Below are 66,989 nucleotides of genomic sequence, written 5' to 3' on the forward strand. Positions count from 1 at the left end.
AGGCAGAAAACCACATACCTTTGTTCGAAAGTCTGGGAATTGCTCAAATTTCACCTGTCCCTGACTGAAACAGCCCTGGGGGAGATACTCCATGATTGCAAAATGACCCATTCTCAGCCCTGCTGTAAAGATGATTACATCTTGTTAGATTTGTGCCTTGGGGGTGGAAAGTAAGGATGGGCCCTGGGGCTGGAAGCAGGGGACCTCATTAAGCTCCTAGTTTTCTGTGAGTTTTCATCTGAGCCAAAGAAAGTCCCACTCAGAGGGAGCTAACCTCAGGAAAAAGCTCGATTCCACGACACACTTTGTTTATTTTGAGGTGAGGTCTTTGCTTTGAAGCCCTGACCTGTATAGAACCGACTGTATAGATCAGGCTGTCCTTGGACTTGTAGTGATCCTCCTACTTCAGTTTCTGGAGCAGTTAGAGACACATGTTTATTGATTATTGATGTGACCCTTTTAAGGAGTGAAAGATCAGTGAGTGATTTATACCTCTCTGGCTGTCTGCATCTAGTGGGTTTTAGTATAGACTGCTCAAGCTGAAATCAGTGGTGTCTTGTAAAACCATCTACACTCAGGGTTCTGCCTCATGTGGGCTTGGCCAGGGCTCCCCAGAAGTAGCCTGAATTCACATATTTGACACCTGTTCATCTACAGAGAAATAAGATCCTGGGACCACCCCGAAGGAAGTGGATTAAGTGGAAATTCCAGGCAGATATGATGGCCACCCTTTGAATGGAGAAAGGCCAACGCTTGTGGACTACCTGGAGAGATTTTAGTTTCAGGGAGGAAGTGGGCAGGCAGGGGGTGGGGTGGGGTAGGGTGGGGTGAGGGCAACTGGCTAGCAAGCTCAGACAGAAAGCGAAGTTGAAAAGGCACACTCTGTCCTTCAGGCTCCGCTCCCAAACCAGTGTTCACAACTGGGCTCTGAGCATGGTCTCCGTGACTCTGAAGTCACAGGCTGTGTTCTGCTACTGGATTAAGCCTTAAGCATTAGTCAGCTGCTTTGCCATCACCCAAAAGCCTCAGGGAAGGAGACAATGGCCCCCTTCAGATTCTCCCCCACCAGCTTGTCTTGAGATTACTCTACTGCCTCTGTCCCAGGATGGTCTATAAAATACACAAAGACACCTTTAGATGCACACCCCCGTGCTTCTAGGCAACCCCCTTCCCATCGTATTAAAAATAGCCACATGAGATGGTTTCTAGGCTGCCGTTCTAGAACTCAGCCTGATCCTAATACTCCCTGCCACCTTGGCATCCCATGAGATCCATGGTCTGAGCAGAGGATAGATAATACACAGAGTTGATTTCTGGGAGCCAGGCACTCAGACTCCAGCCTGTGGGAGGAGGCAGCTCTTGAGGCTTATTTCTCTGGGGCACAGTGTGAGATGTCAGGAAGAGCTCAGCAGGGTCTGGGTATTTGACAGCTGTGGTGCTGGACCAGTGGCGGGGCCTGGGTCGTGTGGAGGAGCTGCCTTACACCCCAAGGGTGCAGAAGGATGCAGATTGCCTGGTACCATGTTGGAAGTGATCTCCCCACCCTGCCCACTCAGAGATGGTGACAGGAGGTGGTACACTTTTAACCTTACACTGGTCTGAGCTCTCAAACGGGCGGTCCTTGCCCTTGCTCGCAGCATAAGGATGGGTGTGATTGATCCCAGCTCACTCAGACATGCTATTGCACACAGTATCTTCTATTAATGCCTAAGCAAAATTAGAAGGTTCCATAGGCTCCTCCACCCGTGCATGGTAGGCAAGAGCTCTACCACTGAGATAGATCCCCATTTGTCCGTGGATTTTAAGAGCTATTATGAATTCTTAAACTTGGTGGGGGAGGGGTATAGTAAAGGACTGTCACTCTCGCTGTCCAGTGCCTCCTGGTTCCCAAGAGGCAGCAGCTACCATCAGTTTTGCAGCCTTGAGATTTCTGTCACTCCTAATGCTCAGCTCTGCTTAATATTCTGTTCCTTCCTGCTTGCTGCTGAAACCACTCCCTATGGCTGCTTCTTTCAAATGCCAAAGGAGTTTAGGCAAGCATGGCTTGCCGAATGAAACGCCCCAGATAAAATGGTGGGCACTGTAACTGTGCTAGGTAGGGCTGTGTTCTCATTGGTCTGCCTGTCATCTGCATGCCTGTCCGTTGATCTACCATGCGTCAGGTTTCAACTCAGATGTGCTTACACATCTTCACAGAGATATAAGCACACACAGCTCTGGTCATTATGTAGCCATTGATGGCACTTCCCCTGGCTTGGAATCATGCTCACTGAGTACCCAATCTGCATTCCTTCCGCAGGGAGCTGTTCTTACTCCTGTATCTGCAGAGATACCACGTTTAAAATTCTCACCGCAAGGAACTTCAGTTCTCCTACCCATTAAAAACCAACCTATGAGGATTGAGTGGTCTGTATTTTTGTTCATTTGTTTGCTTTTGGTTTTCAAGACAGGGTTTCTCTTTGCAGCCCTTGTTGTCCTGGAACTAGATCTGTAGACTGGGCTGACTTTGAACTCAGAGATCTGCCTGCCTCTGAGTACTGGAATTAAAGGTGTGTGCCACCACTGCCAGGTGAGTTGTCTGTTTTTTACATCAAGTTTGTGTGTCACTTTTGCTGCGGGTCTCTGGCATCCTCCCAAGGGTGCCAGTGAGTAAGGAGGGGAGGGCAGCAGAGAGAGCGAAGGCCCCTCACACAGCACACGAGCTGCCTCTTAGCACTGTGGCCACCCGAGGCAGGCTTTCCAGTGTGACCATGACCCTGGTAAGGAGTGACATGATTCATCCCCTCCAGTACTGGTGGGCAAGTCAGGTCCAACCAGAGCAACATGACCTTGGCTAGGGACCCTCCCAGGCCCAGAGGAAGCCTTGCCAGGGCCACAGGGGAGAATGGGACCAACTTTCAAACTCTCTACATTTATCAGTGGGAGGCCAACTTTGGTGGTCAATATTTAGACTCATCTGGAGGAGTTTTTGGGCCTCACTGCCAAAGACTTGTAAAGACCTACAGATGGCGCTAGAGAGAAGGCGTAGTCAGTAAAGCTCTTGCTGTGTAAAAATGAAGACGAGTTTCATCCCCAGATGTCGTGGTGTGACCTTGTAACTCTAGTGATGGTGAGATAGGAGGCAGAGAGAACATCCCTGGGCAGCCATCCTAGCCTACATGGTGACATTCTAGGTCAACGACAGACTGTCTCAAAAAAAAAAAAAAAAATAGTGGACAGTGTCTGAGGCTGTCTACCAGAGATGCTCCCTAGCCTTCACCACATTTGTGTATGCACACACATACATATATACATACATATACCCAACCACTCACACACCCACCCACCCACTAACTTACACAGACGTATACAATTCAGACAGACCAGGGCTGGAGAGATGGCTCAGAGGTTAAGAGCATTGCCTGCTCTTCCAAAGGTCCTGATTTCAATTCCCAGCAACCACATGGTGACTCACAACCATCTATAATGGGGTCAGATGCCCTCTTCTGGCCTGCAGGCATACACACAGACAGAATATTGTATATATAATAAATGAATAAATATTTTTGAAAAACAATTCAGACAGACCTGGGGCTCAGTTCAGTGGTAGGCTTTGCCTCAAATTCTTGCAGTCCTGGCTTCTAGCCCCAGAACACCTCCCCAAACAACCCCACGGAGGCTTTCCGGGGATAGGTAGAGTGTTATCAGGATGACTCACACACCCTAGGTGGGAGCTCAGCTTTGACTGTGATGTGCTGTGTGTCCTTTTGCTCCAAGCTTTCAAGGACACAAGAGACTGCTGCCCAGATTTCAGGGGTCCCAGCCTGTGCACCTATGTGATCTCTCCGGTAAAGGGCAGTCTCCTGTGGTTTGCTCCTAGCCAGCTCCCTGTGCTTTTCTGGGATGTAGAAACCTGCCCCTGACCAGTGCATGGAGTGGCCTACTTGGGTTTGTGTCAGGCAGAAGAAGGTTTGAATCCTAGCTGGGAACAATGGCAGGATGTAAGCTCCCTGCACAGAGTGCAGCAGGGACCCAGATCTCTAGCTTTCAAACTAAAGGCTCTTGTGGGACACTTAAGGAGCTGGGACATAGGGCGGGGCTCTGCTCTGACGGATGCGTGGCAACTTTGCCTCTGCTATGTGTAGAATGGTAACAATAGGCTGGGAGGGGCTGAGGGTAGTCCCTCAGGTTGGAACCTCAGCCCTGAGGAATGCGGACTCTCACTTGGCTGGACGCTTTGACCATGGACAGGGATCCGAATGAGGATGACAGTGAGTAGAACCTTGGGTGGAATGGGTCACCTCTGCAGCCAGCACTGAACGAGATCTGGCTCCACATCACTTGTCTTCCCTTAGCATCTCGGCCTGATATCTCTTCCTTCCTTTTTTTCTTTGCTTGGGAAAGACAGCTGGTGGCAGCCAACAACCTCTCTATTATATCCTTTAGAGCAATGGGCAGAATGCCACAGCTACCTCAAGGGCATCTCCTTTCCTACTAAATGCCCTGCACATGTTTGTCCCTCTTTTCTCCAGGTGCCAGTGACCCTCTCCCCCCCCCCCAAGCCAGCCAAACAGAAGCCTGATCCTCAGGATCCTTCTATCTCTTTCCTAGATGCAGCTAATGTACAACATCACTGCCCAAATCTTCACACACAATTTCTTGCCTGTCACAGTCCTGGTGACCCCAGTCTGTCTTTAGCAGGATAGAAATACAATGGGATTGAAGGGCTGCTTAAAATGCAAGAAAGGAAATAGGTTTCAGAGGAAATAGCCTATGTTTACATGAAGGAACATTTGCTTCCTGACTTGGTACAGGCAATGCAGTGGTGGTCGGGGCAGCAGCAGGTGGAGAATTGGGAGATATCGTTCCAATCCTGGCTCTGAGTTAGACTGACTGTATGGTCTTGGGCCAAGACACCTAATGCCTCTAAGCCTCCATTTCTCCATGTATAAAAGGGAATCGGACCAGGAGGTCTGAATGTGAGGACCATGGGGGTATGGGTACAGTGTCATTGACTGCTTTCTAGGTAGGCAACGAGGGGCGTGCCACTTTTATGGGAATCCAAGAGAGGTCTGTGAACCAAGCATGTCCCCATGGACCTTGGGACTGAACGTCTTCTCTTGCCCAGTGGCATCTTTTTTCTTTAAGCTGTGGCTCTTTAGCAGACTTGGAGTTTGCAGAGGGCACTTTCCTTCCCACTGTTTAGGCTAGCAAGTTGGGTCTGGATTCAGATCCAAACTCTGCCTCCAGATTGCTGGGTGACTTAGCTCAGCCCACTCAAACTCTCTGGACATCATTTTCCAAGGTTATATGGACTGAAACAGAGAGCCGAGGGACCTAGGGGTTGGGGGTGATAGGGGAACTGGAGGAAGAGAGGTCTGAATATCTCTTTAAACCATAAGTGACATTCTGGTCACACACACGCTCACGCACACACGGGGTGCTTTGCACACCAAACATGAGAATGTGCCTACTGAATACCTGCTCTCCTTCTCAGTATTCTAGAGGAGCACCCATGCATGGAAGGGGATGAGATGTGGCGTGTGATGGGTGGGCAGGTGTGCAGTGAGATCGCGGTACTCTGGAGAGGGTACCACTGGGATCCTGTTAAGACAGAGAAGGTTCTGAGACAGAGAGAATGTCACTGGGAAAGATAAAAGATGAGAGGGCTTCTCTGTTAACTGTGCTTTCCTCTACAAGAACAATTCTTTTCATGCAAAAGGAAATTAGTTTGTGACTGGCAAGCAGAGACCCCACCTCTCCATCTGTCTGTGCAAGGCAAATCTTGGCCGCAGATTACTTGGGGGCTTGGAGACAGATGCAGAGGCCCTGGGGACAAGGAGGCAGGGCTTGAGCTATGAGCACTTCTTTCTGCTCTGCCTGTGAGGACTGGTGGCCTCAGGTTGAACCTCTGGGCCTCATTTTGCTGTTGCACGAGTGGGAAAATGCAGCAGTCATGGCGTGGGGAGGCCACCTCTGTGTGAGCGTAGACAGTGCCATGTGCAACAGGGTGAGGTGCTCAGCCAGACAGCGGCCCCCAAACTCACCCCAATGCCCTGGGGACAGTGTAACACAATGTAGGTGACCTCCATAGTTCTGCTGTGCTCCTCCCATGGTACAGGAAATGTGCCCTTCTGGGGGTCAACCTGGAGTCCTTTCTTGTTTGGGTGGAATGGGGGTATAAATTTAGCACGGAGGTACTGGGACAGCCCCAGAGGTCAGGGTGGCTCCAGGGTGATGGATGGGACTTGAGTCACCACCTCCCATTCTTCCCATCATCCTGTCCCTTTTATTTGGTCTCTAGGAGGTCACTGCAGCCACATGGCCTTTCTCTGTCTTCCCTTCAAGGGATGGGGATTGGTATCCTAGTTGACCCAAGGCTGTCTGATAGCCAGGGCCATCCCAGGAGACAGAAGTGGCCTTTCTCTCTACACTTGACATTTTCCTTGTTGTTTTCTAGTTTAAAGGAACACGCATCAAGTTCAGCCCAGGGGGAGAGCGGCTTTTATATGCCAGGCTCAGAGCCAGAGGCTGTCACACATGGTCCCACTATGTGGGTATCAGTTTTGATCTGTATGGCACCTGAGAAGGCATGGCATGCTGGAGAGCTCAGGACCATAGCTACACACAGCCATGGTGACCCTTGATCCCTTTGACCCTGGGACTGCCCTGACTTTAATATTTACTGAGCTCTTGGGAACTACAATGAATGGACACATGGGAATTCTGGCTCAGAAAGACCCCCATTCCAGCCTCCACCTTCCTGACCCTCTGAGAGCCCTTCCCTATAGGTGACTATTTCCATGAACTGGCTTGTGAGGGTCCAAGTATGGTGGCAAGATACAGCTTAGCAGTCAACCCGGATGCCCAGTTCACTCCCTACAGAACGCTGGAGTCGGGCAAAACCACACTTACTCGGCAAGGTGTGGCTGCTTTCATGCCTGTAGTGACACCCAGTAAGCAAGGCTTGGATTGTTAAGCCTATGGAGTCCAAACACCTCTCACCTACCTCTTTACAGAAGACAGTGGCTGACCCTGGCAGCTAAGCATTTTAAATCAGTGAACTCACTCAAAACAAAACCTTTCGAAGACCTTGGGACCCTACCACTTTGTATCACAGCCACCCCTCTTCCCACTGAGAAGCGCACCCCTCTAGCTACAAACCTACCCCTGCATGCTTTCTGCCTTGAAAAGAAGCCTTAGAGTACAGGTAGCTTGTCTCCCTACTAGAGGAGAGCCTTGCTAACGTGGAGGGTGTCAGGAAGGAGTTCCAGTCTTTATGACATTCTTTTTCTCCCGCCACTGTCCCCAGCCACATGTTGCAATCTTCAGCAACCCTAAGCCCTCCCTTCCCGGAGAGCCTGGCTGCTCTCCTGGAGAGTGATACTGTAGTCGGAGGCCACTTGTTCATCTCCCAGTCACCCAAACTTCCGAAACAATCACACAGAAACTGTATTATTTAAACTGCTGCTTGGACAATCACTTAAGCGTATTGCTAGCTAGCTCTTATATTTTTGGTTAACCCATCACTATTATTTTATATTTTACCATGAGGCTCGTGGCCTACTGGCAAGGTTCTAGCGGGCAGCTTGCACCTTTCTCCTCTGGCAGCTTTATGACTTCTTAATTCCTCCTCCTCCTCCTCCTCCTCCTCCTCCTCCTCCTCCTCCTTCTCCTCCTCTTTCTTCTTCTTCTTCTTCTTCTTCTTCTTCTTCTTCTTCTTCTTCTTCTTCTTCTTCTTCTTCTTCTTCTTCTTCTTCTTCTTCCTCTCTCTCTCTCTCTCTCTCTCCCTCTCTCCCTCACCCTCTATCTCTTCCAGCCTGGCTATATTCTGTCAAACCACTGTCTGAAAGCATCTTCTTTATTCATTAACCAATAAAAGCAACACATATACAGAAGGACTTCCTACATCATGAGACCTGATTAGCAATCTGCTCACCACTTATATTAGCCTAGAGGGAATGGGCCATAAAATTTAATTTTGGTACAAGTAAAAATCTAGAGGGTTCTCTGATGATTGTCCTACAGTGGGGATCAGACTTGTGTGTGGTGGGGAAACTCTCTATCACTAAGTGACACCCTCAACCCAATCCAGGGTTTGGAAGAGGGGCCTTCCCCAAAGAATGAGGTGTTTTGTGTGTACCCAACCTCGGTTTTCAGCTTCCCCTGAAGTCGCTGCAGATTCTTCCCCATCTCCTTGGCTGCTACAAAGTTTGGCACTGTCCTCTTGGTGTCTTTATGGCAGGTGTGGCTGACCTCAGTTTTGAGGCTGAGAGTCCTTTGGCGCCCCCTGATGAGCTCCTGGAAGGACTGCCCAGCTATGACTGGCTTCTGCAAGGGCGCGGTGAGTCAGAGTGGTCATGGTTCCTACAGCTTCTTCCAGGGGCTCTTGCTGGTTGGGGGTAGATAGGTCAGTGCTGAGATAGCTCCCATTTCTCCTAGGGTCTTGAGAAGTGTGGGGAGTGGGATTTGATAGAGATTAGGCAGTGTTCTGTGACGCTGAACCTTCTGCTACCCAAATGATGCTGGTCTTAAAATTTCTGTTCTGTTTGCTGGAGCCAACCCTTTTTACTTTTCTTCTCTCCTCCTCTTTCTTCTTCTTCTTCTTCTCCTCCTCCTCCTCCTCCTCCTCCTCCTCCTCCTCCTCCTCCTCCTCCTCATTCTCCTCCTCCCCTTCCTTCTCTTCCTCTTCCTTTCTCTTTAATAGCACAAGCCGGCCTTAGACTTCACTCTGTAGCCCAGGCTAGCCTTTTCTTTCACTGAATCAACACCTGTTCTTCTAAGCTGGGATGATGTCTCCCCCCCTCTCCCCTAGGAGGACAGGTCTTCTTTCCATCCCTAGAGTCCCTGGGAAGGTCCCAGGACCCTGCCTCTTGGTCCTCAGTCCTGGAGCACAGGTGAGTCTCAGTGCATTTCCACATGCTCCTGTTGCCCCATGGAAACTCTCTTTGGGAATGCTCTGACCCCACCTCTGCCATTGAAAAACCCTCTGGCGACACCTGCTCCATCCCAGATCCACTGAACCAGATCTCCCTGGGGATATGGCTTGGGAATCTTCAGCATGTTGTGTTCTTCAGCAGTGGAAACCACAGACAGTATCAGGGCTTGGCAAACTCTGGCTGGCCTCTTGGTCAAACCCAGCCCCCAGGTTGTTTTCTGTAAGTCCTGTGATACTGGAATCCAGCCACAGTCATTTGTGTGTATATTGTCCATGGGAGTCTTTGCCCTGCCACGGTGGAGCTCAGTAGACCCATGCCTGTCTGGCTCATGCTGCTCAAATATTGACTCTGGTTCTCTGTTGCTGAAGTCCTCCACCCCACCCCCCCCCAATCTCTATCTCGGGGGGGGGATGTACACCCTTTTTTTTTCTAGAAGACTTGTCACAGAGCTCTGGGTTCCAGCCAGCTCTGTGCCGAAGGGATGTGGTGAGGCCCCTTCCCAAATGCACCTTGTGGCTCAGCATGTGGCCTGCCTAAAGGAATCTTCCAGAGTCCTGTCACTCTGTGTGCAAGTCTGTGTGCACACTTCCATTCTGTATCTGCATCCCGGTCCTAGCATGAACCCATGTGACACTGACGGGCTAGCTCTGTCACTCACTTGGGACCCTATACCAGGCCTGGCTGTGCTGGTAGCATAAGGATTTAGGAATAGGGAGCAAATGGCTTTCCAGGCATCGGGGAGACTGTGCATGTGGGGAAGGAGGGAGGTAGAAGACAGAGGGCTCCTTCCAGGAGGTGCCTGGATCTCAGCGAGAAAGCTTTTCCAGAGAAGGGGCTGGAGAGGACCGACTCCATCACACTCAGGCTCTGGCCTGGGACCAACCTTCAGCTAGTTGTCATGCATGCTCACAGTTCTGATGACAACGATACAGGTCCCTGAGGGAGGGGACCTCATTTAGTCTGTTTCTATTTCTACCTCCTTCGGACAAAGTAGCATCATCTCCATACCTCAGTTTCCCCCATCTGTAGAAGCAGGGCCATCCATCTGCTACAGTTTGGAGATGAAATAGTGTAGTAAGAGGAGTGGGCTGCGTCCCGTCACCCTAGCTTAACCCCCGAAATAACCACACAGAAATTGCATTAATTAAATTACTGCCTGACCCATTAGTTCTAGACTCTTATTGACTAACTCTCACATATTAGTCTAACCCATCTCCATTAATGTGTATCGCCCCTTGACTGTGGCTTACTGGCATGAGTCTAACCAAGGTCCACCTTGGGCAGGAGAACAATGGCACCTGCCTGTCTCTGCTTTCTTCCTCCCAGAATTCTGTTCTGTCTTCTCCGCCCACCTAAGGGCTGCCCTATCAAAAAGCTAAGGCAGTTTCTTTATTCGACCAATGAAAGCAACGCAAATACAGAAGGACTTCCTACACCAGGATAGCCTGGAGGCTCTTGTGCCAGAGACTTCATCTCCCGCTTTGCCCCTCACTGAAGGGCTTTGAGTAGTGATGGATCCTGAGGGCACCAGCCTTGTCGTTGGTTTCACCCCTTGCTAGCTATAGCTGCATGAACTTTTGGGAGGTGGCGGAAACAGTTGCGGGTGGGTCTTATTGGAGGAAGCAGGTCCCTGGCTCCTTCCTGTTCTCTCTGCTTCTTGTACTTCAGGGCAGCTGCTCTGCCCCTCCACAGGCTCCCACCATGGCTCTCTGCCTCACCGTGAGCTCAGAAGCATGGAGCCAAGTGACCATAGAAACTGTCAGCCCTAATTCTTTTGTTACCATGGAAACTGTCAGCCCTAACTCTTTTGTTACCATGGAAACTGTCAGCCCTAACTCATCATCTTTCCTCCCTTTAAGTTGGTTTTCTCAGGAGATTTTTTTAAAAAAAATTCACAACTTAGCTTCTTTCCTAAGCCCCATACTTGGGCTAATGTGGGTTTTAGGCCTTTAAGAATGTCCTACCTACCCTGAGCACCTTGTCACATGGCTCCCTTGGCTAGATGTCTCCTGCACTGACTCCTTAGCACAGTCAGGCCTTGGATTCTTTGCTCTTAGGGCTTGAGTGTTCCCCTACATGCTAAGGGATCAGTTGTGGTGAGACCACAGGCCCCTCCCAGACCTCTGTTCCTTTGTCCTCTTCCCAGCAGAGTCCCTGTGGTGACTGAGGAGGTGGCCCGGGAAGCCCTGGTCAGCTTCGTGAACTCTCAGTGTTGCTACAGCAGTGCGGCTGCTGGCAACATCATCATCCAGGAGCTGAGACAGCAAACCCTCTGCAGGGTAGGGAGGCCATACCTGGGGGCCTGGGGACACTGGATCATGGGGGCATTAGTCCTGGGGGTACATGCAAACAGTTTCTTCCACAACTTCCTTATTTTGTATCTAATAATCAGAACATAGGAATCTCATCATGATGGACAACTTCACGTGCACTAGGTATTGTGGAAAGCAGATAAGACCATGTCAGACCCCTCCCCCACAAACTGTCCATCACAATGCAGGGTTTGTCCACAGAGTCTGGAGCCAGTACTGGGGATTAGGAGAGGCTGAGATGCCTGACCAAACACCTATGGTTAGATGTGGTAGATCTAGGGTTCAAAGTCAGGTTTGTTGACCAGAAACCTGGGCCTCTTTGCATGCTTGCATGAGGCAGACTAACAAGGGACCCTCTACTACCCTGACCCTGGCTAGCCTCTGTGTCTCCCAAGTCATGCCAGTGTCTTGAAACTGGGGAAATCTCACCTCTGACCTTCAGACCATAGATGGTGCTTCGGTCTCCTGCGCATGTGGGACCCTGAAACTGAATCTCAGGGCATACTTGCTAGTGTCAAACTTTTACTCCAAGAAAACACAATTAAGTGGAAGTCAGCCCATGAGAGTAGATAGGTCCTGGATGTAGAGAAAGAAGGGACCAGCTTGCAGCCCTGTGATCTAGGCAAAGAGCTGACCTCTCTGAGCCTTTGTTTTCTCCAACAAGAGAGAGAGAGAGAGAGAGAGAGAGAGAGAGAGAGAGAGAGAGAGAGAGAGACCCAGGTGAGGCTAAACGTCCCTTCTTACCCTAGGTTTGTGCATAAGAATTAAGGAGAAGGACCTTGTCATGAGTCAGGGAATGCTTAGAGCAGGGAACCTGGGGTCTCCATGAACCATGGGCTAGTACTGCCCTGTACAGGATTTGTCCTGTAGATGGATCCCATGTGGAACTTCATGGGGAGTTGCAATTGCACTGGGTCCTGGCAGGGGTAGTCACACTTTTGTTCACGACAACCCATGTGGGTGGAAGCATCATCCTTTTGCAGCACAGTGCTAGTGTCACCAGGAACGGCTGGCACAGCTCGTGATGCACTGGGGTTCTCATCTGTAGTATCGCCTGGAGACCTTCAGCGAATCCCGGGTCAGCGAGTGGACATTTCAGCCCGTCACTAGTGAGTGAACTGTCTGGACTCGGTTTGCTTGGAAGGGCCAAGGCTGGGCCTGGGGGACCATCTCAGGTCTTGGCTCAGTCACTAAAGCTGAATCTGATGCTTGTCTTCGTGTGTGTGTGTGTGTGTGTGTGTGTGTGTGGTCTCAGTTTCCCCACTTACTATAAAACAGTGGGATGCTTTTTATCTTAGAGACTCCCCAGTGCTGAACCTGAGAGGTGATTTGCCCCGGAATTAGTTTGCAAGAGGCTGAAGAAAGCCTAGCATTTGACTTTGACTGTGAAGACAGCATTATGCTTGGACATCCACCTAACACCCCTAAATTTCTAGACCCCCAAATTCCCTACCTACTGTGCCTTCCCACCTTGCACTCTGCAGTGCTCTAGAGGCGTCTCTCTTGTTCTCTTGGGAAGATTTTTGTTCTCGGCTTCTCTGCTGTCCATCTCTAGTCCATTCTTCAAAACCCAACCTGGTGTCACCTTCTCTAGGAAGCCTTCCAGGATTTTCTTTTCCTCTTCTCTCCCAAGCAGAATGTACAAGCCTTTTGAGTTTTCCAGGCCCGTTATGTATGCTTTCAGTCTGAGACCATGCTGTCCGGAAGAGGAGGATGAGAACAGGGTAGAGGGTACGGTAGCCATGGTTCCTGCTCATTGGTCCTTCAGACCATGGGTATCCTGTCATGAGCATCAGACATGTCCATCCTGTGCTGGACATCTTACACACAAGCTTCAGTTTAGGTGTCACTGTAATCCTACATGCTAGGTGCCCATTATTTGTTCCCATGCTAGAGATAAGATGATTAAATTCCAGAGAGGATAAATCACTTTCCTAGGATTACACAGCTGGAAAGTAGAGGAGCCAGGATTTAAACCCAGGTCCAAAGTGCTTAAACTCGGAGGGCGGGGGGGGGGGGGCCCACTCTTCTGCAGCCCAAGCTCATGATGTGCACCAAAAAAGGAGACATGCTGTTGGGTGGATACACAAAGGTTTGTGCCTGGTGCCTTTTGCGGTCCTCACAATGACCCCTTCTGTGCCAGACCACTCGGTGGATGGACCGCAGAGAGGTGCCTCTCCCAGGCTCTGGGACATGAAGGTCCAGGTGCCTCCGATGTTTCAGGAAGACACCAGAAAGTTCCAAGTGCCTCACTCCTCTCTGGTCAAGGTAACGGCTGATTGGGTCATCCGTATTGCTCACTAAGTCTGTGTCTCACCTTCTCCGTGTTTCACCAGACTTCCGCCCAAGGCCAGCGTAGTAGGCCATGCCTGTGGTAAAAATAAAACCCAACTTAAGAACAGCACGTATCTTAGGGAGGCACCATTCACACAGTGAGAGGGCTGTCACCAGCTGGAAATAGCAAGTGACAACATTCCTAGGGCAACTGTGTGCATGCATGCATGCTTCCTTGCTTGGTTTTTGCTTAAGAGTGAGGTAAGTAGTGGAGGACTCAACGAAAGTGACGCGAGCTCAAATCTCAAACACAGTGGGTAAATGGCTTGCTGAGAAAGCACAGGGCCTGGGTTTTTATACCTAGTACATATGTAAAATCTGGGTGTGGGGGCTTGCACTTGGAACCCCGTTATTGGGAGGCAGAGACAGGAGGACCCCTGATGTTCACTGGCCAACCCAACCAGAGTGGTGTGCTGGAGGTTCAGAGAGAGACCTTGTCTCAAAAAGTAAGGTGGACAGTGACCGAAGCAGACACTTAAAAGACCTCTGGTCTCCTTGCGAGCTGTGTAAACACAGGCGTACAATCCACCCCACCCCCACTTCACTGAGCTTTTCCTTGGATGTCAGTAGGAGAAGAGTTTTGATGTCTGCGGTATAGGAATCTGTCTTAGCAGGAAGTGTGGAAACCTGGTGGTTGACTGACACCCCCATTCTCTTCTTATCTGACAATTGGCTGTTTTCTCATTAACACTTGATTTAAGAATGTAATTCGATTCCTTGAGTCCTCAAAGTAACCAGACACAGAGGAGCTGAAGGGGGTCACGAAAGCATTTCGCTCGTTTCTGGACAACACAGAAACCATTTCCCTTTAGCGACAGAGTCTAGCAGCTAGCTTCTTGCCTTTCACAAAAGCGTTGTCCATTTCGTGTGTTCTCAAGGCCCAGGTGAATGAGTTACTGAGGCAAGTCAGCCTTTGTAGTTTAGTCTGACAGGAAACTAGAGTGTGAGCTAGCTGAGGGCTCACAGCATCCTCATCTTAGCACACACGCGGGCAAGTCTGAGCTGGGGGGGGGGGAGGTTCTACTGGAGACCTTGTCTCCAGCTACTTGGAAGGGTCTTTTTTTTTTCCCCCTTATCTTTCCCATGGTAGTCTAGGGTTGGGAGAACAAAGCCATCCAGGATTTCCCGTCCTTTCTCCCAAGCAGAATGCATGAGCCTTTAGAGTTTCCCAGGCCCTTTGTGCTTATGTTCAGTGTGAGAGCATGCTGTCTGGATCTGCTTAGCAACCTCCACCCAGGGAGAACTCTTCCCTTTCAGGAATGTCACAAATGCCACGGGCGTGGCCGCTATAAGTGCAGCGGCTGCCACGGGGCCGGCATGGTGAGTCATGGGTGGGCCTGTGTGGGTGTTGGGGTGGACTTAGGAATGGCGGGGCGCGGAAAGGGTCTAGAGGCTCCCTGCACTAAGTGGCACCTCGGTGAATCATCTTCCCTTTCTAAGGCTCCAGTTTCCCATCTGTGACTGGGATAGTCAGAATGGGTGTCCCCGGGGACCCTCACTCACGCTTTGATGGTGCAGTTTAGGAGTTTCTCCTCTTCCTCGTCACAGGCATTGAGGATCTGCATAGGGCTGGACCCTGTCAGAAAACGGGTCCTAGGCCATGCTAAAATGCCTTCCCAAAGAAAGATGAAAAAAAAAATCTGTCCCTTTTCCCAAGGTCCCAACTACAGACCCAGGCACAATTCCCCCTAAGTTTATTCTGGAGAGTCAATGAGTATATTGAGGTTCTGGGGGTTGTTATAGGGGTGTGGATGCTCCTCCCTCAGCATGCTGGACCTGAAATGCCTTAGCCAACAGGTGGTAACTGTCTGCATAGATGGAGTCCCCCCTTCCCAGACCTAGATACTCTAGTGCCTCCTTGAGGCAGAATTGCATATAACAGGCGGTGGAGAGTGACAGGAACTGAGGTGAGAATCTTGTGACCCTTCCCATCCCTCTGTGAGGGGGTGTAAACTGCCAACAATCTCAGTTTGAATGAACTTTTGCAAAGGGGGTACAACTGAACGCCCCAAGATGGTGAGTGGTTGCTTGACTGTGAGGCCAGTCACTCGCGGTGACAGAGCCCTCTGTGGAGCTCAGGGAAGTGGACGCGGAGAGGTGAAGTTCAGAAGGCTTGGGAGGTGAGGTAGAAGGGGCTAGGGTTATCTGCCCAGGCTGCTGCAGCACACCAAGACATCCTGGATATACAGAGGCCAGACTGCTGGCTCTGGAGGCTAGAAGTTCAAGCCAAGGCTCTCTATTTGAGTCTGCTCATCAGACACACATTGATCACTTGCTGTACCGCTATGCCCCTCTCTCCATCCAGGGGCCTGCTGGGCCCTCATCTCTCACCTGCTCGTAGTGGGTCCCAGTGGGCTGCCCCTGGCTTTTCTTTCCTCTCCATGTATCCTTCTGCCATTTGCCTCCTGTGGTCTCTGCAGTCCACCCCTCCACCCTCTGCCCCACCTCCTTGTGATCTTTTTGTTATTTCCTCCTGGCTGGCTCCTTTCCTCCTCTCCCTTCTCCCTGAACTTGCTTTGAATGTCAGGAGTCCACCCCTGGGGACTTTCCTAAAAATGACCTGCCCTCACCCGGGTCTTCAGCCTCTACGCTCCTGGCTCCTTCCAAACACTTGGTTGGAGGCAGGTCTTGGGGCTTGGGAGTGAAGTCAAATCAGAGAGAAAAAGCAGGAATCTATGGACATGAAGTCTTGGAACCCTGTGCCCGGCAGGGTATAAAGTCACCAATCCTCAAGCCACAAGCCACAAACCACAAACCCAGGGGAGGAAGAGACCTGGGTCAGGGTCACAGGGATGGGTTGGAAGCTGGTCCCAGGATGCCTGGGCACTGCTTCTGAGAGAGACTTCTGCTGAGTCTGGACGTGTCCACAGGTGAGGTGTTCGTCCTGCAGTGGTACCAAGCGAAAGGCTAGGCAGCCCCGGAGATGCCATATGTGTTCGGGATCCGGCAGGCGCAGGTAGGAGCGTGTTTGCAGTGGGTGGGGGAAGGCTCTCTGTTCTTAGGTTTTTTTCTGGTCACTGTGCAGCCGCAAAGGCCATGGGTCACTGACCCTCTCACCACTGTACCGCCAGAGTCCGTGCCTATTGGGTGCTCTTTTACTTCGTGTGTGGGTGAGCTTGTTTCAAGGCCCGGCATTTCAGAAACTCATCAGGGAAGGTGTGAGGAGATGGGGTGTGGAGAGACACTCAAGGAACACCAGCGGGAAGGGCCAGTTTAGACTCCAGGCTCTGGGCGAAGCATTCTTTATATAACTCAGAGCTGCTTAGCAAGTCAGTGGACCGACTAAACAACCCAGAACATTCCATCTCTGCCCTTGGGACTTTGCATACAGTGGGCAGTGATGTCTTCTAACTCATGTCCTCTCAATATGTATAAGCCTTGGAAGGGAAACAGCAAATTACAAGGAGTGAAAATGTTTAACATTCGATTAGTTAATAGGCGAGCCTTACTGGCCATGGGTTACTGTACCTTCTACGATGACTAGAGAAGAATGTCTTTGGGTTAGAACATTCATTTATTTCATTTTTCAAGTATAGCAACCCAGTTCAAATTGGCTGTGGCAAAAGAGTACTTTTATAGGCCCCAACAACTGTACAGTCTAAGAAGATATTTATGTCATGGTATCAGGACTGGCTAGATCCAGGTGCTTAAATAGTGTCACCAAGCTGCAGTAGTGAGGGCACCAGGTTCAGCAGCCAAGTGGGAAGGGACACTCTTCTGAAGGGTTCCCAAAACATTCTAAGGTGGCTCTCCTTATATTGACTTGGGTCCATGTTTGTGTTGGCTTGGTTGCCAGACAGATGGAATGAGGTAACCAGCCACACTGAGAACCCAAACTGGCCACAGAGGGTGGGAACTAAAAGCCACGGAACCAAGTGGCCTGGGCATGGGGAGGATAGACTCCTAAGGGGCTACCCTAGCCCAGCTGTCAGAGGAGGGAGAGGGTAACGGTGGGCAGGTATTTGTCTCCTATTGGAGAGGGTTAGGGGCAGGGACCTCTGGAGACACAGGAATACTGGAATACTGCTCCCTGTGACCACAGGTGCAGTACCTGCTCTGGAAGGGGGAACAAGACATGTGCCACCTGCAAGGGGGAGAGGAAGCTGGAGCACTTTGTCCAACTGGTCATCATGTGGTAAGTGACACCAGGGACCAGACCTGGAGGAGGTGTGGGGGTTATTGCTGGTACAGAGAACCCCCTCCTCCTGGGGGCTTCTACCTGGTCCAGGAGGGAGCAGCTGTGGCGGGAGAGAATGCAGGATGGCTTTGGCTCTGAGCTTACTTTTATTCTCATTTTCCAAGTTACTACTCCTGCTACTTGGTGTGAGTGTGAGCACGCTCAGATGTGGGAGTGCATGTGTACACGCGAAGGCACTTGGGTACCGCGGCCCTCCTGGCGAGGTCAGAGGTCAACCTGTAGGAGTCGCTTCACTTTCCACCATATTAGACCCCGATATTGAACTCAGTTTGCCAGGCTTGGGAGCAAGCGCCTTCACCCCGTGAGCCATCGCCCGGGCTCTAGCTTTGAGTTTACACTCTGTCATCATCACCTGCCGGGGTAGCAGCCACGGGGCCCACGAACGTTGTTGTCTGGGATAAAACCGTGTGCATGTGTCCCCAAGATCAGCCATGGATGTGCTCCTATGACGAAGTCCATGTCCTGTCCCTGGCCAGGATAAATGCTAGGCAACCAAAGGTACATGGGGACTGGCTCCTTGCAGGCCAGGGCCCTGGGCTTAGAGAGGCTGTGTCCCAGCTCCAGCTGCCAGTCCCAGCCCCCACTCACCACCCCGCTTAGGTGTGAAGACCAATGGTTTGAAGGTGGAGCCGATTCCCTTTCGTTCCCTCCTCCAGGAAGAACAGCCTGTTTGAGTTTGTGTCCCCACACCACCTCCACTGCCCTGGGGAGCTGCTTGCCAAAGCCAGAGGGGAAAACCTCTTCAGGGACGAGAATGCCGTGGTAAGAAGGTGCAAGGAAGTTGGCATCCTGAAGACTAGCTGGAGCATCTGGCCCTCTGCCGGTTTAGGGCTGATGTGTATGGTGGGGACAGAGCTGCCCAGACAGAGAGGAGGCCCTGGGTGACTGTGAATGGAGTCTGGTGTCAGGGCCACGAGGTCATCGGTCCCCTGCCCAGGCGGGTGGGATGTTGAGAGGACGTGGAAAAAGGCACTGAGTTGCCCGTGTTATGAGCTGAAGGTGGGCAGGGCTTGTCTCCAAGTGGGAGAAGATCTCATATGGGATATTCCAGGGTCTGAGTCAAAGCTGGGTGAAGCTGCTAACCTGCTGCTTGGGGTTCTGCGCCATTCATTTTGTGTCCACCAGACACACAGTAGGGAGTTTCGATATTGGTGTGATACGTGACCCACGCGCTTTAGTCCCAGTTTTATCTGGCTCAGCACACAGTGGGACCCCAGAAAGGGTCTTCTGGAAAACATGAGAGCTGCAGGTGGGAATGTAGGATCTCTGCACCCCCTCCCTTTTGTCCTGGACTCCCTGAGACAATAAACTGGTGAATGATGTCTAAAGAGCTTGCTGTGTGGCCTGGGACCCTTTCCCCCATCACTCTCTGGGCCTACTCTTCTGCCTAGTGGAGTTGGCCCTGGAATCTTCCATAGCTTATGTGGGGGTGCTCTGGGAGAGAAAGTGAGGTTCTCTGTTTGTCTCTCCCCAGGTGTACCCCATTGTGGACTTTCCCCTGCGGGATATTTCTCTGGCCTCCCAGAGGGGCATTGAGGAGCACAATACCGCTCTGGCCTCCCGCAGTGCGCGCATCCTTCAGCAGGTGAGGCAGGAAGAACTGAGAACAAGGGCTTGGCTTGGGGCTGCTTCTCTGGTCACTCAAAAGAGGCGAGAATGAGGCTTTACCTTAAGGAGTGAGGGTGCGGAAGATCAAGGGCTTGGGAAATGCGCAGCCCAAGAAACTTCAGAGTTGAGGCAGTGTGCTGGAATTGGGGGCCAGCATATCACACTGAAGAGGCAGGAGGGACCATCAGTCACTGGGAGAGAGGACTGGGGATTCGTTCACAGGAAGTGAGTCCTAGTGTGATTCTAACTCCCTCATATTCAGAAAGCAGGAAGGAAACCCAGTGGTACCCAGCCAGATCTTAGGCCGGTGCACTGGTGCATGTGGGAAGTTCATCTGGTGGCCACTAGATGGCAGTGGAATCACCATCTCTGCAGCATGGCATAGACTAGAGTTCTTGGGGTCTGGAGAGATTGCTCAGTGAGTAAAGTGCTTGTTGCTCAAGCATGAGGACTTGAATTCAGATCCCAAGGTTCCACATAAAGATCCTTCTGTAGTGACACTATCCCCGGGGGTCCAGGCCGCTCTGTGAGGTTCTCTGCCCAGCTTATCTGGTTCAGTGAGGGTCTGTGTCTCCAAGAGAAGATTTCCAGTACTGACTTCAGGGAACACCCAGTGCTTGAGGTTGGTGATGGGGAACCTGGACCTTTTAGGCAGGGCTTAGATTCTGGGTCTCCTGCATCCTCATGCGATCCTGGGGGCAGCTGGGGCATCCTGGGCAGCTAGGAATCCTGGGGCAGCTGGGGCATCCTTGGGCAGCTGGAGCATCCTGGAGCAGCAGGGGCATCCTAGGCAGCTGGGACATCCTGGGCAACTGGGCATCCTGGGCAGCTGGGACTTCCTGGGCAGCTGGGGCATCCTGGGGCAGTTGGGGCATCCTGGGACAGCTGGGGCATCCTGGGGCAGCTGGAGCATCCTGGGCAGCTGGAGCATGCTGGGGGGGCTGGGGGCATCCTGGGGTTTCTGGAGCATCCTGGTGTAGCTGGGGCATCCTGAGGCAGCTGCTTCATATGCCTTCATGGCTGGTTTCTTCCCTGACTGCTGCTGTGGGCTTAGGGTTTCAGGTGCTACCCTGTGGCGCAACCTGCTTTCGTTTCTGTCTTTCCCAATGAGCCCCACTTCCTGTTCTCTGCACATCTCTCCTGCTGGAAGGAGAGAGAAAGCAAACATGCATGCTTTAAAATGAACTGAGACCACCTGAGATCTGGAAGGGGACTTAAGTGAGCTTCAGGCACTGCGAACTCCATTGTCTCCCAGGGCCAGGTAGTCACCTGGGTGGCCCTCTGAAGATTCAGTCTCCACTCAGCTCTGTGTCTGCACATATCAGGGAGCTCTCAGACTGTCTAGCATCCAGGTAGTTACATGGAGCCTTCCAGCTTTTCAACATCATAACAAGAATATGAGCCAATAGTCTCTGTGGTGTCCTCTGGTTCCATCTGAGCCCCTGGGTTATTGTTATAAATGCAAGCCCAGAGACTGGAAGGAATTTGTCAGGAGCTACAGTTCTTTTGTCAGCTATTCTGGAAGTTAGTACAGGATTTGGGCATCTGGGGTGGGGGACTTGGGACCTTGTCAGTAATCCAGACACTGCAGGACACACCCAGTTGGCACCTGTTTCTCAGTTCTGGCACTCTCTGGAGGTTTGAACTAAATCCCCCTTCACTGACCCTCCGTGTTTGAAAAGTCATGGGGTTGGTTCTTATCTCAGGTTGGGCTCTTCAGAGCAGCCCCGAGAAATGCCTATATGAGTGTCATTTACCGAAGAAGGAGTGCTTGAAGGATCGGGGAAGAGCTGAGAGGGAAACCAAGTCAGTTATAAGGCAGCCTCAGTCTGATCCCAGTCTGATCCCAGAGTGGCTCTGAGCTTCAGTCATGTCCCAATGCCAGGAGGCTGGGCTGCTGCCTTCTTGGCACCATCTGCCCTGGACATGGAAGGTAGGCTCTATAGCTCTCAGAGTTCTCTACAGAGAACTGGGCTACGGTGCTTGGATCAGGGGTGGGTGCAGCAGCAGGCTGTCAGGAAACAGGACTGGGCAGGGACGGATCACCCACTGGTCTTCCAGGGCTTTGGCATTGGGTGGAGTGTCATGGTGGTTATCTGAGTAACCCGCAGTCTGGGCTTGGCCACCTGTTCCCAATATCTAAACTAATGAAATAAGGAATAGGCAAAAGCAGCGAAAGATTTACTTGATGCAGCATGCTGGGAAGAGGCATGTGTAAAGAAATCTAGGGACTCCCTACCTCCAGGTCTGCCTTTGGAATTCCAATAGGTTTAGGTCCTAGTCAAGGTGTGGTCCCACCCATCACTAACCCATCAGATTCTGGGTTCTCTCCTCTTCTGCAAGGTGTCTGACCCCGTGTGTGACTCCTTGGGATCCACTGTGTCAATACTCTGCCAGGGAGGCACCCGAGTGCCTGTCTAACATAGCTCTACTCCTGCTGTGACAGTTTGGCTTGAGTAAAGGAGTCCCAGATGGGACATTACCTTGGGCATGGCAGGAGGCTTTAGGAATACTTGGGCTTGAGGGACAACATGACTCGATCAGCTTGCACACGCTGGCCACTGTGGGGACCATTATACTCAGAGTGGCCAATGCGAGTCCTTTCACAACATGCTGACCTAAATGATACGGTATACGAGTGACTGGTGCAGCCTCTAAAGCCTTCCTCCCATGACAAGCTAACCTCAAGCAACATAATCCACCGTGGAAAATCCTGGAGCTGGAAAGAGCAAGACAGGAGATGTGCACATTAAAAAATGTATTTTTGTTTTTAAGGGGACAGAATGGGTGAGGTCACATCTGGGAATCCTCTTTTCTAACTGATCTTTGGTCCTGATTTGATCCCGATTGAGCCAGAGCCAATGATCTGTGACAGTGTTTTATTCTTGTTACAGAAGATGGGGAGGGGAATCTCGTCATGAGGAGGTGGCAGCCGCCACAGTGAACACAGTTCCAGCTGCTGCAAGTGGATAGCTAGAATCCTCTCCATTGTGGAGGACAGCCAAGAAGCAAACACACAAACAGTCAATTACGAGAGGGCCATCTTCTGAAGGACTGAGGGCTTGGGTGGTTTGTGGGCTTAAATCCAGATCTTCTGAGCACACAGTGGATAGAGGCGGGGATGCTGCTGCTTCTTGTAGAAGGGTCTAGAAGCCAAAGAGTTCCTGATCTTCTGCCCAGGCCTCTAAGCAGCAGCCTTGGCTCCCAATTTCGTGTGACTGTTAGTCCTTATTTACGAGGCTTTGCATAACAGTTTTGGTGGGAGTGTTTTGGCTTTTGCCTTTGATTTCCAAAATGATCATTTGTGCCATTGCTTTTAGTTGATGGATACGAGTTAGTTTTCTGATCTCATTTGGCACCCCAACTTTGAAAGAGTTTTGACTGCATTCCACATATAAGAAAGTCAAGGTCTAGAGAAATGGAGCTCAGCACCACACAGGAAGGGTCTTGGCAGTTTCTAACCCTGTTCCTGGGCAATGTCCTATGCTCCTAGGTCCTCCTTCTCCTCCAGGGCTCTGCCCTGCCCCAGTACTCCTTGGGGACTCATGGGCAGTTGGAAGAGAAATCTGAGCAACCATCTGATGGTTTCTGATGGGAAGGGCTTTCAGCGAGCGAGGAAGGTTTGGCTCCTAGCTGTCACACCATTTTCTTGGGTTTGGGATCCTATGCCCGAGAGTGGGGTGTGGAAGCAGCATGAGCCAAAGGCACAGGGCAGACCACAGAAATGCCCCAGGGGCGTGATACTTTAACATCTGGAGGAGCCACAACTGTATACCAGCTGTGGGTTGCCCTTGCCAACAGCCAAATAACACCAGGAACTAAAAGGTGACAAGGACCCCCTCCCTCCACCCCAGAAGCCCCGCTTCCTTCTTCTGCAGAGCTGAAGATTTTGAACTCACTACTCAGAGAAGGGGCTGGAGATGAGGTTCTGAGGCTGGCTCTGTGGAAGATAGAGAGTTCTGCTCCCTCTTCTGGGTACGGCGGGAGGACTGTTTAGGAAGAGGTGGGTGCTGGGAAGAGATCTGAGCTTGATGCAGGGACTGCTAAGGCGAGGGGCCCAGGCTCGCAGTGTTTGATGTTCAGGACCCAAAGTCTCACGAGCCTCTTGTTTTCCTATCTGCCAAAAGGAGAGCAGTTGAGAAAGACTCCTCTAAGGCTGTGCTGACACACAACTGTGGTGGTGGCGGAGGGACATCTGGCCAGATAAGCCTCACAGAATCCACCAAATGCTGGCATTTCTCTGACATTTTATCTTAAAACCAAAATCAAAATCAATAAGCCACTCGAGACATCTCTCTGCTGGTTTGAATATGAAAGTATCGAAAACAACTTTGTTCTTCATCCCCATCCAGTACCTCATGGAGACATTTATGCTTCTGGAAATGTCTTGGGGCTTCCTTGAGGTCCCTTGGGGATACCCATGCCTCACTTCTAATATCAAACAGTGACTGAAGATAAATCAGTTTTCCCAGGACGTAGACCATGGGAAGGAACACTGATGGGTCGTTAACTGTGAACTTGGCACATCTAGGATCCCCTGGGAAGAGTCTCTCCCAATGAGATTTTGTTTAGATCAGGTTGTCCTGTGGGGGATTGTCTTGGATTGTGTCCATCGAGATGGTGAGACCCATCCACTGTGGGCAGCGCTATTCTGTAGGATTGAGTCCTGGGCTGTGTGAGTGTGGAGATGGACGACGAACAGGAAAAGGCACACATTCCTTAGCTATTTCACATTCCTGCATCAGCTCCCCTCTGAGATGAAATGGACACTAACATAGAGTTAGGAGCCCAAATAAACCCTTTCTCCCCTGAGTTGCTTTTGGTCTGGATATTTTGTCACAGTGTCAGAAATAGGACTAGCATAGGAGCGCAGGAGGAGATCCATCTAGATGGTCAGCTCCGGACATCCTGTGCACCCAGCACTTTACCCCGCAAGCCTTGGGAAGCCGATGCTGCTTCATAAACAAATCAGTGACTTGAGTGACTCTGTGTTTGGCTTTCTGTTTCCTCAGCGCCAGACCATCGAGCTGGTCCCCATCACAGAAGTTCATTACTGGTACCAAGGAAAGACATCTGTCTACTACATCTATGGCACCGACCACCAGGTGTACGTGGCTGACTACCCCAAGCGATACTGCTGTGGATGCACGATCCTCTGATGGACAGAGCTGTCCCCAGAGTCCTCCGGTTACACTTGACAAGGGGACAGCGGTGCTCTTTAAGTTTAGTTATGTTGGCGATGTTGGACGACCGCTTGCAAACTCCAGAAGTCTTTCTGAACAATTGGTTAATCATCTGTCCAGACTCCACCCCTGACGGGGCTCGTCTGGTAGGACCCATGTTTAACTTATAAGAATTCTCCTAAGCAAGTTCCTGTAGAATAATGAAGAGAAGTAACATAAATGGTGGGGTCTCTTCCTCTCCCCCCCAATCTAATACCCCAGTTGTATGTGGGATCTTGTATTGTTGATCTCTATTTTAGTCTGAATTCTGCTATGAGCCTTGGAGTGTGCTCAATGGTATAGAAGTGTTGAAATGTAATTACAGGTTGACTTACTCCCAGCACCTTTGCTTTCTGTCCTCTGGGCTGGAAACACTGCTTTAGCCGCTGCTGAAATTGTTGCGTTGTACTGTGCCAGGTCTGAGGCTTCCCTTCAAGGTTAGAAGGCTGTGGCAGTTCAAAGATGGGCGCTCTAGTCATCTGAAGGCCACTTCCAACTGGAGCTGCCCACCAGGCTACCTCCATACAGTCTGGGTTTCCTCACAACATGGAAGCTATATGGTGGCTGTCATTCATGGGTATTATGATGGCTGATGTTGACTGTGAACTTGCCAGGATCTAGAATCACCCAGCAGCCAAACTTTTGGGTGTGTCGATGAGAGAGTTTCTAGATTAGATAAATTGAGGTGACGATGTTGCCCGTCTTGACTGTGAATAGCTCCATTTCATGAACTGGGGTCTTGGACTGCATTAAGAAGGAGAATGTGAGCTGGGCACCAGTGTTCTTCTCCTTCTGCTTCTGGAGCACAGATGCATTGTAAGCAGCTGCCTCATGCTCCTGCTGCCGCGCCTTCCTCACGGTGACAGACTGCACCCTTGAACTGCGAGTAAAAACACAATAAACTCTTCCTTCCTTAGGTTGTGTTTGTCAGGCACTTTGTTGCAGAGGACATGAAAAGTCAACAGTACGTGTGCTCAACTGAAAAATAGAGGTCTCTCTCCAAAGTTCAGAAAACCAAAACAAAGCACACCTGTGTTGCAAGGGTGGGGTCTAGCTGCTGACCCCTGTGGACAAGTTTCATGGAATGTTTTCTTTTTGAGTAGATGTGGTTTGGGATCAGAAGATGTGAACTGGGTCCTCTTGTTGGAGCTGGGCAGGCAGAGGGAGCTCCCTGTAGACCCAAATGTTGGCTCAGCTTTGGAGAGGTGTTACTGGGTCCGGAAGGCCACCATGATCCTGACTGTGAGGAACCAGAGGATTGTCATCTTATGATACCTGTTAGAATAGGTGCTGAACAGAAACAGTGGCCTCTGCATGTGTTTTCCTATGGGCCGTCTGGAATTCCCACTTGAAGTCTATCTTACCTGTAACCATTTGTCTCCGCCCTGCCCTTCAAGGACAGGGCCCTGGGAGGACAGGTTGGGAGGGGGATGGGGGAGACAGGGATGCAGAGTGTTTGTGCATCTCTGCTACTGTTTGAGCCCTAGATTTCCCCATGCCTGTTTGACTATTTCTTTATTTCCTGGCCTGGGTGAATCATAGCTCATGAGGTCTGGATGGGCATCCTGGTAATGCTGAGGAGAGCAGCACAGTTCATAGTGGGCAAGGTAAAGTGTCTCCGGCTCTCTCAGGATTGGGACTGCGGAGCCAAGCAGGAACTGGGCTGGGTAGTCAAGGCGATGGGAGCCCGGTGGCTGAGCTGAGACTGAATCAAGTGCTTTCCACGTCCAGACTTTGGCTCCTGCTCTGGCTACCTGCTGCCAAGTCCATGAGCTCTACAAGGCTGGAGGGACACACTCTTTTGCTGAAGTGCATTAGGGCATGGGCAGCAGCTGCTTCCTAGGGACAGAGTCTTGCGGTGGCATGGGAAAGAGAGACGTCTCCAGGGCAGATCTCATCTCTTCTGGAGTACCACCATACTCTAGTGTGGCAAGCTGTTGGCATTTGGTAGGTGAAGGGCAGGCAAGCAAAACTTCAGTTGCTAATCCCTTGGCAAAGTCAGCCATACATGTGTCATACAGCTTTACATTATACGTATCCCACTGGTGTTGAAGTTCAATATAAGTAAACACAGAAAGCTCACCAGCTATTTCTTCACAGAATACTCATTTTCACATAGTGCTCAGCTCTGTTCTCTTGAGCTGCCCCTTACCTTATTTGAAATATCAGATATTTCACCTCATTTCAAATATGTGCACATATATGGGCACAGCTGTGCTTATTCCTGCACCCTCTGTTATGCCTGCGCACTTGCATGCTGAAATGCATGTATTTTTATAAAGGGAGTTCTTCTAATCTCTCCCTTGTGTTCAACATTGGATGTAAGTGGGCTATTGTGTTTAGGATGTTTCACACCCAAACCATACTGGCTTTGGGGGCTGATTATTTGGGGATGAGAAGGAAATATCAGTTGTTTGAGATTGATATCCAGTGACTCAGATATGCTATTGGTGTGAGAAGTCACTAACAACATTTTAGCTGGAAGAAAGTGACTTCAGAGGGACACTCAACGGTTGAGCAGGAGAGAGAAAGACAGAGACAGACAGAGACTATATACACAGACACACAAAGACTACACAACATATACATGCAGCATGCAGACACACAGAGAGAAACAGAGACAGACAGACAGATACCCACACACCCACCTACCCACCCCCACCCCCCACCCACACACACGAGGAGAAAGAAAGAGACGGGTGGGGGGAAGTTTAGCTTGTTTTCTAGGTCTGGGTCCCCAGTGCATGGTGTGGTCAGACCCCTTTGGAAAACCCTCCAAGAAATCTCCTAATAATCTCTCCTTGATGACTCCAAATGTGCTCCAGTTGACAACGAAGACCAACCTTCACAAACAGGCATACACAGGCAGAATAAAACAGATCCCATGGGTAGGGCACATCCTGTCTTCTATTGCCCTTGAGCCTTCAGGTCCAGGAGCCCAACTGAATACATGTAGGCTGGAGTCCCTTGAGACCTCACTGTTTCCAGGACAACTCTGTGAATCAGGAAGATGGACTGCGACTAAATCCACCACAAGACCCTCCTGCACGATCTTTTGTTGTTGTTCTGTTTTGAGAGAATCCAGCTGTTGGCATGTACTCATTTTCTGCCTGTGACAAATGTGGGGAGCCTGACTGCGGGATCTCTGGAGGGCTGATGGCTTCGCTGCAGTCTGTGTGGAGCAGCGAGCCCGCATCCAGATGTGGGGCCTCTAGCAGGTTCTCCAGCTGGGCGCTGTCCGTGTTTCTACAAGTTCAATCCCTTTCCCATATCACCTGACAGGACTGAATCCTCCAGCTGAAAGAAAGATTGATTTGGGCATGGAAAAGGCCATGCTAACCTTTGTGGCCAAACTTTATCTCTGTGTTTTTGGTTACTTTAGTTCCTATCTCACGACCAGAAAGTAAGACAAGACGTTGTGGTGGCTGGGATACAGGTTGGGAGGCAGCATATAGTGTGGTCTTCTGACCATGTGCCCCCCTGTGACCTTATACTGCTCTACTTACCTGCTCTGTCTGTCCTTGGTGGTCCCCATAACTATTGGGGCTGGTGGGGAGTTGAGGCCATTGTGTGCGTGATGCTGAGGCACACCCCGACTCCTAGATGTTCTCTCAGCCATGGAGAGCGGCACATGAGGTCAGACTGAAGGGAGAGGTCATCAAGCACACGGTGCCTAGGCACAGACTGAGGTTTCCAAAAGGCTATCAAAATACTGGGACCTCTCTGGGTGGGTGTCAAGCAGTTCGTCATAGTGAAGCTCTGTCGCCCCCTGGTGGATCTTATTTCTAGACGTTTGTGGTGACAGCTGTTGAAATTCTGTAGTTTGGCCAATGTCCTCATTTATTTTTAGTTTGCAGTTAGGTCAGGAGAGTAGTTAAATTTTTTGAGCTTTTAAACATACATTCTTTGAATTTATTTTTGACAATTTCATATATGTATGCAATGCATCCTTGATCTTAATATATTCGCCCCAACTCCCCCGCCCAATCTCTGCAGATACCCCCAACACACCCCTGCCACTTTTGGGTCCTCTCTTCTTTGTGTGCTGCGGGAGCTCCTTCCGCTCCTTCAGGCTTTGTGTGTGTGTGAGAGTACATGTGTGTGTATGTGTGTGCAAGTGTGTGTGTGTGTGTGTGTGTGTGTGTGTGTGTGTGTGTGACTTGCTGAGTTCAGTTAGTGCTGCTTGCTGGGATGTTGACTGATTTAGTTGGCCTGCTGCTGTGCGTTTGAGACTTCAATGGCCTTGCAAGACAGCATTTTAGTCCAGGTTGACCTTGAACTTGCACTGCCTCTACCTCTTCAGCATATCCTACCAGCTTGCAGCACCACAACTGGCCTTATAGGTATCAAAATAGCAACTCTCAGCTTGGCATAACTTTGTGTGGCTGTGTAACAAAATACTGGAGGCAACTAACTTTGGAAAGAGATAAGGTTTATTTACATTCAGTTGGGAGATTCAAAGTTCAAGACTGTGTAGGAGGTGAGTGTTGCGTTGATTTGGCATATTGGGGGAGGTAGTAGACTTATGACTTCAAAATGAGCAGAAGAAAAGAGAAAGCAAAGTCCCACAATCCCCTTAAAGGAAATACATCTAATGACTTGAGAACCTTTCACTAGGGCCTATCTCCTTAGGTCCTCAACCTCCGTGTAGCATCACCCTGTGGGCCAAACTTTCAGTGCTGGCCTTGTGCAGCGACAGCACAGCATTAAGCCTCAGCGTGGGCTTCCCACGAGCAGGCCTCCCTAAGCCTCCATTTTTCCCTTCTCCTTCCTTCCTCAACAGTTCCGTAAATGCCTACAGTGAATGCCAATTGTTTTCGTTTCCACTCTCACCCACTCCTTCTTCCACAGAAGCCACTCTTCCCCTTTCTACTTTCATCTCAGTCTTGTGTGTGACCCACTGAGTTTAGCTAGAGTTTCTTGCCACAGTTTGGGGGGAACCTTGCCTATTGATGGGCAGCTTAACAAGTGGCTGCCCCACTGAGACAGATGAGTCTTCCTCCTCCAGCAACTATCTACTATTAATAGTCCCTTAGGGAGGGACAGAGTCTCATGATCCCCCTTCCTATATATGATGACATGGCCAGCTTTATGCAGGTCTCGTGTGATAACTAAGGAAGTGGTGAGCTCTTGAGTGTGATGCCTGTGCCGTGGCCAGAAGACAGCGTTTGTAGCACATCTCCCACTTCCCTCTATTCTATTCCTATATCATTCCTGTCACATTTTCTGTAATGCAGGGAGAAAATTATATAGATGTTGCTGTTCAGGGAGGAGTCCTTTACCATCACGTATTCTTGGCACTTTGACTGATTCTGAGTTGCTGTCTTAAGCACTTCCCAGAGTAAGAAGTTCTTCTGGGAGAGACTGACAGCGGCATCCCTCTATAGGATCAAGCAGGAGTGTTTGGAAGACAGCTGGGCAACAGCTCCATTTAGCAAAAGCAATAGAATTAGGCTCCTTTCTATGACTTATGACTTCCCCATCCATGAGATCTTGACCAGATTTTAAGTATCAGGTATGGGTTTCTTCATGTTGAATGGGCCTCAGATCCAATTAGAATGTATTGGTTACTTGCATCATAACCAGGCCACTGTCACCAGTGGGTACATTTTGCTTGGTGTGTCAGTATTGCTTGTTGAAGGGTTGAGAAGGGCTGTTGTTGGCTCTCCCACTTCAGCAGTGTGCATAGCACCTTCTGGCACAGTGAGTTAGCCAGCGGGGAGGGAGCTCCTGGCTCAGTGTTGGCTTGATGTTTCTGTGTCCTGTATTCAAAGTGTGTGCCTAGTAGCTTTAGAAAAAGGATCTTATCATCAAGTTCTGGCGGGCTACTGAAATAAATTTCAATAGCCTGCATTGTGTTGGGGGACACTGGGGCCTCCCTGACCAACAAAACTTAGGGGGGTATTTTAATTTAACAACCCATGGCTTCTTAGAGAAGTATTGTTCACCCATAAGGGCACTTCTATTCAAATTATTATCTTTATTTTTAAAATTACATTTTAAATAAACATATAAAATGGCAAGTTTTTAATATTTTAGGTATCCTTAGTTGTAGTTTCCTTGCCTCCCCTCCCCTCCCCCACTCTTGAACCTTTCTGCCCTGAGTCTGCCAACTCTCTTCTTTCATATTATATATGCTCTTACAGCAAACCTCAGTTTCTTTGTCCATGGAATATGAAATAACTTTGCTCTTGATACCTATTAGGGTTTTTCTTGCGGGATGGGGGTGGGAATTGGGCTCATACAAGACCCCAGGATTGCTACTGCAAAAGACATCTGCCAATTCAAGCCGTGAGGACATGGTTTTTTCCCACCAGAGGGCAGCAGATGCACACACATGAACCCTGCCCAGGGCTTGTCTTGTTTTCTGATCCCAATGATTAAACAAGGCAAGTTTACTGTACCCCCAGTTTCTGCAGCTGCCAAGTGCCCCTGGGACCGTTTTGTAAAGGTGACACCTCATGCTTTGTGATGCCACCTGGCTTCAGGAACTGTGCCACCCCCATTTCACAGAAGTAGGTTGAAGCCTAGAGAGTTTGAAAAACTTCAATCCAATGCTTGGTGATGAAGCATGGGCAGAATACCAGTGTGTCTGCCTTGGGGTCAACAGGAAAGGAGCAGTAGTGATTGTTAGGAGACCTTGGCTGGCAGCTACTGATTGGAAGTGGACTGGTCTTAATGGAGGGAAATTTTGGGTTTGCTGTACCTTGTCAAAGTTGACTTTGCCTCTTGACAACATAGACTGGTCCCGGTTCACCATCTGAGCCACACCCAAGGGTAGAATTCAAACTCTGATTTTCTGTTTCTGTAATTGCCTAGACAAAATAAGAGGACTAATGACATCCTTGTGGAGGTTCTTGTCTACCATTCATGGAACATGCTTACAGGATCATATAATATATATAGAGTGCTCACATACAACAAGCTTGGTCCCTAGCTGGTGGATCTATTCTGAAAGGTCATAGAAACTTTGAAAAGTATGACTTGGTTAACATAAGTCTGTAGGTCTTCAAATGCTACACTGGGCCCCTGGTTCCCATTTCCCATCACGCACGCACGCACGCACGCACACACACACACACACACACACACACACACACACACACTCCTGGTTTGCAGTGATGGGAACAACCCTGCCACATGCTCCCACCACCATGGCCTGAAATGCTCTGGCATGCCTTCCTTGCCATGGTGGACTGACACCCTCTCAACAGTGAGTTTAACTTCCTTCTTTCAGGTATTGTATGTGATAGCAATGTAAAACCAACTAGCATAGTTAGTTCTGCTGGGAAAATGTGGATGTTATGTCATGCAGGAGAGAGTGGACACACACAGCTAAGCAACCAGATGACCAGGCCAGCATTTGTGTACTTTAGAGTCTGGGTGTACTAGTTTTCACTGGAAGGCAGTAAGTCTGCATTGATTCAAGGTCACACATGAACTTGGTAAGACACCACCAGGCTGAGGGATTCTATGGGCCAGAGACATTTTGTCTACGCTGGCTGGAATCCTGCCTGAAACTGGTCAGGAATATCAGGGTCTCAGCTTCCCTACCTTACCAAGGTCTATACCATCTGCCAGTGACCAACATGTGCCCAGAAAGAGGATGCCAAGAAAGATAGATAGAGATGTTTCTAAGGGATAGAGAGTTTTCTTCCTAGATGCAGAATGTAGTATGTGTATGCTTGTGCACGCATGTGTGGCACCAAAGGTCAATATTGTGTATCTTCTTTGGCCTTATTTTTTTGAGACAGTCTCTCACTGTGCTCATAACTCACTGGCTGATTAGATGGGCTGCCTAGAGCGCTTGGGGATCTGCCTGCCCCTGCTTCCCCTAGTGTTCAGTTTCTAGGTTCTCAGCCTTGTTGGACTTCTTACATGGATGTTGGAAATAGCCCTAGAATACACTCGAGGCCAGCCAGGCTGTGGAAGCCAGTGTGACCTCCCCTAAGGCGTTGGTGTATAGATGTGGGCAGGTGGCTTGGAGTCTGTGGCTGCTTGTGGGCATGAGGGAATCCAAACTCTCACTGGGAAACAGATCCCATCTGATTATAGAAACATGAAAATCCTCCTGGCTCCAAGCATCTGCTTATTTTTCTCATTCCTCCAGCTTGGCTCAGAGAGCATTCTCTCAAAGGAAGATCTGCTCCGTGGCTGCCCCTAACAGTGACAGCAAAGCCACCTTGGCTCTGCCCTGGAGCTCCACTCTGTAAACGGAGCAAATGATCCACAAAGGGATGGGATTTGTAATGACAGACACATGTCTATCCAGGCCAATTAGGGAGAATTATCATTGCAACACTCCCCAGCAGGGGTTTGCAGAGAATAAGGGTTTTAAGCAGTGCAATATGAATGACAGACATGTAAAACGAGACGAGAAAGCTGCTTACCAGATGGCCTCCTGGGAGGGCATTGCACAGTCAAGAGAGATGCTGGGGCGACCCCTTGGAATAGAGGGCAGGATGTTTTCTAAATGGCTCTGCATAATTAGGGAAGGAGAAGCTCAAAGTAAGAAGGGAGCTGACTTAAGGAAAAGGGAATGCTTCCAGGAAGGAGGCTGAGGAGGAATCAGATGGTGTCCCTGAGGAGAACCCAGGGTGCTGGTTGCTGGGCACTTGTGCTCTGTCAGCAGAAACCATCGAGGAAATTCTTACAGGCATGGGGTACTGGATTTGTTCTAATTATACCTCCCCACCAGCTCTTCTGTTCTTGTTTCGTTTTGTTTTGTTTGTCAACTTTCTGTGTACACTGAAGATATCCTACTTGGGCTTCCCTTTCTTTTGGCTTTCTCTAGTTTTGGCCAATGAGCAGAGCCTTTTGAATTTAGCCAATGAAAAGCTTCCTTTGGGTTTGACCAATGGGAAGTTTTCTTTAGGTTTAATCAATAAGAAACTTCCTTTGCATTCGACCAATGAGATGCTTCCTTTGCCTTTGATTCAAATACTTCATTTGAGTTTGATTGGCAAAGTACTTTGTCTGGCAAACAAGATGGCTGCACATTGAAATTTTGTATCTCTTCCCCCAAATTCATAGCTGACGCCTAACCTCGAATATGGTGAATTAAGGTATCAGGAGATGACATCTATGAGAAGTAACTAAGGTGGATGAGGATGTGTGCCCTGTATGGAATTTGTCAGGGACACTCTTCGTGGTCTTGGCTCTACTCCAGGTCCTGGCTTCACCTCTAACTCCTGCTCCCACCCAAAAACCTTTCTTCCATCTCCAAGGCAAAGCCAATGTTTGTTCATGATCATGCACAATGTGGGAGAGTTTCTTTGGCTCCAAGTGTGCGTATGTTTGCATTCTGCTTTCCAGATGTTTTCCTCCTCTGGGGCCCATTTCACCACTCTTGGGAAAGTGATATGATGACCTTGGACTTGAGACCCAATACGTGCAGGAGAGTTTTGACAGCTCGATGGTGTGTTGGTGCCAAGCACTTAGCAACGCCACTACAATTTGAGTTCATACATCTGTCCCACACTTCCTCCAAGCGATGTCTGAGCACCTGGCTCCCTTTGGCGGAGGATGGACAAAATGTTTAGGGAGGGTTTTGTGATGTGTAGGTGAAAGGAAGAGTGGGTACACACTAGATGCGAAGAGCAGAAGCCCTGAGTTTATGGGCCATTTATAGAAAACCATGGGTAGCATATAAACAAGAACCCAGTCTTCCTGAGTCTCAGTGTTCGCCTGCATGTTGGTTAATTTTGAGAAAGTTTCTAGGAACTTTTCTCATTGAGTAGAGATTGAGCAAATACTCATATGTTCTAGTGGGCAAAAATATATCCCAATTAATGTCCACTGCACTGTATATGGGCTGTGTGGTGAATTCCAGTTCTTACCTGTTTAATTTTCAGCTTTCTTCTGCTTATATTAGGGCTTGGAACATACTTAATAAATAATCAGTGGTAGCTGCTGAAACCCAGGACTTCTTGCTGGAAACATGGCTCAGCAGCTAAGCACCTGCCTGTCATGCTCACATGCAGGGCCCTGGGTTCTCTTGAGAAAGTCTTCTTTCTGCCACGGCCTTGGTATCTCATCATCTATTACAGTTAGGTGTAGCTCATTTTGATATTGAATCCAGCATGTGATTATGATATGAGGGAATTTAATTTGGTATTATACAGTGTTTGTGGAGCATGGTTCCTTTTCTTGAGCACAGGACAGTTCAAGTTGCTGGATGTGACTGTCCTGTGGGGACAGCCTGAGGGAGGAGAAGGCTGCTGTGTCTTATACTTGGTGATTGTGGAACCAGAAGTAAAGAGATTTGGACCCCGAGTGATACATTCCTTATGTTATCTATGGTTTGAAAGCAGAGAAAGTCTTTGGAAAATGAGCGTTCTGGGAATTCTTTCCATTCACAAATAGAGGGGTGGAGAGTATGCACGATCCAGACCTCATGCACTTGGGGCATCTGAAGCACCTGCTAGGATGTTGAAGCGCTGCCCAGAACTGCTGATGTCCTCCGAGTATGACTATTCATTTCCTCATTTTCACATTTATTTACTATTCTTCTGCCCAGAAAATGAGTCAGGAGTACTTGCTACTATGCCCCCATAGTATCATTGTGTCCCCACACTTCAACTCAAGTGTACTCCACAGGGTCCTTCTGTTGAATCGTCTGCATTTGGAGTTTTTCCTTCATCAGTTCACTCAGAATTGTCTCTGTTGATGTCTATAGAAGAATCCCACAGGTGCAAGGAGTTTATATATATCTTTTGGATGGTTGGGTACCTTTAAAAATTTTTGGTAGACAAGTAAAGTGCCAGGACATATTAAAGCACTGTTCAGACAATACTGGTGGCTTAGAGATGATGGCTTCGTTTCCATGGGAATAAGGGGAGGCACGCAGATTGGTTAGGTAGTATTGAGGCCCAGGAAAGGCTAAGCTGGGTCACTGGCTGTCGGGTACCAGCCTCAACAAAAATACCACTTGCCAGGCTGGGGGTGTGAGGAACAGAAAGTAAAAAATATGAAGACGTGAAAATAGCAAACCAGAAAAACATAGACTAGTACCTGGAGGGAGTTCCAGTGAATACTGAAATCACCTGAGTTTAATTTTCTGTATGCTTTTATACCCCAAAACAAAAGGGGAAAGAAGGCAACAAAAGGCTTCTTCAACATGATACAAAGGACAACCAGAGCAGTTAATTGCTTTAACACTTTGAGATATTAAGTCATTAGCATTCTGTTGTTTAGGCAGTGAAACCACTCTAGACCAAGTATCCTAAAGGAAGTCATTCCCCAGGTAACCTCATAATACAAAAGAAGGAACAGAAGTATGCTTGCATGTCCTGACCATCTGCCAGGATGGAATGATCTACTTGTATGAGCCATCTTAATGTCAAAAGAACCAAGTAACCACATCCTGAGTCAGGATGTGTAGCTCTGATTCTTGTCAACAATTTGGAGCAATATTCAAATTCTCTGACTGTTAGACAAGGTGGAAATAGGCTCACAGTTTTGGGCCTCCACAATTGGCTAAACCAATGACAAGGAAGTACAATAGACGAAGAGCTTAAGACCAGCCATAGACCTGGCTCCACTGCTTACTTCACTTGGGCAAGTGACTGAACCTAAGGCTGCATCATCATCTGTGGCAGGAAGACAGAACCTCTGCCTGTATGGTGTCCGCTGAAATGGTTGGAGAGATGTTGAGAAGCACAGCATCTGACTCATGGTGTTGGGTAAATATGGCTAACTATTGGTGGTAACAGTAATGAAAGTAAAAATACATTGTTGATGGTGATGGTGCTGATAGTTATGATCATGATGACAGCAACTATGATGATGCTGATGATGTGATGGTGATGATCGTGACAATGGATTATGATGATGATGAGAAGTCAATGTTGAATGTGGTGATGTAGAGACAATGAATAATAACGATGGTTATGATGATAATGATAATGATAATGACAAGGTAACAGTGATAATGCTATAGTGAGAGTGGTATTGAGGGCTGTCATAGGATGGTAGTGATACTGATGATAGTGAGAATGATGCCACCTATAGTAATGGCGGCTGTGATGGTGAGGATGGTGATGGAGGTGTTGGAAGTATGTTAGTGATGGTGGTGATAGCAAGGATGGAGATGAGGCTGATGCTGATGGCGGTTTTGGAGGTTTGAATAGGAATTGCCCCCATAGGCTCATATATTTGAATGGTTGGTCACCAGAGAGTGGCTCTATTAGAAGCTATGGCCTTGTTGCGGTAGGTGTGGCTTTGTTGGAGGAAGTGTGTCTCTGGGGTTGACTTTGAGGTTTTCAGAACCTCAAGCCAGGTTCAGTGGCTTTCTCACTGGAGCATGGTCAAACTCCCAGTTGCCAGCCCCTTAAAGAAAACTGAGTTCTTCTCCACCCCTCCCCTGCCAGAAGCCATCAGTTGTGGAGAGCTTCACCATCCTTATCACAGTTTTTAAGGGCTCTCTTTGATGACTTCCTATCTAAGCTGTTACCTTTGAGGGGGGTAAAGTGGGAGCAGAGGGTGTCACAGAAGACTTCTATGCCTCTCTTTCTCAATTATGAGTCTATTGTCATTGATGCCACGGCAAAAGAAGCTTCCTTGTTCTTTACAGTCAGTGGGAGCATGGATCATGAGCTTTCACATGGTTTCTGCAGCGAACTTGTAGATATCAGCACAGCCCTCTGCCACAATATGGGCCATGGACGCCAACATAGCCCTCTGCAGCCGCACAAGCCATGGGTATCAGCATGGCCTCTGGACAGCCACCTATTTTTAATTAGCCAATTGAAAGTGGAAAGTACAAAGAGGAGATTTATTCATTGTAGTCACATTGGGAAGAGGGACAGAGAGATTCAGTGAACTGAAGTTCTTCTTAAGGATTCTGAAGTGAGAATAGAGTCTAAATAGAGGGCCTATGATGTGCCTATTTAAGCGGTCTCAGGAAAGGTGTAGTCTAAATAGAGGGCCAAGGATGTGCTTATCTAAGCTGTCTCCGGAAAGGTGTGGTCCAGCCACTATCCTTGAACCTGTCTTTGTCAGAGCTTCAGTCTCATTCTGTAAGGTTGAGACAAGCTGTTGGAACTCTAAAATTTCTTCCAGGGAGACAAGCTTCCTTCCTGGCTGATGCCCTTTCCTTCCTCTGGCATGAGACTCCAAAGAAATCTTCATTTCTTTGGGTCCCTTGTTCCAGCAGTCTGATAGATTGAGAGACAATTGAGAGTTTCTCTTTGGAATATCTTCATTCCTGCAAGGCTGGCTCCATCTCTATGGTTGTTACTATGAGGAGTGGACATAATCAATGAGATCTGAAGGAAACTCTAAAGGATGACTCCTATAGATTTGATGTCTAAGGAAGGCCTTTAAACAGTTAACATTATGTTCATACAGCTTAGGCTTTGGCAGAGCTTAGGAAGCTGGACAGATTCTACCCCCCCCCACCGTGTGCCATCTCTGTGTTGAATGGTGCTAAGCCGCTTCAAGCAGGATCCACAGCAGTGTCAGTAGCTCCGCCTTTAACCTGTCTTAAGTTCCTGCAAGAGTTGCTTAATACTTGAGTTGTCATTAGGTGACATTTCTTTCTGTTGTCTTATCGTGTATGTGAGAAATACCATCAACAGGAGGCAATTGCAGACCCAGAAATGATGATGGTCAAACTGAATTATTTCATATTAGCTGGGCCTGTTGTCTGTAGATTCGCTGAGGCTCAGGTTGCCTCTCTTTTAGTTAACTCGTACTAGATAGGCATTAAACACAGACTATATTAAAGTGAGACCCTGACACAGCCATCGGAATCTGGAAAGAATAGAAGATGCAATGTGGTAGATTTGTCTAATGCTAAGATTTTAGACCCTTCAAACCCATTTCCCAGGGGCCAGTGATTCTTACCACACTCACTGGACAGTCTGCTCCAAAGACAGACTATGGTATCATCCGCCATGGATCTGCACTGCTCAAGACCCATGGGAACTGACATTGACAGGTGGACCCAGGTAAAAATTAGCCTGTAACTCATCAGCTTGGACTCTTCTGCCTGGCTTCTGCAGGCAACTGAAGGGCAGACACTTGTCAGACAAGGCTTCTATTTAGAGAAGGCACGCATGTGAGCGGCTGGGTGTATGCTGGGCCAGGTTCTGTTCAGGGCCATTCAAGTCCCCCAAGCAGGCTTGTTGTGGATGTCACTGTAGCCTGGACATAGTAACCAAGCACAGGGATCATCAAAGGATGAGAAACCTCTTCCATTTCTCGAGGCTTCCAGGTTCTTCCTACCAAGGAGGCTAATGAGGCAGCTGGTCCCCAGGAAGAGATGACAAGTGTGTGGTGTACACATGCATATGTGGGGTTCAAGTATGTGTACTTGTATAAGAGGCCATAGACATACAAGTATGTGCACTTGTATAAGAGGCCATAGACATACAAGTATGTGTACTTGTATAAGAGGCCACTGTCCATCTTGACTTTGCACTGCGGTCTCTCTCACTGGCCTGGAACTCATTGATTTGGCTCAGCTGCCTGACCAGTGAGCCCTAGGGATCTACCTGTCTTTGTCTCCCCAGTGCTGGGATCACAAGCATGCCTCACTTTTGTTTTTGTTTATTTTTAGGGAACAGCATTCTTGCCACATCTGCTAATGAGTAGTTTCCCCACTTCCTGTCCTGCTCAGTAGCAATTTTCCCAGATGCTTGCCAGGAAGACTCATAAGCATGTGTAATTATGAATGCCAACATTTACCTTTACTTTAAAAAAAAATCAAACTTATTCTATCCTCCTAAAGTTCTCCTTTCAGGTGATGGCATTAGGGGTGATGCTCCGAATACCCACAGCATGCCTTCTTTCAATCTCGAGCTACAGATAGTTCCAAACACACACCAGTGAAGGTTTTCAGTACAGTGCACCTCTTAGCTCCAGGGCTACACTCCTATCAGCCGTTATTAAGTTGTTTCAGCTCTTACAACATGCCTGCTTGACACTTTGTTTACTTAGTACGTGGCGTTGCATCATTTAATGGCAAATACGTCAGAACAAATGAAGTTGAAGCCCAATATTCTGATCCACTAATCCATCTCAAGTTGCTTTATTTATATGAGGATCTGGACATAGTCCACTCATTTTATTTCTCCCCCCATGTTTTCATCTTTTTGTTCTCATATTCCCTCTGTGTACATTTGGGGAGGAGGCAACACTGTTCTTCCTACTCGCCTCCTTTAAGCTTACACTTAAAGTGTTTCTTCCCCTATAGGAGTTTTTGTTCTTATCATGTTGTAACCTATAAAAAACAGGTCCCAGAGAGGAGGAGGCAGAGAATGCAGGGTTCAGGGGACGACAGAGTGACATTGCTGAGAACGATGAGTGTGGAAGGAGACCTGCTTCTCAGTTTCAGCTTTGCTGCGGCACTTTTCTGGGGGAGACATAAGCAAATGTCTGTTCACCCCAGAGAGGGAATGGAAGGCCAACCCAAGCAACGGGATCATCAACGTCCAGCTTGGTGAACCGGCCAGTTTATTGAGATTAATTTTAAGAATATGGATGAGGGGTCTTTTACAGGAGAGCATATAGCTCAAAGGTAGCCACATCACAAAAAACCCATTCCAGTATGGGGACACTCACAGAAGCTGGAAACCTGGAACACACTGAAGGATTTGCAGACAGCTATGCAGGCTGAGGAGTTTTCTTTTTTTTTTTTTCATAGTCCTTATATAACCTTGAAGGAGGGACCTGGGGAATTTCAGGGACTTCCTGAGATTTGTGAGTTTGCAGTTTAGCAGGTTGAAGAGTCCCTTTTTCATATTACATATATAACCTTGAAGGAGGGGCCTGCTGGATTTCAGGGATTTCCTGAGATTTGTAAGGTTTTTTTTTTTTTTTTCTTCCTGAGTCTTAAGGAGCTTTCCCTTTAGAATTTATTGAATCTTATCAGCCTTTCACTCAGGATGGAAGATTTCAGTTCAGAGGAAATTGCCATTTAGCACTGCTGCTCCGTGACCACAGCCAAGCCACACAACCTCTCTGGGCTCTGATGTCCTCAGACACCGCAGGAGGAGAGGTTGTTGGCCCTTTTCTCCTACCTGTCATAATGGAGACTACTGCCTCTCATGTGTCCATAACTTGCTAAGTGAGAAGAGCAGGTAGGTGCATTCTGGAAGTCCTTGTGCTATGAGGTCCTGCTGCTCAGCCTTGTTCAAGACTCAGGCACAGACCCGCCCGCCTCTATTTTGTGTTCTGCCTCCTACTCAGGTTTGGGTTTGGCTGTCATCCCCAACTTTGCAGGACTCCTTGAAAAGGCAGTTCCTACAGCTTTTAGCAGAGAAGGAAATGGTCAGGGATAGTCTAGGCCACTGACCCGTGTCTTAACCAAGTGTCCCCTTTTTGGATCCTAGTGCTCAGTTCTAGTTTGGTTATTATTGGGCATAAATTACCTTGCTGGAGCAGAAGCTCATGGAGACAAAAGTCCATAATCTACCATAAGAATGGTAATTTGGAGAAACATGGCCCTTCATGGAGGTTACCATGTAGGTGGCATGGCCTTAATTATTTTGAGGACTGCCTCAAGCTGCCGACCCTGGTCTCCAGCTGATGTGAGGCCCTGAGGACTAAGCGGAAGAAAAAGAGACTGTGGACATCAGGCCTTGAAAGTGTGTGGCCTCCCTTCTTTAGCCAGGGAATCGAGACAAGGGTGCTTTGAGTCAACTGCTCCAGAGGCAGACTCGTCTCAGGGCTCCAAGGAAAAGACTCAGTTCCTGAGGTCAGAGGCCCTGGGGAGGTGGTCTTTGCGGGCTTAGACCTAATGGACAACTCATTAGAGATAGTTAACTGCCTGTCTTTGATTCCTCACAGGGCGGCTCAGTCTCTCTGAGGAAAGCCTGTCATCGGGAGATACTGGCTACATGTTAGCACCAGTCTGTCTTCCCCAGAGGCCAGATCTGCCTCCATGCCACCTGCACGGCTCTGGTTTCACCCTGTGGCACTAGGCAGAATGAGCTTCCATCCCTCTTCTTTCCTGACAGCATTTCAGACGGATGAAGGGAGCTCTGCTGCCCCGCTGAGCAGTTTCCCAGGTTAAGTATAACTCTTTCCCCTGTCACTCACATGGCATGGCTCCAGTTCCCTTTCTCCCACTGTTCTCAGAATTTCCCAATCTTTAAAGCTCGAGCGTTTCCAGCCTATAATCCACAGTCCCAGAGAGGCTAGATAACAAGCAGGGTCCAAAGAGGGATGCGCTGATTTCCCTGGGAAGGAGAAATAGAAGAGATCTCCTGGGTAACCCGGGGGCAAGGGTGGAAGAATGGAAACTTGAGGGAGCAGGTTGGGTGGGCTGGGTATGCGAGGTGGATTGGGACAGGATGGAGGAGGAGAGTAATAAAAGAGATGTCTTGATAGGGGTGCTCATTTTGGGGTAAGGGAAAAACCTGGTACCAGGGAATCCTCCAGGATCCACAAGGATGACCTCCTAGTAACAGTGGGGAGGGTGCCTGAACTGGCCATCTACTGTCATCATATTGGTGACCACTCTAATTGTCATCAGAGAGCCTTTATCCAGTAACTGACTGAAACAGATGCAGAGAGCCACAGCCAAGCACTGGCCCGAGCTCCGGGTATCCTGATGAGGAAAGGGAGGAGGGATTGCATAAGTCAGGGGAGGTCAAGGTCATGACAAGGGAACCCACAGAGAGAGCTGACCTGAGCTTGTGGGAGCTCACCGACTCTGGGCCAACAACTAGGGAGCCTGCATAGGACTGATCTAGGTAGGCCTTCTGCGCACGCAGGACAGTTGTATAGCTTGGATTGTTTTGTGTGACTCCTAACAGTGGGACCCAGACCTGTCTCTGACACTTGAGCTGGCTGTTGGGGATCCAATCACCAAGGCGGGTTGTCTTACTCAACCTTGATGCAGGGGGAGGAGTTTGGTGTTGTCTCAACTTGACTTGCCATGCTGTGTTGATTCGCATGGGAGGCCTGCCCCTTTCTGAATGGAGATGGAGGAGGAATGGATGGGGGTAGAAAGGAGTTAGGGGGAGGGAATAGGAGGAGAGGAAAGATGGGAAACTGTGTTCACTATGTAAAATAAATGAAAAAACTAATAAGAAATTTAAAAAATAGCTTGAGGGCTTCTGCTGCAAACATAGGAAACCAGGGTGACTTCACCATTCTTAGGTTCTCTTATCTCCTATCCTAGCCCTGCCTGCCAGGCATTCCATATCCTGCACACTCCAAATCTTCCTGTCCCCCTGTCTTTTCTCACATATACTGTTATTAAGCTGGGCCACCGAGCTCAGGTAGGCAGCTATGACCCATGCACAGAGCTTGCCACTACCTGTCCCATTGGTTGTCTTGCTTCCGTCTGTCTGGATGTATTTTTTTGGGGGTCCTAATTCTCTCATTCAGTGTTTGGCAGCCCCTCTCAACAACCATCTACCATGCCCATCCAATGTCACCCTGCGTCATTGATGGTCTGCTGTGTGGTGCTGGGTGTATGTGCCTCTTTCACACGGAGCCATCCTTGAGCATTTATGTGGGGGCAGTCGTCATCTAAGGGTGAATCAATCCCACACCAGTTAGGTTTTAAAGGGGTATTTATTGGGGGGGGGTAAAACTTACATACACACAAACTGTCAGGAAAGGAGCCTAGTTGCTGGAGCAGGAGCCGGAACCAAGTGCAGGAACCAAGAGAGCGAGCCGAGGCTTGCCGCTCTTTTTTAAAGAGAAATATACCACGCCCCAGTGGGCTTGTATTTCAGCAGCTATTGGCTGAAGGAGCAGAAGGTGCTCCTGCAGCATTGTGGGCTTGTACTTCAGCGACAATTGGCTGAAGGAGCAGAAGGTACTCCCGCAGCAGTCACCCAGTATGCTATAGTCTGAAATGCCAGTCTCATTTCATCACCCTATCACTGGTAGCAATTGTAGCCCTCTGTCCAGGATCCCTGAGTGCGGTACCTTGTGGTGCTGCTGACTAGTCTGTGTGCATCTCTAACCCCTGCCACTTCCTAGTGTGTGCATCTCTAACTCCTCCCATCTCCTTGTTCGACAGATCTTCAGCTCTCCCCAGAGGCAGAAAAGAGTCGTCTCTAGTAATCAATTCTGGTCCAGGCAATTGCCCAAGGTGTCCTGGAGACTCAATGACAGGTATTAGAGACTCTTGGCTGAGGTCCCCTGAAGGTGGAGTCTAGTGTGACAGGTGTCGGGAAAGGGAAGGGTCATTGTTCTTCACCTTATAGAGACTGAGCTCACAGGTTTACAGCTAAAGGGACAACGGGACCCATTTTGTGCCATTCTTTCCTCTGTTTTACTTTCTTTCTCTTCCTCCTTTTGACAATTATTTTTTTCCCTGTCTCTGTGCTCATCATGGCTCTGGTACTTGGGGTCCCTGTCCCCAGATCTTGCCCCCATCCTTGGATCACCAATCACCAGTGAATCCAGTGTTAATCAGCACTCTCTGTGCCCATTTTAAAAGCTGGGTACAAAGTGCACTCAGGGTCCCATGGAAACACAATGCTCTGAGCATTACCCCATAGTGTCCAAGACCCACTGGGCTGTGCCTAGAGTGAATACATGTTGATAGCCAAATGACAATTTCTCAGTTAGATAGTCACACTTGAAATAGAGCAAAATTCCTCTGAGAAGACTCAGTTTCTTTTACTGTTCAAGAAATAAAAATCCTTAATAGGTGACCTTAGAGTCAGTCTGAGGTTCAAGATGCTGTTGAATTGGAGAATAAAGCCTGCGAGGACTCCATCAAACTCAGTTGGCTAGAACACAGAGGGGCCAGGGCAAGCTGAAGACTGAGCCACAGGTTATGGCTCGGACTGAACAGGGTGTAGACTGAGCCATCATAGCGTGTGGTCTTCCCTGGCTATGGGGTGCTGAGATGGAGATTGCTCAATGCAGCTTGCACAGAATGAATACTATAGAGTAACCTTTGGGGGGTGTTGTGACCTTACCACTGACTCTTGGGCAGGAGTCTGGGCAGAGGAACCCCCAAACAAGGAAGAAACAAAGTCCCTCCAACTCCTCTGATTTCACTTTCCTTTCCTTGTTTCCAAGTTGGCCTTGTTTTTAAGGCCAAGATCCACCATCTCTATCTGGTCACTAACCCTGCTGACCTTCTGCTAGGACTTAGGACAGTCTTGCTTGCTCATTCAAGGGCAACCTGTTGTTGTGTTGACGATTGCTTCTCTCTTGGACAGGTCCCCTATCATTTTGCTTGCTCATGACCCCCCAGTGTGGTGGTTTCATTGGGATTTCCTAACTCTGGATTCCTGTGATACAGCCAGCCCATGCCATTCCACACCAAGGTGAGTCAGCGGATCCCATCCTATTTATAGTCTCCTGTGTCCCTCAGACCTGGTGTCACATTGGCTAGCCTCACAGTCTCAATAGACTTTGCTCCCTCTTGTCCTTTATTATCTGCATACTTAAAGGCAATGATTCTCATCAACAGTATGAAGATATGGTGTCATTAGCAAATAATAGAGGAGTATAGAAAGGGAGAGTTTATTCTGCTTCATTCAATGCTGACTGCTAATAATTTAGTTTGATTTATTCCATTTTTATTGTAGATTTAATTTTTAAAATCTTTATTATATTCATTTATTTATTTACTTATTTACTTGTGTGTTCATATGTATGGGTGTGGGTATGGGTATGGCAGCCAGAGGACAACTTTCAGGAATTGGATCTACCATGTGGGGTCTGGGTATCTAACTCAACTCATTCGTCTTAGTGGCAAACTCCTTTACCCATTGAGCAATTTCACTGGCCTCTTATCTACGAATTTATAAACAATTTATATGATCTGTATCCATGAACCCATCCACCCTCTCCATCTATCCATCCATCCATCCATCCATCCATCCATCCATCCATCCATCCATCTTACATAATGCCTACATAAATACTCTGAGTTCTGAGGCTCCAGTGAGCTTTGTTGTTTGAGATGCCCTATGAAGCTTGTTACAAAATGATGCTTAGTGAGGAAGATGCCCATGAGTCTGTGGGAAAAAGATAGTACGGAATCTTATTTGATTCTCTGGACTCTGTCTTTTGTATTTCTGGCTGATTTTCTTCTCTATCCATTCTCTGCAATGAACTGGATGTTGAGTATGAATTTTAAAAAGGCCTTCATTAATTGTTCTCTGTAGCTAAGTAAATGGTGGCTCCTGGAAGGAGTTTTCATTGTTCTAGACAAGTTTCCCAGGGCAGTCTGATCTCTGTTGGACAACATAGGAGAGGCCAATTTGAAGTTCAGGATGATCACATAGCAATCAGAGAGTGACTTTGAATGAGGGTTCTTCTTTATTTCCTGAACAAAGACACCAATAGAGGGACCAGAATCTGACTTGACACCATTGATGACATAGGCATGTATTTTTCTGTGTGAACTTGAATTTATGAGACAGTCAATAGATTTGTTCTGGGGAAAGAACTTTTTGAACATTCTGGGGCTCAATGACAAACTCATTTACAATGATAGTCATCTAGCAACCCAATTCTTCTCTATAGTTGTTGGGTTAAAGGGACTCCAAGTCCCTTCTGGAATCTGGGATCTATTTTATAATTGGAGTCAAAGATAAATAGGAGTGGGTGTTAGTGACAACCACATTCTCAAGTTCTTGTCTTGAGGACTACAAGAGCTTGAGGAGATTCAGGAAATATTTACTGTGAGAAACTCCTACTCAGTAGAAGCAATGATAATTCGTTTGCCCTTTTGGCATCCACCTGTATTAATTGGGTACCTGCTGTATTCTAGTTAAAGAACTAGTACCCAAGAGCACTGTTATGAGCAAGACAGACATGCACTACTCACTTCAGGACATTGTTGTGTTTAGAGACTTTAATCATGATCAAGTGTTGTTATAGTCAACCTTATAGCCGACTCATAGCAAACTATAGAGGAGGAAGAGATTGATTATCACCATCTTCTGGGTGAGGAAATAGGTAGGAAAACACTGAGTAGGTTCAATGGTCATAAGCGGTACTGGAACTGGATTTTTAAGCTCACATATTTTCCTCAAAGCCTTGACTTTGAAACAATAAGCTGATTATTGGTGCAATCACTGCGCTTTGGTTAATTCACTTAATGTTTTAATCCCCCGGCTTCCTCTTTTGTGAGTAGATACAGAGATAAAGTAGGTGTCAATATGTTTAAGCATTTGGTAAAACTCTGGAAGATAGGGGAAAAATCCCATCATTATGAAACACTGGCTTCTCCTTATTGAGTGATTCACTGGATGCTTACTTTGTTCCTTCTCATGTCTGCTATCGTCCTCCTTCCACAGCTAAGAAAAGCTAAGCATAAGGTAGTGAGATTATTATTGATTGAAACAGTGGAAAAGACATTTTAAACTTGTATCATAGGTGTGGATTATATATAACTTCATCACAGAATATCCTCTTTGACTAGAGAGATTGCTTAGTGGTTAAAAGCATTTGCTGCTCTCCAAACGACTTGAACTTGGTTCCTAGAAACCACATCAGATGGTTCACACATGTGTGTGCCTGTGCATATGTGTGTGTGTTTCCCTGCTTTGGGTTTTGCTAGTGTGAGAGATTATGTATTGCTTAGGTTTTTGTGGGTGTAGTTAACTTCTTTGGGTTGGAGTTTTCCTTCTAGTACTTTCTGTAAGGCTAGATTTGTGTATAGATGTTGTTTCAATCTGACTTTGTCGTGAAATATCTTGTTTTCTTCACCTATGACAATTGAAAGTTTTGCTGGGTGTATTGGTCTGGGCTAGCATCCATGGACTCTTAGAGTCTGCAAGACATCTGTTCTGGCCCTTCTGGCTTTTGGAGTCTCTATTGAGAAGTTGCGTGTAATTCGGATAAGTCTGCCTTTGTATGCTATGTGGCATTTTTCCCTTGCAACTTTTAATATTTTTTTTGTTCTGTATGTTTAGTGTTTTGATTACTATATGATGCAGGGACTTTCTTTTCTGATCCAATCTATTTGATGTTCTATAAGTTTCTTGTATCTCTATAGGCATGTCTAGGGAAATTTTCTTTTGTTAAACATATTTTTATTGGTTTTTGACTGAGATTCTTCTCCTTCTTCTATTGTTATTATTCTTAGGTTCAATCTTTTTATAGTACCCCAGATTTCCAAGATGTTTTATGTTAAGAGTTTTTTAGACTTAACATTTTCTTTGACTGATGAATCTATTTCATCTACTGTGTCTTCAGTGTCTGAGATTCTGACCTGCATGTCTTGCATTCTGTTGGTGATGCTTGCTTCTATTGTTCCTTTTCACTTACCCAGATTTTCCATTTCCTGAATTCCCTCAGGTTGTGTTTTCTTTATTGCTTCTCTGTTGATTTTCATGTTACGAACGTTTCTTTGACTCCTTCCCACCACTTGGCTTTCTTGGCATTCTTTATGGGATTTGTTTTTGGTTATCTTTTCCTGGATTTCTTTAAGAAACCTTTTCATTTCTTTTTTAAGGATGTCTATCATATTCATAAAGTTATTTTTAAAGTTGTTTTCTTGTGCTTTGCTGTGTTAGAATATTCAGGCCTTGTCATTATACGATAGTTGGACTCTGGTAGTGCCATATTGCTCTGGCTCTTGTTGATTGCATTTTTACACTGGTGTTTAGTCATCTAGATTTGGGATGATTAGCTCTAGTCCCTGATTTCTGAGTTGGTCTTTACTGCATGGATGGTTTGTTTCTTGGTTTCTGTTTCCTCTTTGATTTTCTAGTCTTTGTGACCTGGATTTCTAGAGGCTGGTGTGGCCTCTGTCCAAGTTGGGAGTTGGCCTTCTGGTGGTTAGCTTGGTCTTTGGTGCAGCAGGGAGTCGTTGTTCTGAGTGGTGTGACCTGCACCTGTTCTGACTGGCATGGCTTGCACTGAGTCACTGAAGTCTGCTCAAGTGGGTGTGGATTGTACCTGTTTTGACTGATAGGATGTGGGTCTGAGTGGTGGAAGTCCACTGGGGTTGGGGGCAGTATTCATCAGAAGGACCAGCACTGAGCTGGGATGGCATGGACCATGGGAAGGTTCTTGGGATGCAGAACCTAGGTAGTGAAGCAGTTCTACTCATAGGTGGGTTGAGTCACTTACTGGTTCTGATAGGGGTTTCTTCCTTCTGAGTGGCAAAAGTCTCCAGGGGTTGGGGGCAGGCCCAGCAGTGGTGGTGTTATGCTGCAATGATCTGGGCTGAATCCAGGGAGGGGTGCAGTTTCTCTGACTGGCAGGTCACTTACCAGTTCTGGCTGGTGTGACCTGTTCCTGGTGGCAGAAGTCCACTGGAGCTGTAGGCAGGGCCCAGAAGTGGACTGGCAAGGATCTGGACAGCTTGGGCCTGGGGAAAGATACCAGGAGACAGAATCTATGGAAAGGTATAGTAAACATTGAACATTTAAGCTGCAAAAGCTGACTTTAATGTTATATTTAAAAGTAATTTGTTCATCAGTCATCTTCTTTCTCTTTTTGTTTTTAGTGGACCTGCCTCATATCTTAAACTAATGTCTGGTGTCACATAATCCAAGGGGAAAAATTAAGAGAAGATAGAAATATCTTTTCTTCGAAAGTGAGACAAATAGAAATAATTTTTGCTGTGACAACAGTTTTCAGACATATGAGAATAAATTGCAGATAATTTCTTTTTGTGGATTTCCTTGAGTATTATTTCTGACTGTGAAGGAATATATACAATATGGAATTTTCCACTCTTGTCACTGTGAAGTGTATGGTTTAGTGGCACCACACATCCACATTACTATTCTGCAGTCAAGTATTATTTTCTAGAATTTTTAATCATATACTGTCCCTATGAAGATATATCTTCTCATTGCATATTCCTCCAAACCATGGTAACATCTGTCCTACTTTCTGTCTCCATGGATTTGTTCACTTTAAAGATTCAGAAAGTATCTGTGCTTTAGAGTCTGATTTGCTCTCTTAGCTTAAGTGTTCAAAGATCAACATGTTGGAGCAGTGCTGGACTGGTTGTATCCTCTCCTCCCTAACAATTCATGTTGAATTCCCAAGGCCCAGGACCTGTGATAAACTCACATTTGGAGGTGAAGTCTCACAGTGGCCTTTGGGTTTGGGTTGAATGTGAAATTCCCTCTGCAGGCTTCTGCATTTGAAACTTGGTCCCCAGCTGGCAGTGCTGTTCTGGAAGGCTGTAGAACCTTTAGGAAGTAGAGTTTTCCTGGAAGAAGTACATTACTGTAGGCAGGTGTTGTGGGAATCTGATTGTACGTTCCTAACTGCCCAGACTTGAAATAACCACACAGAAATTGTATTAATTAAATCACTGCTTGGCCTATTAGCTTTAGCTTCTTATTGTCAAGCTGTTACATCTTAATTTAACTCATTTCTATTAATCTGTGTATCACCACGTGGTTGTGGCTTACCGGCAAGGTTCCAGCTCATCTGTCCCCCATGGCTACATGGCATCTATCCAAATCCACCTTCTTTCTACCAGAACTCAGTTTAGTTTTCCCCACCTAGCGCTACTCTATCCTATCACAGGCCAAGGCAGATTATTCATCAACCAATAAAAGTAATACATATACAGAAGGACTTCCCACATTATCTCACCTTTTCTGTTTAAATAGAAATGAAGTTTTTAACTTTATCAGAGTAAAATTACATATAAAAAACAGGTATCAAGCAAGAATTACAGTTACAACTTTATATCTACTTTATCTTTTATCATAACTAAGGAAAACTAATTATACCTATCTAGTCTTCAACTCCACCAAAGACCCCAGATGGACATAATGTTACCTAAATAAACAGGAAGTACATTGTAAGCAACTTCCAAAACTCTAGAATTGACAGAGACATCTCACTACATAAACAGTTACCCAAAGTTCTTCCATATCACTGGGGCATCTAATCTTCAGCCTACAGGCCCATAGTGTCAGAGAGACCTTTCCATGACGCAGGAAATTTCAAAGACAGTTCTATCTATATTAGCAGTTTGTCAATCACTTTTTTTGTGTCCTGCAGAATGTCTGGCATACTCTTTCTTGAAGCAGGAACCCTGACGGATTTTCTCATTTTTAGGCAAGTTCAGCAGTCATTTCTTTGTGAGTCCTGCATGTACATTTCATGCAGCACAACAGCAAGCAGTCCAGGCAAGAGCAGTTTCTTGCCAAAATGACTAACAAACTCCATAAGGAGCCTCTTCAATGCACATCTTCTTCTTGAGGCAATTAATTCGTGCTGCCAGGAGCAGATGTGTCTCATGTCATGAAAAGTCCTAAGTTCTTAAAACATTTTAAATGCCATATTCTGTAGGTCTTTGAAAGGTTTGAAGATTATTCACCTAACTAAAATATATCCTTATATATCTAGAAAACCAAACTAACATGGTTACAAGCTTGACTATTATATATGACTCTCTATTAACCTATATTTCTTAATTATACATTACATTTTAAATGAGCTGCATAAACATAATACCTTAATCAAGAGCAGAAATATACATATAAAAATTTGCCTTAAATTTGTATTAATAAGCCAAGATCTATACCTATGAAAATCTCTGTAATGTATCCCCCACTAAATGTAAACAAACATTTATAAATAATCATTTGGAAAATTTGGGCATAGTTCTCTCCAAACTGCTTCCTGCTGTTTATTGCTTTGAGGAAGTGTTGTGGGATGTGGCTTGTTTGTTTCCTAGCCACCCAGACTCCAGACATAACCACTCAGAAACTATATTAATTAAATTACTGCTTGGCCCATTAGCTCTGGCTTCTTATTGACTAACTCTTACATATTAATTTAACCCATCTCCATTAATCTGTGTATTGCCACATGGCAGTGACTTACTGGCAAAGTTTCAGCATGTCTGTCTCTGGTGGTGGCTCCATGACTTCTCCCTGACTCCATCTTCTTTCTCCCACTATTCAGTTTAGTTTTCACCACCTAGCTCTGTTCTACCCTATCAGGCCAAGACAGTTTCTTTATTAACCAATGGTATTTACAGAATACAGAGGGGAAATCCCACATCATCACAGTACATCCTGAGGGAGGTTAGTAGTCATTAGACACTTCTTATTCACCAGTCTCAGCTCAGTGGCTATCTCCTCTAAGTAACCTTACCAGATCACTAAATCTCAAGGTGACCTGTGATCATTTCTTGTTATAGTGCCTATCATGCTCCATCTTAGCTCTTTTACATTCTTATTCCTACATTCTTTTTTTTGCTTATTTTGTGTCTCACTCACTAGAATATGATTGCAGTTTAAGATGGTTTTGCAAGGAGTGAAAAGAATTGAGGCTGAAATAGTAACCAGAGAGCAGACAGACAAGGGTTGAAATGATTCAATATGAAGGTTAGATGTTATGTTGTAGAAAGATAAAAAAATCTTTAATTTAGAGCCATGATCTGACTTGTATGATAATATCAATGTTTAAGAGACCCCAGTGCAAGAGCAGAGAATAGAATTCCTTGGGCTCTTCTGTAATGAGAGGAGGTATACAAAGAGTATTGGAGAGTAGGGATAGAGTAGACTTCTGTCTGGGCTGCTGTTACAGCCTGAGGGAGAATGAATGACTTGGCTAGAGAGGCAGTAGGATTAGAGAAACAGGTCCCTGAAGGCTGGCGTGGCTGGACCTTAAGAATTTTTAACACAGTAGGGACATTTAGATACTCTGCCTAGATTTAAATATTTTTTTGCACTAGCTTTTTACTACAAAAAATGTTGAAGTTGTATTTGGGGACAGCTGTGGTTGGATCCCCACTCAGCAGCTTTGTAATGCTAGCCAAGAATAATACTGCTATGATTTCATAGGCATTAATTGTAATTTCACTTGAATGCCTGGAATCAGGCATTACTCTGAACGCTGTACGTGTTCAGCAAAAGATACAGCATCCCAGAGGCAAGACCAGGACGTATGGTGGGTGAGGAGATAGGAGAAATTGTGAGCCCCCTGGGGATATAAAGCCCTGTTCTTCTGCCCTTACTTGGGAGAACCTTGGATCCGAACACAGGGCTAACAATGGTCAAGGCACGGCTTTGCCAATTTCTTTGTGTGTGAGCTTGGCCAAACCACCTTTCACCTTCTTGGAACATGTTTTATTCTCTGCATATTGGGAACAAGCGTCTCTACTTTTCAGAGATCCTAGGTAGAGAAAACAATAAAGTACAATGGATCACACAGGATGACTGTGAACCTTATTCTGTGTGCTTGGCTTGAAAGATTGCAACCATATTTATAGCTGCTCTGTGTGTTTGCTATTGCTTTTCTGTTCTTCTAGGGGTGAGGTGATAAGTCTTGTTCTTTGGTGAGATTGAAAAATGCCTAAGAGATGTTGGTGTGGCTCTGAGGACAGCTCTAGAAATGATTCAATTGGACCCAATGGGTGATTTGATCCATTAATATAGTCAACGTTTAAATAGGCTGTTGGAAGGCAGTGGCAACTGAATGGTGGGGCCTTGGAGGAAATGAGTCATTGTGGATGTGCCATTGGAGGGTGCATTACATTCTGGCTCCTTCATGCTTCTGCTCCTCATCCCAGCTTTCATGGGGATGTTCCTGTTTGACCATACCCTCTCCTTCATGATGGACTAAAGTCTCTAAAACATCAGGCTAAAAATCAACCCTTCCTCTTTCCATAATTACATATTCCACAGTAGTCTATGACTGATGGGGGTTGGCTGGGCTGACTGAGAGGGGCTATTCCTTTTTGTCAGCAAAGCCCTGCATACCAGGATATCAAGGAGACAAAAAATCACAAAGGTACAGTTCATTAACAAACACATTTACTGACATAGAGAAGACGTGGTTCTTCCCTAAGGTTAGTTGACAGGACAGTCTTATGGGAAGTAAGCAGTAGTAGAGTTGATTACAAAGATTCTTGTCTCATCAACTCCTTTATTAAGTATTTATTTGTTCACTCACTTGCCCATTCATTCATTCATTCATTCATTCATTCCTCCACTAGGCACTTATTTGTTGATTGTCTCCTTTGTGCCAGGCTTTGTTCATTGCTAGTGGGGAAAACATCAAAAAGCTTCCCTGTAATAGTCAGGGATTGGCATCTGGAAGGAACCCACTGGGATCTCTAGGTTTATCAGTTCTGGAACAAGAACTGGACCAGGGACGTATAGATATTGGTAGAACAAGAGCAGCTTATGGAGGGAGAAAAGCTACCTCAAGATCAGAAGCAAGCTAGAGAGCAGGAAAAGTTGGAAGCTCAGAGGTCCCCAGCCACAAGAGTCACAGCCCTCTGTGGGTCATTTGCCCAGCATGCACTTTCTTCTGAGTTTATGCAGCGCTCACTTTTGCTGTTCATGTTCTGTCTCAGACATTTAGGGTTTTTTTTTCTCCATTGTTTTCTTTCCAGTGTTAATACCGATGCCTCTCTCTCTCTAGATCCTACTTTCATGTCATAATCAGTTTCTTGAAGCTCATCTTCTTGTTGGGGAGACCATAATAAGAAAACAGATGCACGAAGAAGACAAGCTGCTCCAGTGCTCCGACTCCAGTGAAGGCAAAGCGGAGAGGGGTAGTGTTGTGCAGGAAGTAATCAGGAATGGCTTCTCGGAGTGGGCCATCGCCACGTTGATCCTGGGTGGCAACACGGAACCAATGATGTGAGGACGCGGAGAAGGATCGAGGGAGCATCTGGACATAGGAGTAGCAAGTTTAGAGGTCCTGGAGTTGGAACAGGAGTTGCCCATGCTATCTCAGACACAGAGGAAAGGCCCCTGTACTGGAAGAAAGTGAGCCAGGGAGGTAGAAAGGGATGATGTTGGAGAGGTGTGCATGTTGCAGGTCCTCCAGGCCAGGCTAAAGAGACGGGGTTTTATTCTGTAACGTCACGGAGCTGTCAAGTGTTACCAGAGCTGGTGCTTGTTAGTTGTGAGAGGATATAGGCTGGGTCATAAGGGCACAAGGGTGGAGACCAGTTGGAAGTTGGCTATGGGACAATGCTAAGTGTCATGGCGCTTCTGAATGTACAGTAGACTGCTAGCTAGTGAAGGTACTGTGGTCCTGGTCCTCACGGAGTTATAGTATACAGGGCTGACCTATGGGGCTACAGGCCACACAAGCAGTATATCTTCCCCTGTGCTAGTTTTGCAAGCCCCATCTTCCAAATGAGGCCTCTGGGTCCTCCAGAAGCACAGTCAACTTTCCAGAAGAGCACAGCAAACCCTTGTGAAGTGGACCCTCAGAGCCTCTTTGCCATTGCATGCCAGGGCCACCTCACTTTGAATGCACACAGGAAAGAAGGTTTTAGGGCTCGTGTGATGCCCTTCACTGCTGTCTGTGTTAAATATGAACAAGACTCCAGGACACTCAGCGAGTTGCTCTCCATAGGCAAGTCTGCCTCCAGGGCCATTTGTGCATTTTTCTACACAGGGGACTCCTGGACCACCTGGGGTCTCACTGTTACTTGGCAATCTAAACCATGGAAAAAAAACCAAACCTATAGGCCCAGTCAGAAGGCACTGCGACTTTAAAATGATGTCAAAAGAGAAGCGGGCATCGAGAAGTCGCACAGGCTGTCACTGACTGTAACGCCTCCAGGATTTCACTTCACACCGTTAATAAGCAGCATCTCTGAAGCATCATTCTGAAAATAAGATGCTTTCATTTTAGGTTGTGGGTGTTCCTTCTAGGACCTTGGTGTTTTCTTCTAGTCCCCTGTTTTTGCACACACACACACACACACACACACACACACACACACACACACACACACACAAATGTGAATATGTAAGTATAATCATGGATTCTCTTCTCTCAGCCTAGCCTGTCACTTTGAACTTAACTGTTCAGTCTGTCTGGAGTTGATTGAGCAACACGGGCCACAGGTGCTGCTTAGCCTCTGAAAGGAAACAATAGTTCTCTCCTCAGCTTTCCCAAACTTAGGCAGCTCAGCAAAGCATGCTGAGATACTTCTTCCAAATAGAAAGGTGGTGGTGGCTGGGACGTTGAAATTCCACCTGTTACATTGTGAACTGAGGCCAAAAAGCCTTCTATCCCAACCAACCCTCTCAGGGGTGATTTCCTTAATCTTGAAAAATTTTTTGAATAACTTTTTATTTTCAATTTATGTATAAATAACTAAAATAAAATTTAGGCTTTACTATTTATTTATTTGTTATTGTGTGTGATTGGTGTGGAGGTGGTAGTGGTAGTGTATGTGTGTGTGTGCATATGTGCATTGGTCAGCGGACAGCTTTCAGGTGTCAGTTCTTTCTTTCCACTGTAAGTTTTGGGGGTTAAACTCAGGCCATCAGACTTGGGCGATAAGTGCTTTCACCAGCTAACCTGTCTCACCAGGGTTTAAAGGCTGATTTTTGCACCATGTGATTTCCAGTTGACCAGAGGTCGCTTTCTTTGCTGATTCCCATCAGTGCTGACACATCACTCACTTAAGCAAAGACTGGGCAGGACATGGAGAGAAACGACTTGTTAACATACAAGAGACTATCAGGAACATTGTTCTTATTTCATCCCTCTTGGAACCAAGGAAACCAGACCTTTAACTCCTGTCTTCCCTTTATGGAGATGTATAGGAGGCAACACTGATCCTGAAAGGCCTGAGTTGTGGTTTGGTACACAGCCATGCCTACTGTGCATGGCTGTCTGTGCCTCCTTAAACATTACAGCATCAGAGTTAATAGTTGCTACACAGACGTTGCAACCTAAAGTCTAGAATATTCACTACCAGAATTTCTTTAGAAAGGACTGCTGACCCTGCTCTGGGGAAGTAGGCAAGTCAAGGACTGGCATCCTGGAATGTTTTGATAGAATCTGTAAAAGAGAGATGACAGCAGTCATATAAGCATTGTGGCCCCAGCTGTTGACACCAGACTTTCCTATGTTTACAAAACTGCCTAGTTCCTAGGGCATACAGACCCCATCTCTGGCTTAGGAGTTTCAAAAAGGGCTTTGGATTAGAAGTGACAGCACCTAGGTTATAGCCTTGGCCCAGTCTTAAGCTTGAGTGATGTTGACAAAGGTACTTTGACTTTTAGGCCTTCAATCAACTACCATAAGGACAAGAATATCTGTGTTGCTTACCATGTTAGTTCTACATTACCAGCCACATAGTGGCTGTGTTGACTGCCAAGTTGGATCTGTGTTGTCTGCCATGCTGAATTTGCGCTGCCCACCATAATGTATCTACAGTGTTTTCCATGTTGAATGCGTGCCTTCCACTGGATTTATGGGACCTGTGCTTCCCCCCATGTTGAATTTGTACTACTCACTGTGTAGGAACTGAACTGCTTGCCATATTCGATGTGTACTGTTGAGTGGGGAAGGCCGGGTTGATGTGGGATGTTCTTCTGTATATGTGTTGCTTTTATTGTCTAATGAATGAAGCTGTTTTAATCAATGGCTTAACAGAGTAAAATCAGGAAGGAAATCTGAAAAGAGATATATACAGAGAGAGTAGGTGGAGTCAGGAAGACACCATGTAGCTGCCAGAGGAGACAATGCCAGAACCTTACAGGTAGACCACAGCCTCATGGAGATACATAGATTAATAGAAATGGCTTAATTTAAGATTTAAGAGTTAATAAAAAGCCTGAGTTAATAGGTCAAACAGTGTTGTAATTAATACAGTTTCTGTGTGATTATTTGGGTCTGGGCAGCCGAGAAATGAAAGTACAGTCTCTGATTACAAAAAGGCACTCACTGTCTGGGGCATGGATCCATGTAAGACCTAAAAAAAAGCTTAAGAAAAAAATAAAAGGGCCTCTAGACCCACAAAAATAGAACCATGTGCAGCTTCTTGGTAGTCTCATTTCTTTTTCAGATAGGCTCTATTTGCTAGAGGCAAGCAGAGATGTGATTCCTTTAAGAGAAGAATTCCTGACTCAGCATTAGTAGCAAAAACTCCAAGGCTCCTTTAAGAGACAGCTTCCTAGTTCATGCTGGTTCTATTATAGAACAATAAATGGGGTCTGTGAGCAGTGTGTTACAAATTGCTTACTCTCAACATAGACCTACTGCAATCCTGGAGCTGGGGCATTGAGTATGTCTTGCAGAGGTGGTGAACAAGTCTACCATGTTGGATGGTGCAGAGTCAATAGGTAGGGACATGGAGTTGGGCCTAACCATGTTCGATTAGCATTTTTTGAAAAAGGTGCTCCCAGTCAGAAAACGATTACAGATATGTGATAAAGACAGATTCAGACAAAAATAAACCTCTGAATATGTTACAATATATTTTAAAAATGTACTTAGGTTTGTGAGAGAGAAAAAAGAATATAGACAAGAGTATGGACAGTCATAGATTAAAGGAGTAAAGAAAAATAAGCCATGTAAAGATGGAAAATACACAGAGAGTTTGAATTATGTATATTATGCATTGTGTTATGTATGTATTAATTATGATGAATTATGTATTGGTCTTTGAATTTTTTGACTACAGAAAGACATTTGATTCTGGGGACTGCTAAGTTAAACCAATATAAAGGTATCTTGACTTCAAAATTTGAGTCTAAGAATATGTTGCTTTGAAAAAGAAGTTCTGCTTTTGTTTCCACAGAAGATGAGAACCTGTGTATTTCTTCCAGGCTAATGTTGTTTGATGGAACAAGATTCCCCAAAAAGTCTCCATGAACCCTAAAAGTACTTTGCCTAACAAAAGACAGGAAGCGGTTTGGAGAAAATTATGCTGAAATTCCCAAAATGATTGTTTATAAATGTTTATTTTCATTTTAAAAAGTTTGGTTATAAATGTTTAATGGCCACAGTCAATTTCTGAAAAAAAATAAGGAGGATATGATGTATAGAGATAAATACTTTACATTAGTATAGACTCTGGTCTATGGATAGAAATTTAAGGTTGGTTTGCTACACTGTGTATATGCATTTCTCTCTTGTTTAAGGTATTATGTTTGTGCAGCTCATTTAAAAATGTAATATATAATTAAGAAATACAGATTAATGGTAGTCATCTATAATAATCAAACTTTTAATTATGTTAGGTTTTCTAGTTATGCAGAGATAAATTTCAGTTATATAGATAATCTTCAATACTGCAAAGACTTATAGAATATGGCATTTAAAATATTTTAAGAACTTAGACTTTTCTCAACAGTGATATATGTCTGCTTATGGCAACACCAATGACTTCAGGAGATGATGGGCATCAAAGAGGCTCCTTATGGAGTTTGCTAGCCATTTGGGCAAGAAACTGCTCTTGCCTGGAGAGCTTGATGTTCTGCTGTATGAACTGGACATGCAGGACTCACAGAGAAATGACTGCTGAATTGCCTAAAGAAGGTGAGACAGTTCTTTAGGGTTCCTGCTATATGAAACAGCTTGCCAGACATTCTACAGAACATAAAAGAAAGTGACTGATAAACTGCCAATAGAGGTGAAACAGAATTTCAAATTTTCTGCTTCATGGAAAAGTCTGCTGAATGCTATGGGTCTGTAGGCTGAAGATGGATGCCCCCACATTACAGAAGAACTTTGTTTGGATGACTGTCTAGGCAGCAAGAAGTCTCTATCAATTCTAGAATTTTGAAAGTTGCCTACAATGCACTTCCTTTAACATAGGTAATATTATATCCTTCTGGGGTTTCTGATGGAGTTCAGAAAGATACCTTTCTGGGGTATCTGAAGACAGATAGCTATAGGTATAGATTTCCTTATTTATGATAAAAAATAAATTAGATATAAAACTTTAGACTCACAAAAATATTGTTAACTGGAATTCTTGCTTGATACCTGTTTTTATAAGTAATTTTACTATGTTAAAGCTGAAACTTTCCTTTTTAATTAGACAGAAAAGGGGAGATAATGTGAAATGTCCTTCTGCATATGTGCTGCTTTTATTGGCTAATAAATAAAGTTATGTTGGCCAATGGTTTAGCAGAGTAAATCCAGGCAGAAAATCTGAACAGAGATATGGAGAAAATAGGCAGAGTGAGAGAGACACCATGTTGCTGTCAAAAGAGACAGATGTCAGAACCTTACAGTAGGCCTCAACCTTGTGGAGATTGATAGGTTAATAGAAATGTGTTAATTGAAGATGTAAGAGTTAGTTAATAAGAAGCATGAACTAGTAGGCCAAGTAATGTTGTAATCAAGATAGTTTTTGTGTGATTGTTGGGGTCTGGGCAGCTGGGAAATGATGTAGGTGGGTCTTCTGTCTATGTCTTACTTTCATTGGTTGAATAAAGAGACTGCCTTGGCTTTTTGATAGGACAGCAGCTTAGATAGGTGGAGTAGACAGAACAGGATGCTGGAAGAAAGAAAGCAGAGTCAGGCAGATGCCATGAATCTGCCTGAGATGGACGTAGGTTAAACTCATCCCAATAAGCCACAGTCACATGGTGATATACAAATTATTAGAAGTGGGCTAATTAAGATGTGAGAGTTATCCAAGAAGAGGCTAGATATAATGGGCCAGGCAGTGTAGGAGCATAGCCCAGAAATCTGGCGTTTTAAAACTGCATGGCTTTTCTTCCCACCTCCAGGTAGGAGCTACACTCAGTGCTTTAACTCCGAGAACGAGCTTTATATCTGAGTTACAGCCTAACCTGTCAGGCAGAGCAGTGTGCAGCCTGGAAACATCTCTGTGTATGGTGGCAGGGATCCACCATGCTCTCTCGCTTGAGCACGCCTAGTGAACCTGATCCCACCACCTGTCCAGGTGCAGGCAGGGTGTGGTGAGCATTGGCATGGTCTCAGAGTACTTTCTTTCCAATCCTGAGTGGGCACATCAACGTCTGGCCCACAAATGCTCCATAGCCGGAGTTTCCATCAGCAGCATAGCCCATGAAGCTGAGTTTTAAAATGGCACGACTTTTTTCCTGTTGACGCTGCTGAGTCAGGAAAGTTTCTCTGCAGCACACCCTAGCAAACAGAAAAAAAGCTGTGTTAAACTCTCTCTCTCTCTCTCTCTCTCTCTCTCTCTCTCTCTCTCTCTCTTTTAACCTCTCTCAGGTTTTTAAGTGGATTTAGTCCATCACATTGGGCGCCAATGTTGTAAATAGGAGTGGCGGGCCACGTCCGCTGCCCGACTAGCTTTACCAGAAATAATTACATGGAAACTGTATTCTTTTAAACACTGCCTGGCCCATTGTATCTAGCCTCTTCTTGGCTAACTCTCACATCTTGATTAACTCACTTCTAATAATCTGTATATCACCATGTGACTGTGGCTTACCGGGATGAGTTTAACCTACGTCCGTCTCAGGCCAGCAATTCCTGGCGTCTGCCTGACTCTGCTTTTCTTTCTCCCAGCATCCTGTTCTGTCTACTCTGCCTATCTAAGCTGCTGTCCTATCAAAAAGCCAAGGCAGTTTCTTTATTCAACCAATGAAAGTAACACATAGACAGAAGACCCACCTACATCAGGGAAATGAACACGCAGTCTCTGATTGCATCAAGTCTATGTACTTCTCCTGGGGTATATTGCTTTGCTCAGTTTCCTATGCATTTGCAAGGCTCTGCGTCATGTTTAAGACAAAGGAGGTGTTGAGTAAGTGCTTGACAAGTGGATAAATCAAAGAACCACCCTACTAACGAATGAACTGTCCATTGTTTTGGAGACAACCATATAATGAGTAGTGAGTACTGCCCAGCTAATAGCCATATTAATCATATGGTTGGTTGAGAGTCTAAGAAGCTGAATGAACATCTCAAAAAAAATCACTAAAGGCTTACTGAAGGAGGCAGTGCTTTGCAGTGCTGAGAGTTAAAGACAGATGCAATAGCTGGGACATGTTTCAGGTAGAAGACAGAATGCTGTGTGTTTATATGCTGTGACCCAAGATGTTACAGTCACCTCCTCTGAGGACAGGACCACGCAGGAAATGCACTGAGCAAGCTACATCTTATTTTCTGGCCTAAGGTGCATGTTTCTCATCCAGCCTGATACCCAGAGGTCCCCAGGATGCTTGCCCATCCACTCATCCCCCTTCCTGTTATCAGCTGAAGATGAACTCTATGCAGCTCTCTGTTAGTGCAGCCCAAACCATTCCCTTGTAGGGCAAAGGCTCACACTGCTTGGGAGCAATATTTCATAATTTATATATTTGATGAAGATCCAGAGCCTGTGCCAATAGTCTGCAAAATCTAACATCCTGGGATCCATTAGCTATGAAAGTCACTTCTCTATTTTAAAAGTTTCCATATTTGAACTTGTGGAAGCCCATCTTTCCCGTCTATTAGAGTTTTCCCACAAAATGGTTTAGTAAGTATCCATCATTCCTCACAGCTGAAAAAGAAAGGGCTGGGACAGTAAAATCTTTTTAGATATTTACTTCAGGGATTACCATTTTATGTGGGCCTTTTAAAACGTTTGTCTTATCTTGCCAGTAATTAAAATATCAAGACAAATGAGATTTTAGTAGAATTCTAATTACTTCAAGATGAGCACTGGTACTTGGCTTCCAGCCTGGGTGCATGCTGCAACTTCCCCGGGCCTCCTGTGAGCCTCATTCCTTGATCCTGGGACTCACCCTCTGATTCTGCTTCCATGAGGTGCTCTTCTCTCAGGGTCATTTGCTCTGACTTCAACATGCCTTGTTCTTATTGTTTTATTTATATGGGCTGCCTTCTGGTACTTTGGCAAGTGGAGTTGGCTCTACTTCACCCAGGAGGTTTTTCTTTCTCATTGTTGCCTCTAATAGGGCCTCTGTCTTTAAAAGGAACCCAGCTTCTTGTCACTTGGGTGATAGATGATTTTCTTACTCTGTCCCTGGCCTCTCTTCTTAGAGATGTTTGTTCCTCTCTCTTTATTAAATAAAGCTTTCATAAGACTAGGATAGCCTCAAACTTATATAGCTGAGGATGACTTTGGAGTCCTTCTGCCTCCACCTCTTGAGTGCTGGGCTTACAGGCATGTGCCATCACATCTGGTTTGTGTGGTGCTGAGGACTGTTTAACAGTCCTTTGTGCATGCTAGGTCAGCTCTCTATCATCTCAGCTTCATCCCCAGCTGCTATAGCTGTCTTTCCTAATCTTCCCCTCCCCAACAGAGGTTGGCCTCCTGGTGATGATGAGACACTGTTAGTTAGAGTACCATAGGACACTGGGCATAGGGATGGGTTAAGGGGTAAACATATAACTCAGAGTAGCTGACCAAAGTCATTTATAGAAATCCCTAAAAAGAGACATTCCATTTGCACTATGATCATTGGCTCCAAGAAGAATCATGAGTCTATATGGTGCTGGCAGCCATGCCTAGGACATTCTGGGAGAGCCTGATGGAGAAAACCAAAGGCAATGAGGAGGAAAATCATACTAAACCAAAGGGAAAGGTGGAGGAAAAAAGCTGAGTCTAAGTTTGAAACTTGAGCTCCTGGATCCAGTTGTTCCTAAAGCTGGACTTTCTCTTGAAGCTGACCTAGAAAATGGATTCTAGAATGTACATCATCTCTCACCTTCTTTTGTCTATTTATATTGATTTGAAATAGGCTATCTTCTCTTATAACAAGAGATATATAAACATTATTTCTTCTGTCCACAAATCCAAATCTTTTTTGTCTATGAAGAACCAACATTACCTCAAACAGAACAAAGAAACATAATGCCAGTGTCTGTAGTTCTTATTTGAAAGCCAGGAGTTTGAACACAGGATCACTTTTCACCTGACTTGCAGAATAGGGCCCACTGTATACACTGACTGAAACAAAATCAACCAACTGGCCAACCTACCTACCAACCAACAAACCAATCAACCAAACAACCTATCTACCAAACAAAAATCAACCAGCCAACCTAGATATCAACCAACAAACCTACCTCCCTATAAACAAACCCTACCACTAACCAACCTATCTACCTATCTACCACTAACCAATCTGCCTATCAACTAACAAACAAACCAACAAAACTACCTACATACCTACTTACCTACCTACCAACCAATCAACCAACCAACCAACCAACCAACCAACCAACCAACCAACCAACCAACAACTCTCCCAGAGAATGACCAGTCCTCAGCAGAACCTGTAGTCTTGGCTTGTAAGAATCAGAGGAAGTTGTGACTAGCCATCTCCATGGCAGTAGATGACCTTGTTATTCTCAGAACCTTCTCGTGTTGAAAGACAAGCTTTTGGAGCACAAGTGAGAGAACTCAGGGAGTCCTTCTCTCCGTGTCACTAGTGCTTGTGTGTCTATGGGACAGATTTGATGATAAATTGGGAAGATAGTTAGGACAGTGGATTTTAGATGTCCTCCTGCAAGGAAATGGTATACGAGGTCACAGACACACTGCCTAACTTTCAAGAGCTACTCTACACCATAGGCATGCATAGTTGTACTCTGTGCCATGAGGTTCCAGGTGACAAGAGGTCACATCCAGGATGCTGCTCTCTTCAGATCATTTCACTGTTATAATAGTTATTTTAGTCTTTGTGTCTGCCTTATTTATTTGTACAAGGTCTTGCTCTGTGGTCCATCTGTCCTTGCACATTCCTGTCTTCCTCTTTTCAAACTTCCAAATGTTCAGGTATCAGGCATGTGCTACCACCCACCCCCAGAACCATTTACACTTTGTTCTCTTTATGTTTTGATGGTCTCCTACATATATAGATGTATTGTGGTTATGTGTACCTGATGTGGGAAGTTTTTCTGTATATGTGTTTACTTTTATTGGCTAATGTATAGAGCTGTTTTGGTCAATGGCTTAGCAGAATATAGTCAGGCTGGAAGAGATCTATAGAGAGAGTAGGTGGAGTCAGGGAGACACCATGTTGAAGGAGAAGGACACGCTGGAACCTTACCTAGTAAGCCACAGCCTCCTGGTGATACATAGATTAATAGAAATGGGTTAATTCAAGATGTAAGAACTAGCTAGAAATATGACTAAGCTATTGGCTAAACAGTATTGTAATTAATATAGTTTCTGTGTGATTATTCAGGTCTGGGTGGCTGGGAACAAATGAGTAGTCTCCACTTACACAGCATAACCTCAATTTATATTTACCCCCTATCACTTTCTCATATCTGCCTTACTTGCCTGTTCTGTGAGGCATATTTTCTCAACCAGTCCCTCTGTGACTATGAGATTAGAAAACAAGATTCCTCCAACCATGATTAACAGTCACTAGATGCTTAGGAAGGTCTTGGGCTTCATGGCTACTCCCTCCATTCATGATACAAAGTTGGAATACAATCCATAACTGGTATCCAAGGTATCTATATCTATATCTATATCTACATCTATATCTACATCTATATCTATATGATGTGGGATTCCCCTCTGTATGCTGTGAATACCATTGGTTAGTAAAGAAACTGGCTTGGCCTGATAGGGTAGAATAGGCAAGGAAAACTAAATTGAATGCTGGGAGAAAGGAGGCAGAGTCAGAGAGAAGCCACGTAGCCCTGCCAGAGAGAGAGATACTGGAAATTTACCCGATAAGCCACAGCCTAGTGGCAATACACAGATTACTAGAAATGGGTTTAATTAAGATGGAAGAGTTAGCAATAAGAAGTGAGAGATAATGGGCCAAGCAGTGATTTAATTAATACAGTTTCTGTGTGATTATTTAGGGGCTAAGCAGCTGGGAACCAACACGTGGCCTCCCTGCAACATCTATATCTATATCATCTATATCTATATCTATATCTGTATCTGTATCCATACCTAGATCTATATCTATATCCATATCTATATCATCTATATCTATATCTGTGCTGTGTGTTCTTGACCTCAGGAGTTGAAATATTCATCTTCCCTAGAGATACCTCAGTAGCACAAAAGTATCTCTCAAGCATTTCTGGTGAACCTGATGTCAAAATCATATGTAAACTCATTATTTTCTACACTGAAAAACTAATTAAGAAATCTCTATTGGGGACTGAAGAGATAATTCAGTAGTTAAGAGTGCTTGCTGTCCTTGTAGAAGATCAATATTTGGATCCCAGTACCCACACTGGGCAGTTCACAACTGCCTGTAACTAAAGCTCCAAGAAATCTAATGTTCGCTTCTGGCCTTTATAGGTACCTGCACTCATGTGCACATACTCACACATGATACACACATACATACTTTCAAAAACCAGATTTGTGGATAAGAACATCCTTGTCAGAAGTCACATGCTAACATTTTCATGGAAGGCTGTGGGTGTAACTCAGTGGTGGCACTTGCTAATCCCGTGGAGGCCCTGGCTCCATCCCTAGCGTGGAGAAGAAGGTTCAGGTGTGGTGGGGCCTGATGTCTGAGAAGCTTTTCAGTCGTTCTTCATTCCCTTCTTGGCACTTTTTATGTAAGTTTGAAGTTCTAGAAGCAGCAGAAAAAGAAAGCAACAGCAGAATTCACCAAAGAGGCGCTGTTCATTAGGGAAGTTAAGAAACACCTTGGTGGAGAGGTCACAGCCAGCACCAAGCCCTTTCTTTCCCTGGGAGCAAGGCTACGAGAGCCACTTTATGACACAGGGATTACCCCACCCCCACAAAGTAGGAAGCGGGGCTACTTGGGAATGGGTGCATAGCCAACAGTGTCTGTTTCAGTCTGAAATCTCTATCTGTGATCTCGGTCAGTGGGAACACGGTGCCTTTAGCAAAGTGAACCACAGCAGATACCAGGCTATTTGCGCTTTCTGTTCCTTGCCAGGCCGTGGACAGAGGGTGAGGGAAATCGTGATGGTGAGATTATTGTAAGGAGACCCATGGCTCATTTCCCATTGCAAATATCTATCAAAATGTCACATTTTGTTCCCCATAAAAGTGCACAATGCTTATTTGCTCATTAAGAAGAAAATAAAAAGAAAGATGTTTGTAAATGAAGCTTTTCATCAACAAATAATTGCAGTATGATAAGGGTGCTGGAGTGTTTGGGGCCGACAGAGTACACAGACCAAGGGGCCAAGAGAATGGAGTGATGAAGTTGGCAGCTACTCTCTGTGCTGATTCAGGGATGATACCATGCAACAAGGGTCATTGGGCATTGAATGCTTGTGTCTTTCTGATGCTGGTACTGTGCCCCTCAGCTCCAGGTCCTCCTAGAAGAGGCAGAAATTAAGCATAATTAAGAAACCTGATTGCGAGTCAAAGAAATGTCAACATCTATGCAAGAATCAGGGAATTCCTGAATGTTCTTGAAGGCAAGAGTACACAGGGGAAGGGTGTGTGTGTGTGTGTGTGTGTGTGTGTGTGTGTGTGTGCTAGTGGCTTGTCTGGAAGCAGTGTAGCAGTATAGAGATACTAAGGCCCTGCCAGAAAGAACACGGAAAAGCATTGTCTGTCTGATAGAATATGTGCCAGGCAGGATATGGCATTGGAGAGAATGATAGAGTGGCACTGGACTGAGTGACACCTCAAATGCAAGGGCAGGGCTATTGCTGGACAGGAGGAGCAGGGCAGTGCTCCAGGAAGGCATACTTGGTGGCCTCCTGGTAGGCAGAGGCAATCTAATCATTTTGGGTTTCAATAGGACAGATCATGCATCTCACCATCTCCCTGTCCATCTCTCACCAACTCTGGCTTGAGTCTGTTTAAATGCTCCCATGGTTCCTATGTCAGGGTCTCAGCTTTTGCACTGTTCAC

At 46.4% G+C, this 66,989-nt stretch overlaps 1 protein-coding gene across 2 annotated transcripts; it reads left to right on the forward strand.

Annotated features, from left to right (window-relative positions):
• Window positions 1-4,126: 4,126 nt before the first annotated feature.
• Window positions 4,127-25,508, forward strand: Ssuh2 (ssu-2 homolog). Of its 2 annotated transcripts, none has more exons than XM_087904448.1 (12): window positions 4,127-4,250; window positions 8,225-8,323; window positions 8,795-8,876; window positions 11,065-11,197; window positions 12,279-12,339; window positions 13,374-13,498; window positions 14,822-14,884; window positions 16,435-16,520; window positions 17,607-17,699; window positions 18,419-18,524; window positions 19,237-19,347; window positions 24,383-25,508. In XM_087904448.1, the coding sequence occupies exons 1-12, from the start codon at window positions 4,190-4,192 to the stop codon at window positions 24,527-24,529; spliced, it is 1,167 nt and encodes a 388-aa protein (XP_087760574.1). In that variant the 5' UTR covers window positions 4,127-4,189; the 3' UTR covers window positions 24,530-25,508. The 2 variants fall into 2 exon arrangements, with proteins under 2 accessions (XP_087760574.1, XP_087760575.1); XM_087904449.1 differs by having other exon boundaries at window positions 11,068-11,197.
• Window positions 25,509-66,989: the final 41,481 nt, after the last annotated feature.

This window comes from Myodes glareolus, chromosome 3, assembly GCF_982192425.1.
Source record: "Myodes glareolus chromosome 3, mMyoGla1.1, whole genome shotgun sequence".
Lineage (NCBI taxonomy): Eukaryota > Metazoa > Chordata > Mammalia > Rodentia > Cricetidae > Myodes > Myodes glareolus.

Excerpts from the sequence above, each read along its gene's own strand:
- Ssuh2 (XM_087904448.1), top strand. The coding sequence starts at position 4,190 with ATGCGGACTCTCACTTGGCTGGACGCTTTGACCATGGACAGGGATCCG. Across the intron at positions 8,324-8,794 it reads CTGGCTTCTGCAAGGGCGCG|GAGGACAGGTCTTCTTTCCA; the intron begins GTGAGTCAGAGT and ends CCTCTCCCCTAG. Across the intron at positions 18,525-19,236 it reads TCAGGGACGAGAATGCCGTG|GTGTACCCCATTGTGGACTT; the intron begins GTAAGAAGGTGC and ends GTCTCTCCCCAG.